Below are 72,089 nucleotides of genomic sequence, written 5' to 3' on the forward strand. Positions count from 1 at the left end.
GACGTCAGTATAGATGGACTAATAGAGAAAGTCCGACACACTACTAGAAGGCCAAATATTTTTTCAGAGGTAGATGCAGAAAAAAATATATTCAGTTTGCAACCTGATGGAGGTCAGTATAGATGGACTAATAGAGAAAGTCCGACACACTACTAGAAGGCCAAATATTTTTTCAGAGCTAGATGCAGAAAAAAATTATATTCAGTTTGCAACCTGATGGAGGTCAGTATAGATGGACTAATACAACAAGTCCCACACACAGCTAGAAGCCCAATATTTTTTCAGAGGTAGATGCAGAAAAAAATATATTCAGTTTGCAACCTGATGGAGGTCAGTATAGATGGACTAATACAACAAGTCCCACACACAGCTAGAAGCCCAATATTTTTTCAGAGGTAGATGCAGAAAAAAATATATTCAGTTTGCAACCTGATGGAGGTCAGTATAGATGGACTAATACAACAAGTCCCACACACAGCTAGAAGCCCAATATTTTTTCAGAGGTAGATGCAGAAAAAAATATATTCAGTTTGCAACCTGATGGAGGTCAGTATAGATGGACTAATACAACAAGTCCCACACACAGCTAGAAGCCCAAATATTTTTTCAGAGGTACTGTAGATGCAGATAAAAATTTGTTTTAATTTGCAACCTGATGGAGGTCAGTATAGATGGACTAATAGAGAAAGTCCGACACACTACTAGAAGGCCAAATATTTTTTCAGAGCTAGATGCAGAAAAAAATTATATTCAGTTTGCAACCTGATGGAGGTCAGTATAGATGGACTAATAGAGAAAGTCCGACACACTACTAGAAGGCCAAATATTTTTTCAGAGCTAGATGCAGAAAAAAATTATATTCAGTTTGCAACCTGATGTAGGTCTGTATAGATGGATTAATAGAACAAGTCCCACACACTGCTAGAAGCCCAATATTTTTTCAGAGGTAGATGCAGAAAAAAATATATTCAGTTTGCAACCTGATGGAGGTCAGTATAGATGGACTAATACAACAAGTCCCACACACAGCTAGAAGCCCAATATTTTTTCAGAGGTAGATGCAGAAAAAAATATATTCAGTTTGCAACCTGATGGAGGTCAGTATAGATGGACTAATACAACAAGTCCCACACACAGCTAGAAGCCCAATATTTTTTCAGAGGTAGATGCAGAAAAAAATATATTCAGTTTGCAACCTGATGGAGGTCAGTATAGATGGACTAATACAACAAGTCCCACACACAGCTAGAAGCCCAAATATTTTTTCAGAGGTACTGTAGATGCAGATAAAAATTAGTTTTAATTTGCAACCTGATGGACGTCAGTATAGATGGACTAATAGAGAAAGTCCGACACACTACTAGAAGGCCAAATATTTTTTCAGAGGTAGATGCAGAAAAAAATATATTCAGTTTGCAACCTGATGGAGGTCAGTATAGATGGACTAATAGAGAAAGTCCGACACACTACTAGAAGGCCAAATATTTTTTCAGAGCTAGATGCAGAAAAAAATTATATTCAGTTTGCAACCTGATGGAGGTCAGTATAGATGGACTAATACAACAAGTCCCACACACAGCTAGAAGCCCAATATTTTTTCAGAGGTAGATGCAGAAAAAAATATATTCAGTTTGCAACCTGATGGAGGTCAGTATAGATGGACTAATACAACAAGTCCCACACACAGCTAGAAGCCCAATATTTTTTCAGAGGTAGATGCAGAAAAAAATATATTCAGTTTGCAACCTGATGGAGGTCAGTATAGATGGACTAATACAACAAGTCCCACACACAGCTAGAAGCCCAATATTTTTTCAGAGGTAGATGCAGAAAAAAATATATTCAGTTTGCAACCTGATGGACGTCAGTATAGATGGACTAATACAACAAGTCCCACACACAGCTAGAAGCCCAAATATTTTTTCAGAGGTACTGTAGATGCAGATAAAAATTTGTTTTAATTTGCAACCTGATGGAGGTCAGTATAGATGGACTAATAGAGAAAGTCCGACACACTACTAGAAGGCCAAATATTTTTTCAGAGCTAGATGCAGAAAAAAATTATATTCAGTTTGCAACCTGATGGAGGTCAGTATAGATGGACTAATAGAGAAAGTCCGACACACTACTAGAAGGCCAAATATTTTTTCAGAGCTAGATGCAGAAAAAAATTATATTCAGTTTGCAACCTGATGTAGGTCTGTATAGATGGATTAATAGAACAAGTCCCACACACTGCTAGAAGCCCAATATTTTTTCAGAGGTAGATGCAGAAAAAAATATATTCAGTTTGCAACCTGATGGAGGTCAGTATAGATGGACTAATACAACAAGTCCCACACACAGCTAGAAGCCCAATATTTTTTCAGAGGTAGATGCAGAAAAAAATATATTCAGTTTGCAACCTGATGGAGGTCAGTATAGATGGACTAATACAACAAGTCCCACACACAGCTAGAAGCCCAAATATTTTTTCAGAGGTACTGTAGATGCAGATAAAAATTAGTTTTAATTTGCAACCTGATGGAGGTCAGTATAGATGGACTAATAGAGAAAATCCGACACACTACTAGAAGGCCAAATATTTTTTCAGAGCTAGATGCAGAAAAAAATTATATTCAGTTTGCAACCTGATGGAGGTCAGTATAGATGGATTAATAGAACAAGGCCCACACACAGCTAGAAGCCCAATATTTTTTCAGAGGTAGATGGAGGAAAAAAATATATTCAGTTTGCAACCTGATGGAGGTCAGTATAGATGGACTAATACAACAAGTCCCACACACAGCTAGAAGCCCAAATATTTTTTCAGAGGTCCTTTAGATGCAGATAAAAATTAGTTTTAATTTGCAACCTGATGGAGGTCAGTATAGATGGACTAATAGAGAAAGTCCGACACACTACTAGAAGGCCAAATATTTTTTCAGAGGTAGATGCAGAAAAAAATATATTCAGTTTGCAACCTGATGGAGGTCAGTATAGATGGACTAATAGAGAAAGTCCGACACACTACTAGAAGGCCAAATATTTTTTCAGAGCTAGATGCAGAAAAAAATTATATTCAGTTTGCAACCTGATGGAGGTCAGTATAGATGGATTAATAGAACAAGACCCACACACAGCTAGAAACCCAATATTTTTTCAGAGGTAGATGCAGAAAAAAATATATTCAGTTTGCAACCTGATGGAGGTCAGTATAGATGGACTAATACAACAAGTCCCACACACAGCTAGAAGCCCAATATTTTTTCAGAGGTAGATGCAGAAAAAAATATATTCAGTTTGCAACCTGATGGAGGTCAGTATAGATGGACTAATACAACAAGTCCCACACACAGCTAGAAGCCCAATATTTTTTCAGAGGTAGATGCAGAAAAAAATATATTCAGTTTGCAACCTGATGGAGGTCAGTATAGATGGACTAATACAACAAGTCCCACACACAGCTAGAAGCCCAAATATTTTTTCAGAGGTACTGTAGATGCAGATAAAAATTAGTTTTAATTTGCAACCTGATGGACGTCAGTATAGATGGACTAATAGAGAAAGTCCGACACACTACTAGAAGGCCAAATATTTTTTCAGAGGTAGATGCAGAAAAAAATATATTCAGTTTGCAACCTGATGGAGGTCAGTATAGATGGACTAATAGAGAAAGTCCGACACACTACTAGAAGGCCAAATATTTTTTCAGAGCTAGATGCAGAAAAAAATTATATTCAGTTTGCAACCTGATGGAGGTCAGTATAGATGGACTAATACAACAAGTCCCACACACAGCTAGAAGCCCAATATTTTTTCAGAGGTAGATGCAGAAAAAAATATATTCAGTTTGCAACCTGATGGAGGTCAGTATAGATGGACTAATACAACAAGTCCCACACACAGCTAGAAGCCCAATATTTTTTCAGAGGTAGATGCAGAAAAAAATATATTCAGTTTGCAACCTGATGGAGGTCAGTATAGATGGACTAATACAACAAGTCCCACACACAGCTAGAAGCCCAATATTTTTTCAGAGGTAGATGCAGAAAAAAATATATTCAGTTTGCAACCTGATGGAGGTCAGTATAGATGGACTAATACAACAAGTCCCACACACAGCTAGAAGCCCAAATATTTTTTCAGAGGTACTGTAGATGCAGATAAAAATTTGTTTTAATTTGCAACCTGATGGAGGTCAGTATAGATGGACTAATAGAGAAAGTCCGACACACTACTAGAAGGCCAAATATTTTTTCAGAGCTAGATGCAGAAAAAAATTATATTCAGTTTGCAACCTGATGGAGGTCAGTATAGATGGACTAATAGAGAAAGTCCGACACACTACTAGAAGGCCAAATATTTTTTCAGAGCTAGATGCAGAAAAAAATTATATTCAGTTTGCAACCTGATGTAGGTCTGTATAGATGGATTAATAGAACAAGTCCCACACACTGCTAGAAGCCCAATATTTTTTCAGAGGTAGATGCAGAAAAAAATATATTCAGTTTGCAACCTGATGGAGGTCAGTATAGATGGACTAATACAACAAGTCCCACACACAGCTAGAAGCCCAATATTTTTTCAGAGGTAGATGCAGAAAAAAATATATTCAGTTTGCAACCTGATGGAGGTCAGTATAGATGGACTAATACAACAAGTCCCACACACAGCTAGAAGCCCAATATTTTTTCAGAGGTAGATGCAGAAAAAAATATATTCAGTTTGCAACCTGATGGAGGTCAGTATAGATGGACTAATACAACAAGTCCCACACACAGCTAGAAGCCCAAATATTTTTTCAGAGGTACTGTAGATGCAGATAAAAATTAGTTTTAATTTGCAACCTGATGGACGTCAGTATAGATGGACTAATAGAGAAAGTCCGACACACTACTAGAAGGCCAAATATTTTTTCAGAGGTAGATGCAGAAAAAAATATATTCAGTTTGCAACCTGATGGAGGTCAGTATAGATGGACTAATAGAGAAAGTCCGACACACTACTAGAAGGCCAAATATTTTTTCAGAGCTAGATGCAGAAAAAAATTATATTCAGTTTGCAACCTGATGGAGGTCAGTATAGATGGACTAATACAACAAGTCCCACACACAGCTAGAAGCCCAATATTTTTTCAGAGGTAGATGCAGAAAAAAATATATTCAGTTTGCAACCTGATGGAGGTCAGTATAGATGGACTAATACAACAAGTCCCACACACAGCTAGAAGCCCAATATTTTTTCAGAGGTAGATGCAGAAAAAAATATATTCAGTTTGCAACCTGATGGAGGTCAGTATAGATGGACTAATACAACAAGTCCCACACACAGCTAGAAGCCCAATATTTTTTCAGAGGTAGATGCAGAAAAAAATATATTCAGTTTGCAACCTGATGGACGTCAGTATAGATGGACTAATACAACAAGTCCCACACACAGCTAGAAGCCCAAATATTTTTTCAGAGGTACTGTAGATGCAGATAAAAATTTGTTTTAATTTGCAACCTGATGGAGGTCAGTATAGATGGACTAATAGAGAAAGTCCGACACACTACTAGAAGGCCAAATATTTTTTCAGAGCTAGATGCAGAAAAAAATTATATTCAGTTTGCAACCTGATGGAGGTCAGTATAGATGGACTAATAGAGAAAGTCCGACACACTACTAGAAGGCCAAATATTTTTTCAGAGCTAGATGCAGAAAAAAATTATATTCAGTTTGCAACCTGATGTAGGTCTGTATAGATGGATTAATAGAACAAGTCCCACACACTGCTAGAAGCCCAATATTTTTTCAGAGGTAGATGCAGAAAAAAATATATTCAGTTTGCAACCTGATGGAGGTCAGTATAGATGGACTAATACAACAAGTCCCACACACAGCTAGAAGCCCAATATTTTTTCAGAGGTAGATGCAGAAAAAAATATATTCAGTTTGCAACCTGATGGAGGTCAGTATAGATGGACTAATACAACAAGTCCCACACACAGCTAGAAGCCCAAATATTTTTTCAGAGGTACTGTAGATGCAGATAAAAATTAGTTTTAATTTGCAACCTGATGGAGGTCAGTATAGATGGACTAATAGAATGATGCTATGCCCAAAAGATTTTACTTCACTAGGTGCAGTAAAAAAATTGGTATTCTATACACAGGTGGTATATCTTGCAACACAGATAGGCTACTCCACTGACTAACACACTCTGCAATAGGCCAAAAAGGATTAGCTTTGCTAGATTCAGCCAAATGCTGTGAAAAAAACTTGCACAGCACTGGCACAGACCTGCCTGGCAAAAACTGATAGGAACTGATGTAACCTAGTCCTGAAAAGGACTCCAATTACAATTAGTCTTTACTCCCACAACCTATCTATTTAAGAGCACAGACCTCCCTGATAAAAGTCGTAGGAAATGCTGTGACCTAGTCCTTAAAAGGACTGCAATCACAACTATTCCCTACTCCCAAGCTATCTGTATATTTGTGCGAAAATTGGCTTGAAATTAACAAGGTATAGCGCACACAGCAACAGCGGTGCCGTCTAACACGCAGCTGCAGCAGTGAGAAAATGGTGGCGACGGGGAAAATGGCTTGGTCTTATAGGGCAAGGACATGTGACATACACTGCCAATGACACATGCCCTTGCTTGTGTGAAAAAAAGCACTTCGCTCCGTGTGTGCGCTGCTGATAGGCTGACAGATTGCACCTCCCCACTGCAAATGCGGGAAAGAGAAAAAAAAATGGAGATCTTCATTGTTCCTGCAGAGATCCATCCCCTGCCCCTCCCCCCACCCCGCTGTACACTCAAACTGCGTATTAACATTAATTTTCATCATTACTGAGAAAAAATCCAGTTATGATTTTGGTGCACGAACAGTTATCGAACATAACCTCGAACAGCCGAATTTTTCTCAAATTGTTCGTGTTCGCCGAACGGCTCGAACACCGCCCAAAACAGCTCGAATTTGAGATTGGCGAACAGTTCGAGTAGAACAACGCTCATCTCTACTACTCAACAGTATATCATTGCTGGTCCAGATAAAGAGAAGGGTCAATGTGACATCTCCAGCTTCTCTGTATAGCATAAAGGTTACCTCCTCTACTGTAGAAGCGCATTACTACATTTTACAACATGCTAATGTATTCTCATAAATAATGGATCTCAGACTCGGCTTCTGCTTATAAACAAAGAGAAATCATTTTTTTACACGATGGCTGCTGATTAATCTGTAGCTTGTGTTTGAGATATGATTCATGACTGTTGATGGAAGAATAAAGGCAAGACCTTCATTTTTGAGTTAAAGTCCCTAAATGCTTTACTGTAGCATATCTGCAGAACTTTACCTCGGTAATTACACCTTACCATTTAAAAGAACAAAGTGAACTTTGCTGCTAATGTAATCTTCAGTTCCCTCTGCAAATGTTACCATTAATCTTACCTTCCAATAATTAAATACACATTAGTGCTGGCACGCTAGACTATTCCGGAGACTGTGCCTCCTTGCTGGGTATTATGCCCATTTTTTGTTCAAATCCTTTAACCTTTTGGCTTCTTTGGTATAAAAGTTATTTTCAGAGCGGTAACAACATGAACTTGTCTAACCCAAATACATTTACATACAGAATTTCTGGAATATTAGAGAGAAACATTCTGCATTCAATGAATCACTTCATACACTCCACGTATATGCGCTGTCTTATAATGCAAGGCTAAGTCTACACGGGTGATTTATAGTCCGCTCATGCACCCTGAGGTTACGCTGGGGCAGAGCAGTAGAATCTTCCGCAGTTAAATCTTTGGAGACTGAACATTTAGGAAAACACACGGAAATTATATTCAACATTATATATCATTTAAGCACGTTTTATGCCCCAATAAAATCCAATTATCTGAATTCTCTATATGGTGTTATATTTTCTATAGCTGGATGCCTGGGTGAGTTATCTCCACTACACAGACATTAAATAATAGCTCCACTCCAAATGAATTCATGGGCTTATAAGGAAGGGTACTAACATTAAATGCTAGGACAGAAATGTGTGCCAGAAAACATTAAAGAGGTTTTCTGAGACTTTAATATATTAATGGAGATTTATTATCATATTTGTCTCTGGAAAACCACCAAGCAGTCCTCATTACTATGTACCAGGCACAGATCCATACATTTAGTAGTGGCATCCAAGTTAATAAGACTAAGTAGCAATACTGGGAACAACTACTGCAAAAGCTACTAAGATGTGTGTAGAAAACAATGAAAGAGTCGGAGAGAGTTCTAAGAATTGGACTATCACCAATCTGATATCAAAGACCCATTCTTAGCATCTACATCAACGTTTGTGAAAAACTCTTTACTCATCACATATACTTACTGCGATTTATGGTGGCCAGGGAGACGGGCAAATCGCTTTCAGCAGGCAATTAAAATGCTTATCTTTGATTTGAAAAGTTTATTATTAAAACCATCAGATAAACAACTAAGAAGTAATTTGGAGCTGCTCCTAATTCAGAATCACCATTCACATTTATTTGAACTAATAATGCATGATAAGCCCCCCCATACCCTGCCGATAGCTGTTCAGCCAGGAACTATCTAAGCTGACTTTCTTATACACAGGAGTGCTCGCTCCGTAGAGTGCGGTAGTGTTCTCTATGAAAAAGTCTCTGCCAGACATCTCTGGCTGTGGCTTACTTCTGGAGAACAAAAGGATCGGCATTCGGCAGTCGGACATAGCAGATCCTTATCTCCCCCAACATCATCAGTCAGGGGCCCCATATACATTAGACAGTCAGCCAAACCTGTCGATGAGGGTGGGTTTGGCCAACATTTGTCTAATGTATATGGGAGCCATTACTTGGGAGGAGAGAAAAATGACTACAGGCTGTATCAGATGAAATTTGTCTGATGTGTGTGTGTATTTTATATAGTTCATCTGTTATTTAAATCAGCTTTTTATGTGAAATATATATTTTTGTTATCTTGCTGATATTTTTTCAATTTTCCATATCACTATCTATTTAAAAAAAAAAAAAAGCTGAAATCTTGTGATTTTCAAAATTACTATTTATTTTTTAAAAAAAGCTGAAATCCTGCAATGTTCACAATGGCCGTCATTAATCCTAACACTAGACTCATACTTCCTGTTCTGTACAGATCACTTTTCAGCAGTCATTCATTATCATTATAGGCAGGACTACAATGAAAGGTAACACTTCTATATACTGTAGATAACACAAGCTCCACCATTTACAGTAGGTGATGTCACAATTATCTTTGCACAGACCAGAGCATGCCTTTAAAAGATCTTTAGTAGAAGTCAACAAGTCAGAGCCAAGAATAAGGTGTTTGAGCGTAATATAAAACTTAGTGGCCAGTGTAAAACTTGCAATTTCAGTTTTATTTAATATATATATAGTGATATGGAAAAAAACACTTTTAAATAAAAAAAATACATTTAACATAAAATCTGATGTAAACAAAAAGTCACTTTCCGATAAAAAAATCCCTTTTCACCTGGGGCAAAGGTTTTATTCGCTGCCCTGTACCTGACCAAGCCCTTTAAAGCTGTGCTTGAATAAAACAGGAGATATGGAAATAGTATTAATGTGACAGTGTTCCGTAAGACTTGGTACTGTTCAGTTAATATCCAACAATTAAATATTGCTTTTCTTTCCTTTACTAAAATATTTAGCTCTACATTGTGTGAGAAATAAGTTGGTCAAATATCTTGCACCCATTTGTTAATTCCGCAACTATCTCTACTGATTCCTCCATACACATGAGCACTCGGCTGGGACGAGCATTCATAGGTTCTCATTAGGGAGAGAGGATAAGGCCGCTGAAATACACATCTTTGCTGGCATTGAAATTCCAACTGCCTGATCCTTCTCGCCCCTGAAGTCACGTGTAGGGTGAGGAGGCCCCCCATAAATATCAGATGGCTGGCCGGACGTCAAGAAATCACCGGGTTATGACCTACTTTTATCGAATGTGTGCAGGGTCTTTAGTTATAGACTCTCTTACTGGAAAGCACAACTCATTTACTTTCAGATTCTTTCTATGATAGATTTTTACCTATTTATTTTTAGCTATTTTATCTATTTTTTTTAATATTTGTATCACGTCAACTAGTTCTGCAGCATTGCACATGAAATACATTTACTCAAATAAGTCATTCTACTACTTGCTATTTCGAAAAAGGTGAGATCCTTGGCTTTGGGTTGTACAACAGAATGGATTTTCCTCATCTTTTGTTTTCCCAAGGTGAGATATAAAGTTTATTTTCATATACCCTACAAATAATAATTTTTATATAGCGCCAACATATTCCGCAGCGCTTTACATACATTATGTTGGCTGTCCCTATTGGGGCTCACAATCTAAATTTCCTATCAGTATGTCTTTGCAGTGTGGGAGGAAATCAGAGAACCTGGAGGGAACCCACGCAAATATGGGGAGAACATCCAAACTCCTTGCAAATGTTGTCCTTGGTGGGATTTGAACCCAGAACCCTAGCGCTGCAAGGCTGCAGTGCTAACCACTGAGCCACCATGCTGCCCTTTGGAAATTTGAAATAATAGAGGGAAGCACCCTGTTTAAAGGGGTTGTCCACTACTAGGACAACCCCTTCTTGAACTAAATCTTTGGCCCTGAATAAAAAAGCCTATACTCACTTCCTGTGATGGCGCAGTTCCAGCGGTGTTGGCACTCCCGTTCCCGGGGCTGACGTGAGGCTGTTGTGACACCGCTGTCTCCGCCTTCGGACAAATCGAACATGAAGAAGAAGTGTGGGCTGCAGCTGATCTCTGACTTCCTATTCATGTTAAATTCGACAGTAGGTGGGGACAGTGACGCCAGAGCTGATTGGGCGCAGGGCTCTTGTGTCACAACAACAGTACGTGAGCCCCGGGGAGAGCAAGTGCTGACACCGCGGGAACCGCAGCAGCACAGGAGGTGAGTATAAGCTTTTTTATTTTGTTGGGGCCAAACAAAGGGGATGACAAGGAGTTGACAAAGTAGTTGACAACTTCTTTAAGTTCTGCCTCTATTTTCTAAAAAGAAGTTACAAAGACCAACTGTCGCTATTGAGGATCCAGCATGTTCGCCAATTAATTTAATTGATAAATGAGCATTTATGAATTCTTCACTTTCATTAGGATGGTGGTAGTACAGAGTATTATGAAATCAGTTTATTGTCAGGGGTCAAAGTGAGAGTCCAAGGCAGATAATCCAAATTCTTACAATTATGAAGAATATGTGTAAATAGTGGTAATATTTTTGTAGACTCTACCATATGGGCTCTGTATAAGCACAAGACTGCAGTTCAGCTCAGTTGTCTACTGGCACTGCATACAGAACTGTCACCTTTCAGAATAAGAATAGCTCATATATCTGATGGGGATCACAGGGCAGTGTCAGGTTACAACTTAATGACAAGTTGTAAGTGAGGTGGTATGGGGCTGTTTTTGTTAGGGCATTCATGTCAAACACCTGGTGGTGATAGCCGATATGTCATCTAGCAAAGCTCACAAGTGCAAAGCCTCACAGCTCCACCACTGTCTTCTCACATCAGTCAACATCTCGGTGGGATAAGGTTCCTATCACCTCTACAGCTAGCACGAATCAGACATATCTAAGTCACTAAAAGCAAATATAAAGAGGCAGCTTACACAGCAAACAACACGTTTCGTTTCTGGAACACAGCGTAGCGTTTGGTGTGTGCTCATCTGTTATTCCTTCAGATGCTACCTTCAGAATATATTACAGTCAAGCGCAGGTAAAAAGTTCACATCTGTTTTTTATAAGCTTAACAATTCATTACCTGATGTTTTGTTACTTAAACAGGTTTCCTTTGAAATTTCCATGTACGGTAATTAGCATTATATAGGATGCCATCTGTGGCACTTTGGTTATACATACTGTACATACATATTTACATACTCTACACAACTATAGATTTAAAGGTCTTCTGAAGCCTAACATAACCTCCGCAAACACAATGCATACTTACTTGACTAGTAGCTTATGAACATGTCTGATCGTTATTTAATACATGACTATCTGATGTTAAAATTCATGAAAAAATGATTTCCTTTCTATTCGATCTAGAAGACACTTGCACATAATTGAAAAAGGCTTCTATGTAACAGTCTGGTCTCAATTCTCTTTTTTTCTTATTTTTTACACGTCAGTTATTGCTCCAAAAGGTCATCAATGACGCGATCTTCTTGGAAGTTGACCTTCTGATCATGGAATATTTCATCTTACACGTATTCTATGAACCATTATTACTCTTGCTTTGGCTGTATATTTACCATTCACTATAGACCAGAATATCTCAGCTTTCTATTTTTTTAAGTATGTATATTTCTAAAAATTAAGATCAATTAAAAAATATAAGCAATTCGTAAAATACTATCTCAGATTCCTGTTACTATCTATTTAGTTCCATCCTTCCCTTGTGAGTGTTATGGATCCAGGTGGTGGAACCTCTGTGCTGCGGTGCAAGGAGGAACCAGAGGGGCGTAACTAGGTATCAACTCGGACTGATCAAGGTCGCACGGCGGCTCAATCGACTCCGTGAACCAGGGAAGGACCGAGCAGAGGGACCAGGTGCTACTCTGGACCAGTCCTTGTATGAGAGCAGGTGACTCCCACGGGTCAGAAGGCAGGGACTGACCGGTACCGCAGATGAGAACAGCAGGCAGGCTGACGGGTGATCCGGGAAGATGGACTGGCAGACACCACGGGTAAGTGGCAGGAGCCTCCAGGTTGGCTGGCTGGTAGGCACGGCAGGTAACTGGTATGTTCTCCGGGTAGGCAGGCAAGCCTGGCCCATAGACAGACTGGCGGGTTAGGACTGTAGGCAGACCGTCGGGCTGGAGAGTGTACTTGGCTGGCGGACACAGGTTGACAGGCTGGCAGACTGGACTGGTAGTCAGACTGGCGGACTGGACTGGTAGTCAGGCTGGCAGACTGGACTGGTAGTCAGGCTGGTGGGCAGGACTGGTAGTCAGGCTGGCGGACTGGACTGGTAGTCAGGCTGGCAGACTGGACTGGTAGTCAGACTAGCAGTGGGACCTGAGGGCAGAAGCAGAGTTTAGAACACAAAGCTGCAACCTTGTATGGGCACCTCCATTTTGGAGGAGGTGCCTTTTATATGAGAGGTCCTCCGGCCATTGGTCAGGACTCCTTAGGATGGCACGCGCGGTCCCTTTAAGAGGGAGGGAGCACGCGCCCTAAACACAGTGCTCGGAAAGCTGCGCGTGCCTGCAGCAGCAGCAGGAGGGCCGGAAGACGCCGGACCAGGAGTGCAGCGGTAAGGGGGACGGCGTCTCTGCCTGTCAGGGGGCAGAGATGCCGATGCTACAGGGAGTATTAATAGAGGACCCCATGGCCTAGGTTAATGTAGACTGAACCCTCTGATATTGAGGAGTTTGACATTCTAATATGTATGAGGATGCTAGCCAACTGATCGTTGAGGGAGATGTCAATCGGCATGTCCGATTTTGGACTGTTGAACGATTTTTTTCTCACAGAGATATGCCACCAGCAGAGATGTTTTTTGGCGACTCTCTCATAAAAAACATTGGAGTGCTCGGCGAATCAAGTGCTTCTGTGTATAGAAAAGATGGCCAAGATAGCTGTCGGCTGAATGATCGATCAGGGCATCATTCATCCAACAGTTATCTAATGCATATAGCAAGCCTAAGACTAGTCATATAATGTAAATACCACATGGTATATGTTTTTCTTTGTATTAGAGGTCTATATGCAGCATATGAAACTGTATGTCTATACAATGGGAAGCATATCAGCCCTTTGATGTATACCTCTGGCAGAAGGTAAAAACCATATGCAAAAAAAAGTTAACATGTTCAACAAGATGTAAAAAATGTACCATGCTATATGTGCCATTTTGACCAATTTGATGCAATTTAGGTTATTATTGCTCCTTCATAAATTGGTGCATCCAAGGACACAATTTATAAATCTCTCCTTTTCTGTTATAAAACAATAGGTCTTTTTAGTAATTTTCTTATAGAGTATATTGTAGAAAACATAAAGGAACACAGCTTTAGCATATTAATAACATTTCTTAACTGAGAAGAGTCTTTGTAAAGTCGTGTATACATGTCAAGGCTAGGTCACAGTGTTGAAAGTAGTCTTGTCAGGTTTATGATTAAAGCTTCCAGAGCAAACAAGGTCATTTCAGATAGGTCAGTGAATGGTACAAACCATAAATTGACCTAATCTCCATCATTACTGCTGGTGTAGTTAATTAGCAGGAACATTTGGTTTCTATCTATAGGATTTGTCCTAATCCGTGCACAGGGCATGAAATAGATAAAGCTAATAAAACAAGTGAGTCTTTGTAAATTTATTTTCACGTGTTATAAAGTTAAACCATAAAGAGCAACTGTTCCATGACTACAAAAGATCTTACTGTTAATTATGATTGAAAACCAAGTAATGGAGCTGCGCTGTTGTAATCTTATGTACGACGATCATAAAATTATTTTTGTTATCATACTATTACAACTATAGTATTATAAAACACAATAAAGTAAGGAAGACACATTAGAACAAGTGTTAAGTTCCTCGCAACAAATAGCTCAATGGCTTTTACTGCGCAGTTATTAATTAAATATTGCCATAGATTGGTGACTCTAGGTCACAGAGTTATCTTTTATTGAATGAATTTCGAAAGTAGTATAATATCATAGGAGACCTTAAATATTTAACTGATAGCATCCTCCTGCAATAATGCATCTAATATATGAACAAACAGATTAACACAGGAGCTTTTATAACACCCAATTCTAAATCCATAGGTATTTATATAGAGGTGGTCTCCAGTTTGCAGCTACAACAGCTTCCACTCTTCTGAGAAGATCATTTGTGAGGTCAGATACTGATGTTGGACGGAAGGGCCTGGCTCAAAATCTCTATTTTAGTTCATCCCAAAGGTGAGTGGCTGGGGGTTTTATTATTGTTATTATTATTATGTATTTTTAGAGCACCATTAATTCCATGGTACATGAGAAGAGGTTACATACAAAATACAAATATAAAATTACAATTAACAAATTAACAATGACAGACTAGTACAAGAAGGGGAGGGCCATGCCCTTGTGGGCTTAATGTCTACAGGATAATGAGGAATGAAACAGTAGGTTGGGGGGGTTGCGGCAGCTCCGGTGGGGGTGAGTTGGCAGAGGGTCATTGCATGCTGTAAACTTTTTTGAAGAGATGGGTTTTTAAGTCCCACTTGGAAGTTTTGAACATAGTGGATAATCGGACGTGTTGGGGCACAGAATTCCAGAGGATGGAGGATATTCGGGAGAAGTTTTGGAGGCTGTTATGTGAGGAATATATAAGTGGGGAGGTGGGAAAGAGGTCTTGGGAGGATCGGTGATTACATGTGGGAAGATATTGGGAGATTAGTGTAACACAGGTGCCAGAATGCACCGCACAGAGACCATGAGGTGGAAACAGTCGGGTGTTGATATGACCACTTTATGTATAACAATTATTCAAAAGCCGTTAGTAACAATGAAAATCAACGGTAACTTGAAATAACAAAATGGAGTCTTTCAGTAAGTAACAGTACAGTTCATTTTTGGTAATGTGGTGCACCCAATCATGGGAGCCACCACGTAAGTTCTCTTTCTCTATATATGGCCCTAGAGGGGTCACCGGTTCTTCCCACTAGGCCGCAAGTCTCTTCCAGACATAATCAAGTCACGTTGAGCTTCCCACGCACCAACTGGCCCCCTCCAAAACTTAAGTCCTAATCCCAACTATCCTTGGTACCGTAATTGAAAACAGGAAATGACGGCCCTGTTCACTTGCGCTGTTCCTCCGCTATCACTGGCGTGCCTCTCTGGTCTCAGTCTTTTCTCAGCTCGAACGTTGACGGAAGTCTCTCAGGCTTGGGGAAGGGGGGTCCAGACCTTGGCTCTTGACAGGCGATGTTGAGTTCCAGCAGCTTAATCAGCACAGAGCACGGGTCCTGGCTCTGACAAGAATGTGCAAAACTCAGGGCACTCCTGTGAGGGGTCCGGACCTTGTTAGGCGATGTCTGGCACTTAGTTGGCACTTAGATGAAACTGGCCTCTGACTGAGGCCTGTCACGTTGGGCTCTGCAGCACCTCTAGAACACATCTGCTCTACTCTCCGACTTCGCACCAAATCTGCCTGCGCTTTGAAGCGCAGGGCTTAAATATCCAGGAAATCCCTCCTGTGGGTCACCTGATTAGGTCAGGCATCTGAAATTACTCCCCCTTCAAATCTTCTAGCACAACTTGGTTCCGCTTGATTGTGCCTGGCTGTAACATACCTGGCGGCGTCCTTGCATGGTGGTCCATCTCCCACTGTGCAAGAGAGCGCACTTGATCTCCTGTCCAGAGTGTCTCTCTGGCTTCCCTCCATGCTGTCTGTTTGTGTCTGTCTCTGCTGCTTAAGGGCGGCGCCCGATCACTTCCTGCTTTTTGTACCTGCTGTGGGTCACACCCCTTGTGCGTCCTCAGCCTATTGCTGTCTGACACTTGGTATATAGCTCAGCAGCTCCCTTCTATCCCTGCCTGAGCATAGTGTTTTCCTTCAGTGTGTGCTTGCACTCTGAAGGTGCCAGGTCCCGTCTTTGTTTCCTTGTCTGCCTTTCCTGGAGGCTGTATTTCCAGGCCTGTCTGAACTTAGTCCTGTATGTCTCCTGCTTTGCGGTATTAGTTCCCGTGTCTGAACTAGTCCTGTATGTCTCCTGCTTTTTGTATCAGTTCCCGTGTCTGAACTGAGTCCTGTATGTCTCCTGCTTTTTGTATCAGTTTCCGTGTCTGTACTGAGTCCTGTATTTCTCCTGCTTTGCGGTATCAGCTCCCGTGTCTGAACTGAGTCCTGTATGTCTCCTGCTTTGCGGTATTAGTTCCCGTGTCTGGACTGAGTCCTTTCTGTGTTCTCTTGTCTGTCCTGTCTGAACACGCTCCTAGCCTGTTCCTCCCGCCTTCTAGGGGCCGATTACCTAGACCTGTTCCTGTATCTTGTCTGTCCTGTCTGAACACGCTCCTAGCCTGTTCCTCCCGCCTTCTAGGGGCCGATTACCTAGACCCGCTCCTGTATCTTGTCTGTCCTGTCTGAACACGCTCCTTGCCTGTTCGTCCCGCCTCTCTGGGGGCAGTATTCCCAGACCTGCTCCTGTATCCCGCTGCAGTGTCGGTCTCCTCCGTACACTCAGTTCCAGTCTGAACTCTCTCCTATCCTTTACCTGTTTTGCCTCTATGTCCGTTCCCTTCCTTTTTCTGCAGAGTCTGAACTCGTACCTAACTCCTGCCTGTTGTCTCTGTACTCCCGTTTGTGAGTTTGTGGTCCACTCGCTACTTCACTGCAAGTACCCTGTGGGTGTCTGGCTCTGTCTTTCCCTTCCTGTCTGTTCCGTGTGAACAGAGTCCTGTCCTGCCCTGCTTCTGCCCGCTGCTCTGGCAGTCCTGTCCTGCCCTGCTTCTGCCCGCTGCTCCGGCAGTCCTGTCCTGCCCTGCTTCTGCCCGCTGCTCCGGCAGTCCTGTCCTGCCCTGCTCAGCCTTGTCTGCACTCTAGCTGTGCTTGCCTGTAACCCTCTGCCTGTATTGTTCCTGAGTCCCGGTGTGTACTGGGTCCTATCCCGCCTGTGTTCCTACCTGCTAGTGCCTCCCTGTCTGCACTCTAGCTGTGCTTGCCTTTACCCCCCTGCCTGCATACCCGCCTGCCTGCATACCAGTCGTGCCTGCCTATACCCACCAGTCTGTGTGCCAGCCTACCAGCCTGTTCCTGTATTCCCCTGTGTGGGTCAACAGCCGTGTCCGGGGTCTGTCCTGGAGTAGCACCTGGTCCCTCTGCTCGGTTCCTCCTTGGTGCACTGGCGTCGTATGCCGTCGTGCGACCCTGGTCGGATCGGGTGAATACTTAGTCACGCCCCTCCAGGCATTCACTCTCCGGCGCGGTCCAGTGGAATCACTACCAATCCCACGCACACGCCGCTTAGCCCGGGCGTGTGCATAACAGCATGCTCAGGCCATGGTTCCCGTTGAGCCCCACGGCCTTCGCCCTCTGAGAAGTTTTCCAGCGAATATATGCATTAAAATAAATAAATAATTTTTTTTTCCCTTAGCTGAGTTCCAGGCGAATTACGCACCGTCCAGATGGATCTATCAGCTCTCGTTCCTGCGGATCCGCCACGTTACTATGGGGATCCAAGACAGTGTCGTGCATTTGTGGAGCAATGCATGCTACACTTTAAGGCCTACCCTCTTTATTTTCCTTCCGATTGGGCTAAAGTGGCCTTTATGATGTCTTACCTGGCGGGTGATGCCTTGGAATGGATCAACCCCCTATATGAAACACAGGATCCGATCCTCCGGGACCTAATGGCCTTCCTGGTGGCCTTTCTAATGGTCTTCGATGATCCTAACCCGGAGGCTCCTGCTGAAGCTTCACTTCCCAATATCCCGGAGCAGCCCCAATGGGTAATGTGTGTGGGTAGCGCAATAGTCCTCCAGCCCAATGAGACTACTGCCCACCCAGAATCCTCTCAGGGTGACTACGCTTTCCGGAATACTTCTCTCAACCTCAAGAGGCAGTCCAGACGTGCTAGACTTAGAGGCAAGCCGTCACGCCAGGGCCTGTCCTCCCTGAGACCTCCTGACCCCAACCTTGAAGTCCCTACTGAAGCTTCATCTCCCTGTATCCCGGAGAAACCCCAATGGGTAGTGTGCGTGGGTAGTGCACCAGTTCTCCTGCCCGAAGAGACTTCTGCCCATCCAGACTCCACACAGGAGAACTTCCTGCACCCGGCATCAGATGCTTCTCTCTCTTTAACCGGTGTGCATGTCCAAGGATGCTCCAAAGCTGTGGTTACCTCTGAGTCTGTGCACCTCTACTACCTGGCGGAGGATCCCCTGTTGCCTCCTGAATCCTCCGGGATACCACTCTATGACAAATGGAGAGAGACTTCTCTACACCCGGTACTCAATACTTTGTCCGCTTCGTCCTGTGAGCCTGACAATGGGTACCCCAAAGTGGTAGTTACCTCCGAGTCTCTACACCCCTCCGACCAGGCGGAGGATCTCCAGTTGTCTCCTGAACCCTTCGGGGTGCTACCTGGTAGCGAAAGGACAGAGACTCTCCTATACTCTGTACCTGATACCTCGCTCGCTTCGTCCAGTGAGTCCAACCTAGTGTACTCCGAAGCAGAGGTTACTCCTGAGTCTCAACACCCCTCCGACCAGGCGGAGGACCTCCAGTTGTGTTCAGAATCCTTCGGGGTGCCACCTGGTGGTGAATGGACAGAGACTTTCCTATATCCTGTACCTGATACCTCGCTCGCTTCGTCCAGTGAGTCCAACCTAGTGTACTCCGAAGCAGAGGTTACTCCCGAGTCTCTACACCCCTCCGACCAGGCAGAGGACCTCCAGTTGTGTTCAGAACCCTTCGGGGTGCCACCTGGTGGTGAATGGACAGAGACTTTCCTATACTCGGTACCCGATACCTCGCCTGCTTCCTCCAGTGAGTCCGACCTAGTGTACTCTGAAGCAGTTGTTTTCTCTGAGCCTCTGCACTCTTCTGACCCGGCGGAGGACCTCCAGTTGTTTCCTGAATCCTCCGGGGTACCACCAGATAACAAAGAGACAGTGACTTTTCCTCATTATGTACCTGATAACCCGTCTATTTTTTCCTGTGAGCTTGACAAGATGTACCTCGAAGCAGAGATTACCCTCAAGTCTCTGTCCCCCTCCAACCCAGTGAACGACTGGTCCTCGAATTCCCTGCGGAAGATTCTGGCAGGCCTGAAGAAGAGGGGGCGTAAGGGGGGAGGTACTGTAACATACCTGGCGGCGTCCTTGCATGGTGGTCCATCTCCCACTGTGCAAGAGAGCGCACTTGATCTCCTGTCCAGAGTGTCTCTCTGGCTTCCCTCCATGCTGTCTGTTTGTGTCTGTCTCTGCTGCTTAAGGGCGGCGCCCGATCACTTCCTGCTTTTTGTACCTGCTGTGGGTCACACCCCTTGTGCGTCCTCAGCCTATTGCTGTCTGACACTTGGTATATAGCTCAGCAGCTCCCTTCTATCCCTGCCTGAGCATAGTGTTTTCCTTCAGTGTGTGCTTGCACTCTGAAGGTGCCAGGTCCCGTCTTTGTTTCCTTGTCTGCCTTTCCTGGAGGCTGTATTTCCAGGCCTGTCTGAACTTAGTCCTGTATGTCTCCTGCTTTGCGGTATTAGTTCCCGTGTCTGAACTAGTCCTGTATGTCTCCTGCTTTTTGTATCAGTTCCCGTGTCTGAACTGAGTCCTGTATGTCTCCTGCTTTTTGTATCAGTTTCCGTGTCTGTACTGAGTCCTGTATTTCTCCTGCTTTGCGGTATCAGCTCCCGTGTCTGAACTGAGTCCTGTATGTCTCCTGCTTTGCGGTATTAGTTCCCGTGTCTGGACTGAGTCCTTTCTGTGTTCTCTTGTCTGTCCTGTCTGAACACGCTCCTAGCCTGTTCCTCCCGCCTTCTAGGGGCCGATTACCTAGACCTGTTCCTGTATCTTGTCTGTCCTGTCTGAACACGCTCCTAGCCTGTTCCTCCCGCCTTCTAGGGGCCGATTACCTAGACCCGCTCCTGTATCTTGTCTGTCCTGTCTGAACACGCTCCTTGCCTGTTCGTCCCGCCTCTCTGGGGGCAGTATTCCCAGACCTGCTCCTGTATCCCGCTGCAGTGTCGGTCTCCTCCGTACACTCAGTTCCAGTCTGAACTCTCTCCTATCCTTTACCTGTTTTGCCTCTATGTCCGTTCCCTTCCTTTTTCTGCAGAGTCTGAACTCGTACCTAACTCCTGCCTGTTGTCTCTGTACTCCCGTTTGTGAGTTTGTGGTCCACTCGCTACTTCACTGCAAGTACCCTGTGGGTGTCTGGCTCTGTCTTTCCCTTCCTGTCTGTTCCGTGTGAACAGAGTCCTGTCCTGCCCTGCTTCTGCCCGCTGCTCTGGCAGTCCTGTCCTGCCCTGCTTCTGCCCGCTGCTCCGGCAGTCCTGTCCTGCCCTGCTTCTGCCCGCTGCTCCGGCAGTCCTGTCCTGCCCTGCTCAGCCTTGTCTGCACTCTAGCTGTGCTTGCCTGTAACCCTCTGCCTGTATTGTTCCTGAGTCCCGGTGTGTACTGGGTCCTATCCCGCCTGTGTTCCTACCTGCTAGTGCCTCCCTGTCTGCACTCTAGCTGTGCTTGCCTTTACCCCCCTGCCTGCATACCCGCCTGCCTGCATACCAGTCGTGCCTGCCTATACCCACCAGTCTGTGTGCCAGCCTACCAGCCTGTTCCTGTATTCCCCTGTGTGGGTCAACAGCCGTGTCCGGGGTCTGTCCTGGAGTAGCACCTGGTCCCTCTGCTCGGTTCCTCCTTGGTGCACTGGCGTCGTATGCCGTCGTGCGACCCTGGTCGGATCGGGTGAATACTTAGTCACGCCCCTCCAGGCATTCCAGTGGAATCACTACCAATCCCACGCACACGCCGCTTAGCCCGGGCGTGTGCATAACACTGGCCTGCAGATGTCAGTCTTTCCTCACTAATGGCACATCCTGCAATAGTTCTTGTGAGATTTTACTGTCTCCTGTTACATTAGTTCCAAGATATATGGAGGAGACAGATTATGCACAGCTTTGTAGTTCAATAGTTCAATCATAGTGGTTTCAGGTGGATACATTGGGAAATTGGGAGCCAATGAAGGGATTTGCAGAGGGGAGAAGCAGAGAAGTAGTGAGGAGAGAGGTGGATAGCAGAGTTAAGGATGGACTGGAAAGGTGCAAGAGTGCTAGCAGGGAGGCCACAGAGGAGGATATTTCAGTAATCGTAATCAAGGTGATAGATGCTGAGGTCATGTACTAACATTTTAGTAGATTAAGGGTTGAGGAAAGGAAGGATTCTGGAAAAATATTTTTGAGTTGAAGGCGGCAGGAGGTGGTAAGAGCTTGGATGTGCGGTTTGAAGGACAAGGCAGAGCCGAGGGTTACTCTGAGGAAGCGGACTTCCGGTACAGGGGAAAGCGTGATGTCATTTATTTTGATGGATTGGGTAGGGGAGTTAGGTGAGATTGAGCAAAGATGATGAGTTCAGTTTTGTCCACATTGAGCTTTAGGAAGGGTGATGATAAGAAGATAGATATGACTGATAGACACCCTGAAATTCTGGACAGCAGAGAGGTGACTTCTGGGCCAGAGAGGTAGATCTGAGTGTCATCTTCAAATAGGTGGTACTAGAAGTCATGGGACTTTATGAGTTGTCCCAAAAGAAAGGTATAGATGGAGAAGAGTTGGGGTCCCAAGATGGAGCCTTGAAGGACATCAACTGAGAGAGGGCAGGATGATGAGGTAATATGAGAATGTTTGGTTAGAGAGGTATGAGGAGATCCAGGAGAGGGCAAAGTTTTTGACGCCAAATGAAGAGAGTATCTGTAGTAAGAGGGAGTGGTCGACTGTGTTGAAGGCAGTTGTCTGTTAGCTTTGGTAGTAAGGACGTCATTAGTAATTTGGGTTAGGGCAATTTCGGTTGAGTTGTGGGAACGGAAGCCAGATTGTAGGTTGTCAAAAAAGTGAGCTAGATGAGAGGTGGGAGGAAAGTTAAGCAAGGACAAGTTGTTCGAGGAGTTTAGAGGTTAATGAGAGCTCTGATATGGAACAATAGCTGGACATAGAGTTTGGGTCGAGGGACGGTTTCTTCACGATAGGTGTGATTGTGGCATGTTTGAAAGCAGAAGGGAAAATTATATGTTCAATAGATGGTCTAGGGCCTGAATAAGTGTGGTGGTGGGGTTGAGGAGGAGGAGGTGGGATAGGATGGGGTCAAGTGCACAAGTGGTGAGGTGTAATTTGTAGAGAAGATGAGTAAGCTCTCCTTCAGTGATGGTGGAGAGGAAACTTACAGGAGAAGGGCAGTTGTCTGTTATACAGTATGTAGGGGTTATGGAGGTTGAGCAGTAAAGACTTGCCTTGTTTGGTCAATCTTGTTTTTGAAATGTGCGGCAAAGTCTTCTGCAGAGATGAGGGAGTTGGATGGGGCAGTGGTAGACAAAGTCAAAAGTGTTGAATAACTTTTTGGGGTTGTTGAATAGAGAAGATATGAGGGTTGTGAAGTAGTCCTGCTTAGCAGAGGTGAGGACTGACTTGAATGTGAAAGTAGCTTGTTTAATTGTGGTAAAGTCATCTTCTGAGTGTGTTTTCTTCCAGCGTCGCTCAGCAACCCTGGACACTTGCTGAAGGGGTGACTGAGTCAATAGCTGATGCAAGTGTGGCATTGAAGAAAATGGTGACACTGTGTAGTGAAGTGAAGATATGGAGGACAGAAGTAGAATAGAGTCAGAGAGTGTGTGAATGTCTGAGTGAGCAAGGTTTCTGCAGGGGTGTGCTAGTTTTGGGATATGGGGGTAGGTGAGGAGGACAGGGATGAGAAAGTGAGCAAATGGTGGTCAGATAGGGTGAGGATGAGGCTAGATAGGGAGCAGAGGTGGTTGAAGATAAGGTCTTCATAGGTAACAGTAAAAGGGAAGATGCACAGGGTGGGCCATTTATATGGATACACCTAAATTAAATGGGAATGGTTGGTGATATCAACTTCCTGCTTGTGGCACATTAGTATATGGGACGGGGAAAACTTTTCCAGATGGGTGGTGACCATAGCGGCCATTTTAAAGTCAGCCATTTTGGATCTTTATTTTTTTTCGATGGGAAGAGGGTCATGTGACACATCAAACTTATTGAGAATTTCATAAGAAAAGCAATGGTATGCTAGGTTTTAACTTAGCTTTATTCTTTCATGAGTTTTTTACAAGTTTATGACCACTTATAAAATGTGTTCAAAGTGCTGCCCATTGTGTTGGATTGTCAATGCAACCCTCTTCTCCCACTCTTGACACACTGATAGCAACACCACAGGAGAAATTCTAGCACAGGCTTCCAGTACCCATTGTTTCAGATGCTGCACATCTCATATCTTCACAGCATAGACAATTGCCTTCAGACAACCCCAAAGATAAAAGTCTACGGGGGTCAGATTGGGAGACCTTGGTGGCCATTCAACTGGCCCACGATGACCAATCCACTTTCCAGGAAACGTCATGTAGGAATGCTCGGACCTGACACCCATAATGTGGTGGTGACCCATCTTGTTGGAAAAACTCAGGGAACATGCCATCTTCAGTGCATAAAGAGGGCAACACATCATCATGTAGCAATTTCAGATATCCAGTGGCATTGAGGTTTCCATTGATGAACAATGGCCCCACTATCTTTCTACCCCATATACCACACCATACCATCAAGACACGAGATGTGCAGCATCTGAAACAACGGATACTGGAAGCCTGTGCTAGCATTTTTTGTGGTGTTGCTATCAGTGTGTCAAGAGTTGGAGAAGAGGGTTGCATTGACAATGCAACACAATGGGCAGCACTTTGAACACATTTTATAAGTGGTCATAAACTTGTAAAAAAACTCATGAAAGAATAAAGCTACGTTAAAACCAAGCACACCATTGTTTTTCTTATGAAATTCTCAATAAGTTTGATGTGTCACATAACTAGAGATGAGCGTTGTTCTACTCGAACTGTTCGCCAATCTCAAATTCGAGCTGTTTTGGGCGGTGTTCGAGCCGTTCGGCGAACACGAACAATTTGATAAAAATTCGGCTGTTCGAGGTTATGTTCGATAACTGTTCGTGCACCAAAATCAGAACTGGATTTTTTCTCAGTAATGATGAAAATTAATGTTAATACGCAGTTTGAGTGTACAGCGGGGTGGGGGGAGGGGCAGGGGATGGATCTCTGCAGGAACAATGAAGATCTCCATTTTATTTTTCTCTTTCCCGCATTTGCAGTGGGGAGGTGCAATCTGTCAGCCTATCAGCAGCGCACACACGGAGCGAAGTGCTTTTTTTCACACAAGCAAGGGCATGTGTCATTGGCAGTGTATGTCACATGTCCTTGCCCTATAAGACAAAGCCATTTTCCCCGTCGCCACCATTTTCTCACTGCTGCAGCTGCGTGTTAGACGGCACCGCTGTTGCTGTATGCGCTATACCTTGTTAATTTCAAGCCAATTTTCGCACAAATATACAGATAGCTTGGGAGTAGGGAATAGTTGTGATTGCAGTCCTTTTAAGGACTAGGTTACAGCATTTCCTACGACTTTTATCAGGGAGGTCTGTGCTCTTAAATAGATAGGTTGTGGGAGTAAAGACTAATTGTAATTGGAGTCCTTTTCAGGACTAGGTTACATCAGTTCCTATCAGTTTTTGCCAGGCAGGTCTGTGCCAGTGCTGTGCAAGTTTTTTTCACAGCATTTGGCTGAATCTAGCAAAGCTAATCCTTTTTGGCCTATTGCAGAGTGTGTTAGTCAGTGGAGTAGCCTATCTGTGCTGCAAGATATACCACCTGTGTATAGAATACCAATTTTTTTACTGCACCTAGTGAAGTAAAATCTTTTGGGCATAGCATCATTCTATTAGTCCATCTATACTGACCTCCATCAGGTTGCAAATTAAAACTAATTTTTATCTGCATCTACAGTACCTCTGAAAAAATATTTGGGCTTCTAGCTGTGTGTGGGACTTGTTGTATTAGTCCATCTATACTGACCTCCATCAGGTTGCAAACTGAATATATCTTTTTCTGCATCTACCTCTGAAAAAATATTTGGGCTTCTAGCTGTGTGTGGGTCTTGTTCTATTAATCCATCTATACTGACCTCCATCAGGTTGCAAACTGAATATAATTTTTTTCTGCATCTAGCTCTGAAAAAATATTTGGCCTTCTAGCAGTGTGTCGGACTTTCTCTATTAGTCCATCTATACTGACCTCCATCAGGTTGCAAATTAAAAATAATTTGTATCTGCATCTACAGTACCTCTGAAAAAATATTTGGGCTTCTAGCTGTGTGTGGGACTTGTTGTATTAGTCCATCTATACTGACCTCCATCAGGTTGCAAATTAAAAATAATTTTTATCTGCATCTACAGTACCTCTGAAAAAATATTTGGGTTTCTAGCTGTGTGTGGGACTTGTTGTATTAGTCCATCTATACTGACCTCCATCAGGTTGCAAACTGAATATATTTTTTTCTGCATCTACCTCTGAAAAAATATTTGGGCTTCTAGCTGTGTGTGGGACTTGTTGTATTAGTCCATCTATACTGACCTCCATCAGGTTGCAAACTGAATATATTTTTTTCTGCATCTACCTCTGAAAAAATATTGGGCTTCTAGCTGTGTGTGGGACTTGTTGTATTAGTCCATCTATACTGACCTCCATCAGGTTGCAAACTGAATATATTTTTTTCTGCATCTACCTCTGAAAAAATATTGGGCTTCTAGCTGTGTGTGGGACTTGTTGTATTAGTCCATCTATACTGACCTCCATCAGGTTGCAAACTGAATATAATTTTTTTCTGCATCTAGCTCTGAAAAAATATTTGGCCTTCTAGTAGTGTGTCGGACTTTCTCTATTAGTCCATCTATACTGACCTCCATCAGGTTGCAAATTAAAAATAATTTTTATCTGCATCTACAGTACCTCTGAAAAAATATTTGGCCTTCTAGCAGTGTGTCGGACTTTCTCTATTAGTCCATCTATACTGACCTCCATCAGGTTGCAAATTCAAAATAATTTTTATCTGCATCTACAGTACCTCTGAAAAAATATTTGGGCTTCTAGCTGTGTGTGGGACTTGTTGTATTAGTCCATCTATACTGACCTCCATCAGGTTGCAAACTGAATATATTTTTTTCTGCATCTACCTCTGAAAAAATATTTGGGCTTCTAGCTGTGTGTGGGACTTGTTGTATTAGTCCATCTATACTGACCTCCATCAGGTTGCAAACTGAATATATTTTTTTCTGCATCTACCTCTGAAAAAATATTGGGCTTCTAGCTGTGTGTGGGACTTGTTGTATTAGTCCATCTATACTGACCTCCATCAGGTTGCAAACTGAATATATTTTTTTCTGCATCTAACTCTGAAAAAATATTGGGCTTCTAGCTGTGTGTGGGACTTGTTGTATTAGTCCATCTATACTGACCTCCATCAGGTTGCAAACTGAATCTAATTTTTTTCTGCATCTAGCTCTGAAAAAATATTTGGCCTTCTAGCAGTGTGTCGGACTTTCTCTATTAGTCCATCTATACTGACCTCCATCAGGTTGCAAATTCAAAATAATTTTTATCTGCATCTACAGTACCTCTGAAAAAATATTTGGGCTTCTAGCTGTGTGTGGGACTTGTTGTATTAGTCCATCTATACTGACCTCCATCAGGTTGCAAACTGAATATATTTTTTTCTGCATCTACCTCTGAAAAAATATTGGGCTTCTAGCTGTGTGTGGGACTTGTTGTATTAGTCCATCTATACTGACCTCCATCAGGTTGCAAACTGAATATAATTTTTTTCTGCATCTAGCTCTGAAAAAATATTTGGCCTTCTAGTAGTGTGTCGGACTTTCTCTATTAGTCCATCTATACAGACCTCCATCAGGTTGCAAACTGAATATAATTTTTTTCTGCATCTAGCTCTGAAAAATATTTGGCCTTCTAGCAGTGTGTCGGACTTTCTCTATTAGTCCATCTATACTGACCTCCATCAGGTTGCAAATTCAAAATAATTTTTATCTGCATCTACAGTACCTCTGAAAAAATATTTGGGCTTCTAGCTGTGTGTGGGACTTGTTGTATTAGTCCATCTATACTGACCTCCATCAGGTTGCAAACTGAATATATTTTTTTCTGCATCTACCTCTGAAAAAATATTGGGCTTCTAGCTGTGTGTGGGTCTTGTTCTATTAATCCATCTATACAGACCTCCATCAGGTTGCAAACTGAATATATTTTTTTTCTGCATCTAGCTCTGAAAAATATTTGGCCTTCTAGCTGTGTGTGGGACTTGTTGTATTAGTCCATCTATACTGACCTCCATCAGGTTGCAAATTGAATATAATTTTTTTCTGCATCTAACCCAGCCAATAGTTTTGGCCTAATACCACAGTTTGGCCACTCAGCTCTGCTCGGTTACCATCCATTGTTTTTTTGTGCAAACAACTCCAGAGTTGTGAATTAGTTAACCACCAAAATGAGTGGAAAAAGGCCTGCTGCTGGTGGAAAGGGGAATAGGCGTGTTGGGAAGGGGAAAAAAGGTTGTGTCCGTGGGGTAGGTGTTAAAGCAACAGTAACATCTGCAGAAGAAAGACCATCTTCCAGCCAAACTAAAATGTCTACTTCTTTTAGCGGACAATGTGATAAGATCCCTTTCTTACGGCCACGCCAATCGCTACAAATTCCAGATGAGGCACAAAAACAGCAGGTGCTTCAACGGATATCAAGTGCTCCTTTAAGTGGGCTCTCCTCCACATCAACTTCAACATCACAAATACTCCAGTCCTCAAAGGTGTCACCCAAATCGCATTTGCTTCCTCACAGCTCCCAAATCTCCAGCTGCCCGTCTGAGTATGAGGTAGAACAGATGGTTGAGTCTGCAGAGCTGTTTACTCATACTATAGCCTGGGAATCAGAGGTCGACTCCAGCGCTTCTGTGAATCCAGACGAGGAAATGATCTGCACTGATGCCCAGAATCTTTATGAGTCGGATCCAGGACCAGACGCAGAAGGTTCTGACCATAATGTAGACCCTCATTCCCAAACTGTAACTCCTGTTGGTGGAGACAATGAGGAAGACGATGATAAGACTCAAATACCTGATTGGAGCGACAACTTTAGTTTTTTGTCAGGGCAGGAACAGGTTGGCTCTGAGGACGACGGGTGTGATAACACACAGGGTGATGATGATGAGGTTGGAGATCCCACTTACTGTCAACCCACAGTCAGCCAAGAGATGAGGTCAGCAGAGGAGGTGGAGGAAGATGCTAGTGACGACGAGGTCAGGTTGCGCCTTCCTGGACAGAGACGTAGTACTGGAAGCACGTCAACAACTGCATCCTCAAACACAACTCTGCCTCTCACCACAAGTCGTGGTGGCTCTTCAGGTCGCATGGGTGCTAAGCCTTGCATAGCCTGGGCATTTTTTCAGATCGATAAAGATGACCCAACTCGTGTTATCTGTAACATTTGTCAGCAAAAGCTAAGTAGAGGCCAAAAAATACATAGTTTGAGTACTTCATGCATGAACCGGCACATGGACATGAAGCATAAGTTGCAGTGGGAAGCTCAGTGTGCTACAATGCGGCCTAGTCGGCCGGGCCAACCACCGTCTGCCATATCTTGTGCATCCGCGGCCTCTTCATCCTCTGTGACTGGGGGGACAGCAGTCACACCTGTTTTGGGGCGCAGACCTGCCACCTCTTTACCCGCAACAGCCAGCGTGATTGGCAGGTCATCATTTTCTTTGGAGGTGGTAACAGCAGCTGGTGTTGAGCGCTGTCCGACATCGATAGCACCACCTTTGGATCAAGGCAACCTAACATGTCCGCCTGCATCTTCCTCACAGACCGGCAGTTTGCCGGGGACACCCTTATCAACCCCGTCTAAGCACAATAGCCAGCCCTCGGTCCCTCAGATGTGGACAAGTAAAAGACCATTTCCTCCTAGCCATGAGAAAGCTAAGAGGTTGAATTTCACCATCTGCAAGCTCTTGGCAACAGAAATGCTGCCTTTCCGTCTGGTGGACACAGAGGATTTTCGAGACCTTATGTCCGTCGCAGTGCCCCAGTACCAGATGCCCAGTCGGCACTACTTCTCAAAGAAAGGTGTGCCTGCGCTCCACCAGCATGTCGCACACAACATCACCGCTTCTTTGAGAAACTCTGTGTGTGACAGGGTGCATTTCACCACAGACACTTGGACGAGTAGGCATGGACAGGGGCGTTACATGTCGCTGACTGGGCACTGGGTAACTATGGTGACAGCAGGACAAGGGGCTGCTGTCCAAGTCTTGCCGTCGCCACGAGTTGTGCGTCAATCCTCTTTATGTCAAAGTTCCTCCACTGCTTCTGCCTCCTCAACCTCCTCTCGGTCTTCCACCTGCACCCAAAGTCTGTCTGGTCAAGCCACAAGCTTTCTAACTGCGCAGAAGGGATCCTGCACACCTCCTTACTATGCTGGCAGTAGGGCTCAACGTCATCAGGCGGTTTTTACATTGAAATGTCTGGGAAATGTGAGTCACACAGCTGAGGAGTTGTGGTCAGCTCTGGAGAACCAATTTCATGAATGGTTGTCTCCACTGGACCTGAAACCAGGGAAGGCCGTGTGCGACAATGCTGCAAACCTGGGTGCGGCCCTTCGCCGGGGCAATGTCACACACGTGCATTGTATGGCTCACGTGTTGAACCTGGTTGTCCAGCAATTTTTAGCCCACTATCCCAGACTAGATGGCCTTCTGCAGAGGGCACGGTCGCTGTGTGCTCACTTCCGCCGTTCGCAACCCGCAGCTCAGCGACTTACATCTCTACAGAAGTCGTTGGGCCTGCCACTTCACCGGCTAAAATGCGATGTGCCTACCCGGTGGAATTCAACTCTGCACATGTTGCAGCGACTGTGGCAGCACCGACAAGCCCTGGTGCAATACGTTCTGACGTATAGCCTGGGCCAACGAGATTCAGAGGTGGGGCAAATCACGCTGGAGGAGTGGTCTCAGATCAGGGACCTATGCACCCTTCTGCACAGTTTTGAAATGGCGACGAAGATGTTTAGTGCTGACGATGCCATTATCAGCATGACTATTCCGGTGATTTACATGCTGGAGCACATGTTAAACAGAATTCGGAGTCAGGTGGTGGCACAAGAGGAGGTGGAGGAAGTAGAGGAGGAGGAGTTGTATGCGGAAGGGCTAACATCTGCAAGGTCCAGACGGTCGGCAGCACCAAGGCGGCAGGCATGTGAGGGTGGGGGAGATGGTTTTACCAGGGCGCATGGTAGCAGCCAAACTAGTGAAGAAGGTGCAGGAGCCCAGGAAGAAGTGGAGGATGAACTGATGGAAGACTCATCAGATGAGGGAGACCTTGATCACATTTCTGTTGTGCGAGGTTGGGGGGAGAGGACAGAGGAAGGAAGCATGATTGTTACCTCGCCACCAACACAACAGGGACTTGGTGCTCCTGGATGCGCAACACACATGAGTGCCTTCTTGCTGCACTACCTGCAACATGACCCTCGAATTGTGAGAATTAGAAATAATCCTGACTACTGGGTTGCCACACTGTTAGATCCCCGGTACAAAAGTAAATTTGGAGAAATTATTCCTGCCATAGAAAGGGATGCACGCATGCAGGAGTATCAGCAGAGACTGTTGCAGAATCTTACATGTGCTTTTCCACAAAATACCAGTGGTGCACGTAGTGAATCTCACAGTTCCAACTTGCCAACCGTGGGACCGTCAAGTGTTCAGCACTCAAACCGTAACAGAACCACAGTATCTGGTGGTAACATCAATTTTGCGGAATCATTTCACCACTTTTTTAGCCCATCCTTTGCAAGGCCACAGGAGACAAGAAGTCTGACACATAGTCAACGCCTAGAGACGATGGTACAGGAGTATCTCCAAGTAAACATTGAAGCCACGACTGTGTCACTGGACCCTTGCTCTTTTTGGGCTTCCAATCTGGATAAATGGCCGGAGCTAGCCACTTACGCCTTGGAGATCTTGTCATGCCCCGCAGCCAGCGTTCTGTCTGAACGTGTGTTCAGCGCTGCTGGTGGTGTGCTGACAGATAAGCGCACGCGGCTCTCCACTGATAATGTAGACAGACTCACGTTCATAAAGATGAACAAATCATGGATCCGAAACGACTTTTCTACCCCTGTGTCATCCTGGGGAGAGTAAAAGCTTGATGATTGGTTAAAATCACCCTACCAACCGTTTTAAGCTTTCAAATTACTAATCATGTTTATCTGTATCTTGACTGGAAAATAATTTGGGCTTTGTAGCAGTGTGCAGCACTGATCCTATTAGGCCATCTATAATAAGCTCCACCAGATTTAAAATTAAAAATAATTTTTAGCTGCATCTAGCCCGGAAAATAATTTTGGGGCTCCGAGATGCGCAAGACACATAAGTGCCTTCTTGCTGCACTGCCTGCAGCATGACCCTCATATTGTCAGAATTCGAAGTAATCATGACTACTGGGTTGCCACACTCTTAGATCCCCCAAACTTTTCGATCAACCTTTTCATTTTAATAAAGACCAAAAAAATGGTCATTTTTGAAATTATAAGCATTAGCAGGTTGTTAGAAACTGAAATCAAACAGTTTTCAACTCAAAACTTTATTCTAGGTGATGTTACATTTTCACATAGGACCCGTTGTTCGAAAGGAGCTTCTGAACTCTCTCGTCCATTGAATTTGTCAGGTTTTGGATGGTTTCTGCTTCAATTGTTTTGCATGAGGACAGAATACCCTCCCAGAGCTGTTGCATAGATGTGAACTGCCTCCCGCCATCATAGACACTCCTTTTAATGATGCTCCAAAGGTTCTGAATGGGGTAGAGGTCAGGGGAGCATGGGGGTCACACCATAAGTTTGTCCCCTTTTATGCCCATATCAGCCAGAGATGCAGATGTTTTATGTGCAGCATGAGATGGTGCATTATCATGCAGAAAAATGATCTTGCTGTGAAATACACGGTTCTTCTTCTTGAACCATGGCAGGAAGTGCTGTTTGAGAAAATCCACATACATTATGGAGTTCATCTTTAGCGCCTTCAGGGATCCTAAAGGGGCCGACAATCTCTCTCCCCATGATTCCAGCCCAAAACATTACTCCACCTCCTCCTTGTTGGCGCTGTAGCCGTGTTTGCGTGGGGTGTCCATCAACCAGCCATCCTCCACTCCATCCATCTGGACCATCGAGCGCTGCACGGCACTCATCCGTGAACAAAACAGTTTTGAAATCAGTCTTCATGTAATGTTTGGCCCACTGGAGCCGTTTCTGCTTGTGTGAAGTGGATAGAGGAGGTCGACAGGATGGCGTATGCACAGCTGCAAACCTCTGAAGGACCCTGCATCTTGTTGTTCGGGGGACGTTGGAGGCACAAGCAGCTTCAAAAACTTGTCTGCTGCTATGACAAGGCTTTTTTGCCGCTGCTCTTTCAACCTGACGTAATTGCCTGTAGGAAAGAGTCCTCAATTTGCCCTTATCAGCACGCACACGTGTGTACTGTGAATCAGCTACATACTTCTTGATTGCCAAGACACTTCATCCTGATCATCGCACAATGTTGATTGTAGTCATGCCTTGACCTAAACACTCCACAATTTGTTGCTTCTCAGCAGCCGACACATCCTTTTTCTTTCCCATTTTGGCAGAAAATGTAGGCTGCTGAATAATGTGAGAGAGCCTTCTTAAGTAGTCTTGCCTTTCATTGGACACACCTGACAAACTAATTAGCACTGGTGTCTGCAATTGCTTACAGTGATATAAAGAGCCCTGACACACATCACCATCAATGAGTTTAACTGACAAACAAACAAATTCTTCCCTTATCACTCCTAAACACTTTTTGCATAATAATTTGGAACACAGTGTACATGTGCTTTTCCACAAAACACCAGTGGTTCACGTAGTGAATCTTACAGTTCTAACTTGCCAACCGTGGTCTGTATGGAGTTGTTCAATAAAGGGCCCAAAATTAAGATAACATAGATGGGAGAGGTCTCTATGAATATGAATTCCTAAGTATTTGATACCCTGTGAGGGCCAGGCAAAGGGAAAGTTGGACTGGATGGAATCCTATATGGATTTGGGGAGGGAGACATCGAGGGCCTCAGACTTCGCTGCATTGATTTTAAAATTTGACCATGTAACAAAGTGATCTATTTCAGCCATAACAGCATGGATGGATATATGTGATTGAGTGATATATACTAGGACATCATCAGCAAATAGAGAGCACTTGTACTCGGTGCCTCCCACCTCAATCCACCTAATATTGGGGTTATGGCGAATTGATGAGAGCAGGTGCTCCGTCACTTGGATGTATAAGAGAGGGGACAGAGAACATCCCTGCCTTGTCCCATTGGTGATTGTGAAAGGTGATGAAAATGTTCTGACGCGCCCCCTGGGCCTTGGGACACCCGGAGCCAGACTCTTTTTGGTGGATGCTGGTGGTTGTAGTCTCCGTGGCGGCAACCCGGTTCCGTGGCTCAGGGCGGTCAAACCAGTGGCGGAACTATTTATGTGGTTTTGATGTTTAAATGTCCGACTACGCCACCCGTGGATTGCGGTCAGAGTGAACCGCCGCTCCAGGGCAGACCGCTGAGGCTGGTGTTGTGGGTGCAGCAGAGCGTAGCATAACTCCCCACGGGAGGAGTATAGCCTCAGGGCAGTGTATGCGGAGGATGGGGGTGATGGTGCAGGGCAGCAGCAGTAATGACACGGAGTCAGTGATGCAGTCCAGGGCCTTTACTCACAGTTCTTATTATCCAGACCACGTCTGCAGGTAACGGCTGCCCACGTCGTACTGTGCTCACCAGGTGAGGGGCTCAGACAACTCTCAGATAACTTTGGAGCGCTTCACAGGACCCCCTTTGTGTGTCCTTTGTCTGGCCTTTCTTACCAATCCTTCTGTCCGGCTGCCTCGGGCCTCCTCTTGGTAAACTTGGCGCCAGTTTCCCTGACCCTATGTGGTGCCTTCCTAGCGGGTGTAGCGAGGGGCTGCGCCACATAAAATGTCACAGCCTCCTGTTTCTAGCTGAGGGTCGTTTCCTGCCTCCACTAGTTTCGGGGACCGGTCTCCCCCTTTGGCCTGACCCCTCCACGCAGGTGGATTCTGGCGTGCGGTGGCGACTCGCCCGTCCGCACCCCTGAGATCCCTTCGTTCCTCGTTCCTGGAGCCTTCTCCGCTCCTCTTCCTTCCTTCTCCCTCTTCCAGGCCTGGGCCTCTGTTACTAGGCCCTCCTCCGGAGCAGAGCTCATGCAGAGCCCCTGCTCCCTGCCACTTCTGCTCAGACTTCTCTGCACTGAACTAAGATGGTGCCCACCTTTTATACTCCCTTCTCAATGCACCCAGGAACTGCTTCCTCCCTGCTCCTGCACTACAGGGTTCCCCTTCCTCAGTGTTCCCTCCCCCCACTCCAGCCAGGGACAGGGACTGTCGTGCCCATCTCAGGGGCATATTGGTCGCCCTGCCCCACGGCAATGTGGTGTAATGCATGCAGGTGTCGGGTCCTGATCCACACTACATCCTTACCTGAGAGTGAGATATCACACCTCTGGGTGAGGTGCAATACCTCTGTAGCAACCGAGCCCTCAGGGTGCTACAGTTCAATTTATCTTCAGCCTAGGTGACGTATTGCGATACAGGGCCGTGATTTTGGCTATAAAAGGGTCCCCTAGACCCCTACCCCAAGCTTTTTAAGAGAATCATATATGGCGTGCCAGGAGACTCTATGGAATGCTTTCTCAGCATCCAACGAGAGTATCTAATTACAAATTTTTAACTGCATCTAGCCCAGGAAATACTTTGTGCCTAGTAGCAGGGTCTGCCAGTCAGCGGATTATCCCGGCTGTTAAGCAAGCTACACCACCTGTAGTTTGGACACTTCATTTTTTCAAAGGAAATGCTTCGGGACCACGGGATACTCAGTGAAGAGCATCAGGAGGCACCCCAAGGCATAGGGGCTGGGACTGGCAGTAGGATGCCTTGCGGTGGACAGCCGAGCTCGATCCTTATAAAAGCTTTTTAACTGCAGCAGCTTTAGTGGACGCTACTGGAGCTGGAATTACGCGGCTGCTGGCATGAGACTTGCCCTCCAATAGATCCTTGTAAATGGATTTAAAGTGTATTCATTCAAATTAGAGAGACAATTTAAATTAAAAAGCTTAGAGCTGCCTCCACCACAGGGGGGCTCGCTCGACCCACCAGCGGACAGGCACCAGTATTGGGAGAGGGGGGCTGGCCGTCAGGGTCCACTGCGGCTCTGGCACAAACCCGGCGACACGGAGGTGGCACGGGCAGGAACGGACTGGCCGTGTCGGCTTCTCACTTTTTGGATTTTAGAAGTGCATGACATGCCTATATCTGTGTCTCCCCCTCCTTTTACTCCTCCACCTCTTTTCTTTTCGCATGACTATATGTACTTGTCACTTTTCCATGTGTTAGTTATGTCTTCTGAGCAGTTTGTCAGCTTCTGGACACCTTTGAAGGTGTTTTCTATGTGTTTCTATGTGTTTTTGTTTGCCTGCCATTGGTTTTAACGGTGTTCGAAGGTGTTCGACGAACAGTTCGACGAACAGTTCGGCGAACACACGGGTGTTCGACGAACCGAACCGAACTCGAACACTACGGGGGTGGCTCAACACTACACATAACCCTCTTCCCATTGAAAAAAATAAAGTTGGATCCAAAATGGCCAACTTCAAAATGGCCACCATGGTCACCACCCATCTAGAAAAGTTTTGCCCCTCCCATATACTAATATGCCACAAACAGGAAGTTGATATCACCAACCATTCCCAATTAATTTAGGTGTATCCATATAAATGGCCCACCCTGTACTACAGGGAGACCTTGCAACCACACCCAACTGGTCCCTGTACAGACTAGAAAGACCCTAGCCACCCAACTTAAAAAGACCATCTCAGACCTGGCTCCCTAAAAGGCCATCGAGGGGTTTCTCGTACCTCCCGAGAAACCAGAGTGGAGGCCGCAAACACACTGCCAACAAAAGGAGAGAAAAATGTGCAGGAAGATATGAAAACCCAGGGTGAGAAAATTAAAACATGTTCATATAAAGTAGAGAAGCAAAGCTAAGGAGAATCAAAAATAAACAGAATAAGAATAATCTCCCAGAAACATTAAAGGGTGAAAGGAGGAGGAATTGGGAAGGAAAACAAATAGACTCACTGCAGGAATTTAACTAGTGTTTACCAGGAAAGGTAAACCCTTTAGCTGAAGGGCAGGAACTCCTAAACCCAAGTCCACCTAGAGATATAGCCAGCATGGAATTGCAGTGAAGGATGAACATATAAACCACAACCTAGAATGTGATAGGGCAGACCAAAATAGGAAAATGGAAAACACCTGGAGAGAAACAAACCAAGAAGGAGGAACAAAGACAATTGGAACCATCAGCATTTGGACTGGGAAGAAAATGCAATAGATCAGCAGACAGAGGAACCAACCACGGAGCAACATGTCAGCAGATCGAAACCCCCAAACCGAGCCATGACAGTAAGTTCATCTGTGTGGGTGGCTGTGGAGGACCAATGTGAAAGATCTAAGGATGAAGGAAGCAGCAGAAGTTTGGAGGCTGTTGACTCTTGGGGGTCAGTGGGGATGTTGAAGTCACCAATGTTGGCAGGTAGAAAGTGTAGAAGCCAGATGGAGAATGGTCAATAAAGGCAGTGGCCAGGCCCCAGGATCAGTATATGACCGCCACTTGGAGGTTGGAAGGAGAGTAGATATGGACAGAGTGCACTTAAAAAGAAGGGAGGATAAGGGAGAGTAGAGGTGGAATTGGGTTGAATGTGCAGTTGTTAGAAAGGAGAAGACCCACTCCTCCACCATTTCTATTGCCATAAGGAAGAGTGTGGGTGAAGTGAAGGCCACTGTAACACAGCCCAGCAGGAGAGGCTGTGTCAGAGGGTGGCAGCCATGTTTCGGTGAGGCCCAGGAAAGGATAGGTTGCAAGACGTAAAAATTTTGTGAATGATGTGGAACTTATTGCAGACGGAATTCACGTCAGAGCTCTATGGGCCAGTCATTTCCTTATACACCAAATTCACCCAGTCATGCTTTTAAAGACCTTGCTTTGTGCACTGGGGCACAGTCATGGGGAACAGAAAAGTCCCTTCCAAAAACTGTTTCAACAAAGTTGGAAGCATGCATTTGGTCAAAATGTCTTGGTATGTCGAAACATTAAGACTTCCAGCCCTTCTCTAAAACTAAGGGGCCAGGGCCAATCCCTGGAAAACAACTCCATAGCAATATTCCTTCTGAAGTAAACTTTATAGTTGATGATGTGCCTTTTATTTTACAATTGTGATCCATCAGTTAGCTTTAAAAAAAAGTGTGATTATGAGTGTAGCTACTTTGACACCTAATAATCATTTTAATCCCTTAACGACCAATGACGGACATAGCAAGACATGAGCGGATGTCAGTTCCTGCATCATGACGTGCTATATCCTGCATCATGACTTTAAACTGTTACTGCGTGTAAACACGCAGTGACAGTTCCCTGTCGACAGCTGTCACTGACAGCTGAGCAACATGGGAAGAGGTACGGAGACCCATGCCATCAGTCCCCGCACTCAGAGGGCTGTGATCGATCAGTCAATCTGACTGACTGATCACAGCATGATCGCGCAGGAGGAAGTGAAATATCAGCACCTCCCGCCCGATCACAGTAGGAGCTTGGCAGCTCTGGCGGTTTAACCCCTAAATGTTGCAATTGTCAGCAATTCCAAAATTTAAGGGGCAGGGAGGGGGATCCTTCTACCTTCAGATCGGCACCCCCGTGATGTAATTGCGAGGGGCCCGATTGTTGACATGGTGACTTGGTTAAAAAAAAGTAAAAAAAAAATTGTAAAACTATTTTTTAAAAAAAATTACAAAATAATAAATAAAAATGGTGTCACTGAAAACGTCATCTTGTCCCTCAAAAAACAAGCCGCAATACAGCTCCATCAGCAGAAAAATTAAAAAGTTATAGCTCTCAGAATAAAGCGATGGAAAAATACTGTAATTCTATATATTGTGTAAAAGTGCCAAAAGATAAAAAAATTATATAATTGTGGCATTGTGGTAATCATACTGACCCAACGAAAAAAGCTGCCTTATCTATTTTAACACATGGCGAACGGCATAAAAAAATTAACTGAAAAAAAACCAATTTCTGAATTGCTGGTTTTTGTTCATTCTGCCAACTAAAAATCAAAATAGAAAGCGATCAAAAAATGTTATGTGCCCGAAAAAAGTACCAATAAAAATGTCAACTTGCCATCACATGACTCTGTCGACAGAAATATAGGAAAATTATACAAAACATGGTGATGCAAAAACTGTTTTTGCAGAAAAAAAAGTGTCTTTAAGTGTCTTTTAGTGTATGACAGCAGCCAAATGTAAAAAATAATATAAATCTGGTATTGCTGTAATCGCACCAACCAGAAAAATAAAGTCGTCTAATCACTTATACCGCACGAGAAATGGCGTAAAATATAAATAAATCCAATTCTTGACCTACTACTAATTTTGTTCATTCTGCCTCACAAAGATCGCAGTAAGGCTCTGCTCACATTTATCCTGCGCTCTACGCTGATCACTTACACTGGGGTTTACATGTAAATCTCTGATTCAGACGGAACCCCCGGTGGAAGATTCCCCATAATGAGGCAGATGGAGGCACTGTGGACGCCATCTGGCCTATGATCCGGCGATGTCGATTTTTTTTTAGGCCAACACTGAACAGAGGCCAGAAAGAGTCCACAGTAACTCTGCTGCCTCATTTTCATTAATGGATCCCTCAGAGATTTCATCTGAATCACATCATTTGGAGATTTAGATGAAAACCCAGTAACCAATGTAAGTGCTCAGTGTAGAGTGCAGGATAAATGTGATCCAAACATATTTTGGATAAAAATGTGATTTTCATGGTTCAACGTTATAAACATTCATGTATCACCTGGGCGTTCAAGGTGCTTCATAAATGGGTTCACCACACATCTAGATACATTTCTTGAGGGGTCTAGTTTCCAAAATGGGGTCACTTTTGGGGGGGTTTCCATTGTTTAGGCACTTCAGGGGTTCACCAAATGCGACATGGTGTCCGCTCTCGATTCCAGCTATTTTTGCATTCAAAAAGTCAAACGGTGCTCGTTCCCTTCCGAGCCCTGCCATGCGCCCACAGTAGTTTTCCCCCACATGTGGGGTATCGGCGTACTCAAAACAAATTTTGGGGTCCATTTTCTCCTGTTACTCCAAAATTTGGGGCTAAAGTAAAATTTTTGTGAAAAAGTAAAATGTTAATTTTTTCCTTCTACATTTCATTAATTTCTGTGAAGCACCTGAAGGGTTAATAAACTTATTGAATGTGGTTTTGAGGACTTTGACGGGTGTAGTTTTTAAAATGGTGTCACTTTTGGGTATTTTCTGTTGTATGGGCCTTCCCCAAAGTCACTTCAAATGTGATGTGGTCTGTAAAAAAATGGTTTTGTAAATTTTGTTGGAAAAATGAGAAATTGCTGATCAACTTTTAACTCTTCTAAATTCCTAACAAAAAAAATATGTTTCAAAAATTGTTTTGATGTAAAGTAGAAACGTGGGTGAATTTTATTTATTAACTATTTTGTGTGACATAACTCTCTTGATTTAATGGCATGAAAATTGTGATATTTTCTACATTTTGGCAAAAATTTCTGATATTTTCACAAATAAACGCAAGTCATATCCAACAAATTTTGCCACTATTATGAAGTACAATATGTCACGAAAAAAAAAATCTCATAATCAGTGGGTTATATTGACGCGTTCGAGAGTTATTACCTCATAAACTGACACTGGTCAGATTTAAAAAATTAGGCTCGGTCATTAACATACAAAGTGTCTCAATCCTTTAAGGGTTAATGAGGGGATCAAGTTATCATGTGTCATACACCATACGAATTAATAGGAGAAAAGTTGAACATGCTCTTTTTGTTGTTTTCGCAACTTCCATTCATACCTACCTGGAGTGACTGCGCACGTATGGCAAGTCTTCCAGTCATGAATGGGAACCAGGCTCATCAATTTCTCCAGATATCTGGGTGTCCTAGTAGTCACCCCTACTGGGTACACTTTTTTGGACTGTGTGAAAAAACTGAATTCTCAAGGTTCAGTGGAGACATATGCACTCCAAGTACAACTACAGTACAGACCAAAAGTTTGGACACACCTTCTCATTTAAAGTTTTTTCTGTATTTTCATGACTTTGAAAATTGTACATTCACACTGAAGCCATCAAAACTATGAATTAACACATGTGGAATTATATACTTAACAAAAAAGTGTGAAACAACTGAAAATATGTCTTATATTCTAGGTTCTTCAAAGTAGCCACCTTTTGCTTTGAGGACTGCTTTGCACACTCTTGGCATTCTCTTGATGTGCTTCAAGAGGTAGTCACCGGAAATGGTCTTCCAACAATCTTGAAGGAGTTCCCAGAGATGCTTAGCATTTGTTGGCCCTTTTGCCTTCACTCTGCGGTCCAGCTCACCCCAAACCATCTCGATTGGGTTCAGGTCTGGTGACTGTGGAGGCCAGGTCATCTGGCGTAGCACCCCATCACTCTTCCTCTTGGTCAAATAGCCCTTACACAGCCTGGAGGTGTGTTTGGGGTCATTGTCCTGTTGAAAAATAAATGATGGTCCAACTAAACGCAAACCGGATGGAATAGCATGCCGCTGCAAGATGCTGTGGTAGCCATGCTGGTTCAGTATGGCTTCAATTTTGAATAAATCCCCAACAGTGTCACCAGCAAAGCATCCCCACACCATCACACCTCCTCCTCCATGCTTCACGGTGGGAACCCGTCATGTAGAGTCCATCCGTTCACCTTTTCTGCGTCGCACAAAGACATGGTGGTTTGATCCAAAGATCTCAAATTTGGACTCATCAGACCAAAGCACAGATTTCCACTGGTCTAATGTCCATTCCTTGTGTTCTTTAGCCAAAACAAGTCTCTTCTGTTTGTTGCCTGTCCTTAGCAGTGGTTTACTAGCAGCTATTTTACCATGAAGGCCTGCTGCACAAAGTCTCCTCTTAACAGTTGTTGTAGAGATGTGTCTGCTGCTAGAACTCTGTGTGGCATTGACCTGCTCTCTAATCGGAGCTGCTGTTAACCTGTGATTTCTGAGGCTGGTGACTTGGATAAACTTATCCTCAGAAGCAGAGGTGACTCTTGCTCTTCCTTTCCTGGGGCGGTCCTCATGTGAGCCAGTTTCTTTGTAGTGCTTGATGGTTTTTGTAACTGCACTTGGGGACACATTCAAAGTTTGCCCAATTTTTCGGACTGACTGACCTTCATTTCTTAAAGTAATGATGGCCACTCGTTTTTCTTTACTTAGCTGCTTTTTTCTTGCCATAATACAAATTCTAACAGTCTATTCAGTAGGACTATTAGCTGTGTATCCACCAGACTTCTGCACAACACAACTGATGGTCCCAACCCCATTTATAAGGCAAGAAATCCCACTTGTTAAACCTGACAGGGCACACCTGTGAAGTGAAAACCATTTCCGGTGACTACCTCTTGAAGCTCATCAAGAGAATGCCAAGAGTGTGCAAAGCAGTCATCAAAGCAAAATGTGGCTACTTTGAAGAACCAAGAATATAAGACATATTTTCAGTTGTTTCACACTTTTTTGTTAAGTATATAATTCCACATGTGTTAATTCATAGTTTTGATGCCTTCAGTGTGAATGTACAATTTTCATAGTCATGAAAATACAGAAAATCTTTAAATGAGAAGGTGTGTCCAAACTTTTGGTCTGTACTGTATATGATATTATATTTAAGAGATAATATTCTCTAGAAGCATTTCTCTGAAATTCAGCTTCCAACAGAATATGGCACTTTTTTCACCTGAAATTCATATGAAATAAAAAAAGAAACCTCTTTATGACTCCATATCAAGCTTGAAGCATAAAGAAGTACCATATTGACCTGCAAAGCTCACAGTGAACTCAACCTCTGTTATTACCTTGATGAGATCAATTTTAACCTAAATTTCTTCTTTTTTTATTTCGTCTGTAAGCGCCATATTTTCTGTGCTGTAAAATCCACATGATGCCTAGGTTCGGAAAACCATTTCCCAATAACATTTATTGTTGGGCCATGTTAACATTTTGTGCTTTGCTCTACTTTTTCTGCTGGGTTTTTACCTTACATTTTATATGGAAGAAACTTTGTAAAACTTTTCATCCTGTAGATATTGATTTCTTGTCTTCCTGCTACTAGGCTGCAGTTTTTATCCGCTAACTTCAAAAAAAACAAACTCCAATATTTTAATTGCATTTTACCATTTCTTCAATAAAAACTCAGTATGACTTATCAATGGCATTTTATGGTGATTTATCTTCCCAAAGTCGTGCCCACTAAATACATTTATTACCTATATAAGGGTTAACGTTTCTCCTTGTGGAGAGTGACACACCGATTCTGGCATGCCAAAGTAAGGAGGCTTATTCGCCGTGCAATGCTCCCCTGGGAAATTTAATATGCAAATTGTCTCTTCATAGAAAAAGAGGACTTGAACTCTACAGCGCCACCTATTGGAAGCAGCAATCTTACAAGTCACAATCAACCGTTTAACGAGTTGAGATTCTGATTTGGCTGTTATCCTAAGTCATATTGCATGACTCATTAAAGGGTTGATTATGACTTGTAGGATTGCTGCTTCCAATAGATGGCGCTGTAGAGTTCAAGTCCTCTTTTTCTCTGAAGAAGCAATTTGCATATTACCTATGTATGCATATTTTATAAATCTATTTGGTGAATCAACCCCCTTAAATCTTGGCCAAGCTGAGTGTTCATGTGTGTGGGGAAGTCAAAAGATAGCCCGTTACCCATAGGACTGATTGATTGCAGCCATTTGATCACCTTCATATTTAGGTGTGTTTAACGGGGCTGAGTGTGCATGTGTTCTCAATGGGAAAAGGAAAGCAATCTGGTGACAGAGACAGAAAAATACATTTGATGGTTGTCCAATTGCTTCTAAAATTACAATATCTGGATGAAAACCATTTAATGTGTATTTTCACCTTTAGCTAATCAACACATTTGAAATGGCGCCTTATGGTTAGTATGATTTTTTCCTCTGTGCAGAATTGAATTTAAGTTTTTACTTTTTTCAGTGTAATTTTCTTTCATATTTATGGTGTTTTGATTACTGAGCAGCGGAGTGATTATGAATCCGAATGCTAGTATAATTTTACTGATACTGTTAATATGTAAATTGTTCTCTTCTGCACCCCACGCCCCCGCTGTTATGAAAGGAATTATGTTGAAGAGCATAAAAGGATGTTTCATTAAAAGAACCCACAGGACAATGAAACAAAACAACATGTTTAATTCTAGTCATCTGGATTTTGCAATAATGTGCAGCCTACGTAGGTCTGAAGACATATCTGACAAGGTTATTTTTTCCTTCTCATCCTCTTAAGAAGACAAAAGGATAAGTTTCCTTACATAAGTTTTCGTTATTTCATCATAAAAGGGTTGTTTGGTGGAGGAAACTGTTTACAAAAGCCTAATTGGTTAAAAAAAAATAATAAAAAGACGCAATACTCACTTCACTCCCAGGCTGGTCTCTTCTGCCTTCTGTAGAGATGATGTCTCAGCAGAAAGTAATGACCTCGAGGGGACAAAGCAGCAGATGAGTACTTTTTTTGTACAAAAATTACCTGCTGTACAACTCTTAAAAATGACTAATAATAAACTAAAACCAATTGCTCATGATAATCTATTGGGTCATTGTTTTAATTTTCTAAAAGGTTTCTATAAATTGAAAGATGGAATTTGATTGGTTGCCATGAACAACACTTTTTCTTTGCACCAATTTTGATATTTTTCTCCCCAATGAGAAATTGAGTACCATTGCTAAAACTGCTAGAAAAAAATTCTTAGTATATGTAAACTCTTTGGTGTACTAGGTAATAGAAAAAGAGCCTTTTTTAGCGAATTAAAGCGTTGCCATGGGTGAAAGAAACCTCTGCAAAAAGAAAAAATAAAATACTTCAGAAATAAAGAACATGTCAATTGGGAGCCTGAAGGCAAAAGAGTACAAGGCAACCTGGAGAAGCAATATTTGTAAAGTTGTCATGAGTTAGAAGTAACTTGATAGCAGCTGATAACATTGTTATTAGTAGTAGTATTATTTCTTTTACCCAAAAGAACCAGATTGTCTAATTACATTTTTAGACTCGTGTATCTCAGACTTCTATCAGCAGGAGTCCCTGTGTGACTGCACAAGCCAGATGGCCACTGGAGTAACTACCTGCAAAGCAAGTTATATACATCCCAGAAGCTAAAGCCCATTTCCACTCAGAGATGATTACGGTGGACAGTGGAAGGGACTGTGGAAAAATTAACGGTATATAGTAGAGATGAATATATCTCTTGAAATCTGGAGTTGCGAATTTTGTTGAATTCCCAAATTTGTTTTTCTCGGCGAATAAATTAGTGCAAATCTGAACATGGGAAGCTTGCAATTAAATGGAGATTACACGTGGGGGAGTGGAAAGAGAGAGGCAACCCTGCCGACCATAAAAGCTTACACTCTATGAGAGAGAGAGAGAAGAGAGAAAGACCCATGCTGATCATAAAATGTTACACTCTACAGGTGAGAGAGAGATGACCCTGCTGATCATTAGACATTACACTCTACAAGAGGGAGACTTACCCAGTGACTCTGGAGTTGGAAAACCACTCTGCCGATCCACTGAGAACCGCTGATCTGTGATGGCCCAGGTACTGACCACCATTGTAAAAAGTATAATAATCTGCTAAATGTCATAGTTGCAGGACATCATAGTGTCCTCCATCGCGTTCCTGAGCAGGCATACTTGTTTCTGCTCTGCTGATGGCAGAGAAAAGTACTATAAAATTGGCAAAGAGTGCTGGCGTATGCACACTACAATGCTTTGCTCTTCCCTTGGCAGGGCAGAGAGAAGTGCGCCTGCGTGGGAGTGCGATGGAGGACACTGTGTGGAGAACATATGACACGTCTTCCACATGAAGGAGTGAAAGAGGATGGCAATTGCAAGAATAGAGGAGGCACTGGATCAAGATTAACGATGTCCATAGGACAGGACCGCAGCATAGGTGAGTATAATAAAAGTTATTTTTTGTGTTCTGTACAGCTCATTGGAGACTTATATACAGCATTCTTGGATTAAATAAATAATTTAATTTTATCCACACTGGAGAATTCCTTTGCCTTCCTATAGATCTGAAAATTGTACCAATAAAAACTCACTGCTCGTTATGCAGAAAACAAGCCCACATATAGCTCTGTACGCAGAAAAATTAAAAAGTTATTGCACTCTGAATATGATAAAAACAAATATAACTTTTATTGTGGAATAGTAATTAGAAAAATTGTACGTCAAATGGAATAAAACTAACTTTATTTATCCTGCAAGGTGACTGGCTTAAAAAATACTAAAAAATAACACCAAGCTTGCTTTTCTTGTTCACCCTTCCTACAGAAAATTGGAATAAAAAGTGTTCAAAAGTCATATCTACCCCAAAATGGTACCAGTGAAAGATACATTTTGTCCCACAAAAAATAATCCCTCATATAGCTCAATTTATGGACAAATGTTTAACATATGACTGAGTAGGGCGTTACAAAATAAAATTATTTTTATTGAGAATATTTATTGTGCAAAGGTAATAAAACATAATAAGAAAAACAACATAAAATTGGTACTGCCATAGTCAAGCTTCCCCACAGAATAAGGTTCACACTTTATTTGCGCATTAAGTGAAAAGGATAACATTTAAAATGTCAAAAAACAACAGCAGAATTGCTGTTTTATCTCCATTCCTTCCCATAAATTGTTAATCAAAGGTAGATATTGGTGCCACAAAAAGTACAATTTCATGCCTCAAAGAATAAGCCCTTATACCGATACAACGACAAAAAAAAATATTACTACTTGAATGTGACTATGAAAAAACCTAAAAAGATGTCAAATTAGGCCTGATACTTAGGGGTTAAATAGGCAATTAGAAAATTCTGAGTAAATACAGGAAGGTTCTTTATTCAGGACCTTTATAGCCAGGACTCTTAAGACCCCCATACACATTAGACTAATGTCGGATGAACCCACCGATATCAACATGTTTGACAATGATCTAATGTGTATGGGGGAGCCAGCCAACTGTTGACTCAGAGAGATGTCGATTGTGCATGTCCGATTTCTCCCGGAGATAAACCGCCGGCCAAAGTGTGAGGTGGCTGGATTCTCATAGAAAACACTGGAGTGCTTGGCCGAGCTAGAAGTCCTGTTTATGGATCAGTTGGGTGAAATGGCTATCAGCCGAACAAATAGCCAAAGCATCGTTTGGCTGACAACCACCTAATGTGTATGACAGCCTTTAGCCGAGCATGCCTATGAAGAATGTCTACTCCTCTAGAGGATTCAGCATTTCTATGTATTATATCCTATTTATTTCAATGGGCAGTGTTTAATGTGGAATTCTAGTTCAGTTTAATACTTATCACTTGTGGTGCCCTCAGAGGGACAATAAGCGGTCCTCTTATTATCAGGGACCCATGTAAAACAAAACACAGAATAATTCAAAGCAAACAACCCCTTTAATAATAAACGAATAATGTGATTATATTACTTTGTGTAGATAAATCACAATAATAAAATAATATAACCCACTTACTTTAATAGTTAACAATATTATCTATGTTCTTTGTCAGATTGGGAGCATAATTATATACAATATCATATTTAGTATTAGGAGACAGATTTGTCCCGTCAATTAATTACACAAATGTTCTGCAACAAACCAATCACTACAGACTAATTTGCTTCTTTGCAACAGAAACTAAGGTTAACAAGGCTAATTATGTTTACCAGTATTCAGGGAGAAAAAAGTCAACTCAATCTCAGCAAGAGTTTTTTTTTTCCATTCTTAATAAGGATTACAAGTATGGAATTGACTGCAATAATATTAACCGTTATCATGTTATCATCAAATTTCCTGCAAAGGAAATGTTTGACAACGATAGAATATTACAGAAAGTTTGAGTGGAAATTAGTGTTGGTCCTCATCATACTAACTCAACTGCGTTCTTGACTGTTCACAGTGATATTAAAGAAATAAGAAAAAGTCGGATTCAGTAATTTGCTTAAAAATGCCGATTTAGACTCTCGGAGCTTTTTGGATTGAAGAAGACCACTTATGGATCAGGACAAGTTTACTCAAGAGGACATAAGCACCTCAGGTTTTCCAAGTTGTCGGTAACGATTTCAGAAGCTGTACACAGAGAATATCATTCAAGTAGGATGGTGGAAGGATTAAAGACTTATTATCATTTAAACTGAGTTTAACAAAGCAGATTTAATTCCTTGTTTCTCTGAATACCATCTGCTTTGTATTAGGCGGCAAACCTCCAGACAGAAAATGAATCGCCCATAATACCCAGTTGCGATAAGTTTAATACAACACCTCACTGGTACTGATTTCCACAGCCGAATAGGGAAACTTGCCAGTTCCCAGGAGCAGATGAGGACATGTGACTGTGGAGAAACAAGCTGTGACCCTTAATTTGAGAAAAACATTGACTTCAACACAGAAGTTGCTTCTAGGTGATAATGAGGCCACATGAGGAAAAAAAGTGAAGAGGGTTTAGCAATAATGTAGTTCGATGCCAGATAAGTTTTATTCCTTTGAAATGTTTATTTGCAAGCATACGTGTAACACACAATTGAAGACTAGAAGATACGTTTTTAATTTCATATTTGACAATGTAAAATAATGTATGAAATCTATATTCACACAAATATACCCTAAAAAGTGTATGATGCCATGAACAGATTTAACACAACAAACAGATATAACACAACAAATATATAATATATAAGTAAAATTAAACAGTGGCTTGTATTCAGTTGATTTTCAAGGATATTTCTAAAGACCACTTTTAGTCAGCTATCAAGTGGATGCATTCTGACACCCACATTGGGGTAACACAACAGTGGATCGGATGAACTTAGATCATTATATAACCCTACAGCCCTGGAGGTTCAAGTGAGGCAGCTGCAATATAATAGTTAAAATGTGACAGCTGCAATTCAATAGCCGTTTGACAGAGGCCTAAAGGTGGTGTTGAGGTTAAACTGAGGGCTAAAGAGCAGTGTATGTTATTATTCCACTATACTGCTCATAGAACCTAAGTTTGGACATCTGTAAACTGTGTTTGGCATTAAGCTAAAAAGGAGAGGAGGACTGTGAGCTGTTGTCTGCTACTTGTATGATCTAAGCCAATCAGTATTGGCAGGAGTATTTTAAGCAATGTTGATTTGCTGCCAACTACTGCTCAAGAGGGCTTCCCCAAAGAGTCCTCTTCAGCTGTATGCCAGTAATACCTGAAACTTCTGTTCCAGAAACTGTATTATTATGTTTCTTAGTAAGCACTAAAATAAACCATAACAGATATCTTACGACTTGGGATGGGAATACAAACGATGTCACAGAGCAGCTTCAATAGCAATTTTGATATGACAGTCAGCTTTCTTACAATATTCAACTCTTTTCAAAGTCCAGAATATTTAGATTTCTTGCTACTTTCATGTCACGGTTGCAGTGACTGACTAGTAACAAGTAAACCAAATTGACTATCATTATGGCTTGAAATGGCATCAGCATAGTTCGATATTTAGCTGAGTGATTTCTATCACTGAAATAGTTCCCATGAAACTACAGTCTATGGCGACAATTTTAGTTAGTTCTATTCTTATCAATTTTACGCTTAGGCGTAAATTTTAACACTCAGATCAAAATTGGGCATTTGCACAGCCCCATAGAATATCATGGGTACGAGTGCTATCCATTAGTGGTGAGCGAACAAGCTCACCACTACTCCATACTCGCCAAGCTCGGCGAGTATTTCCGGATTGCTCGGGCGGAAGCTCGGGTCCCCGCCTTGCATTTTTGACGCTCTTTAGAGAGCCAATGAACATGCAGGGATTGCTTGTCACGCACTGTAATGCTGTAGCCATGTTGGTTGTGGGCATTACAGTGATTGGCTGGCAGCACAGCGTCATCGGGTCTACATAAGACCGGGTGAAACAGGCAGAGTAGGGAGAGCTGCTGCTGAGTCAGGGAGAGATTTGCTTGTTTATAGTTAGTATAGGTATTCCACAGCATATCTATATATCCATCTGAACTAACAGTCCTTCTGAGGACTAATCCAGCTGCATATATTCAGTGGTGAATGGTGAAAGCAGGAGTTCGGCAGGCAGGCAGGGTTTGTGGCAGACTGCAGTGCATATAGCAAGAGGGTCCATTGCACGTTCTGTCCAATGCTGCTGTTGTTACAAATATTTGTAAACATAGCCCCAGATATCAGGGGCCAGGGCTACTTTTTTATCTTAATCCTGGTTATTTGCTTAAAAAGCAAGGCAGGCAGTGTATGTGGCAGACTGCAGTGCATACTGCACAAGAGGGTCCATTGCACGTTCGACTGATCCTGCTATTACAGATATTTGTAGACATATCCCCAGATATCAGTGGCCAGGGCTCATTTTTTTTTATCTTAATCCTGATTATTTGCTTAAAAAGCAATCCAGAGTACACCATTTTTTGGCTCCATTTGCTTGTCAGCACTGCAGAATAGAGCCAGAGCTTTTCCATATTACAGCGATAAAAATCCAGAAATTTGAACTGAATGTGGAAAATATTGGCCCCATTTGCCTTTTGTTGCAGTGTGTCAGTGAAGCTATTCACACAGGTCTCTGTGAAGAATTGTATTAGTAAACAACAGGTCCACTATTTAAAACTGTGGTTCTCCATCAGACGTATCACATATAACTGCGTTCCAAAATCAGTCATTTCTAGTTTCCATTTCCATCTTGTTGCAGTGTGTCGGTGAAGCTATTCACATGAGGATGCTGTGAAGAATAGTATTAGTAAACTGCAGGCCAGCTTTTTAAAACCGTTGTTTTCTGTCAGATGTATCACATATAACTGCGGTTCAAATCCAGCCATTTGTAGTGAACGTGGAAAATATTATATTTAAAATGGGCATGGTGCGTGGCAAGAGACGGGGAAGTGGAAGTGATGGTGATGGTGCATGCAGAGGCCGAAGCTGAGTCCGTAGCCGTTGGCAAGCTGAAATTGTGCCACCCATATCGGGTTGCTCGACCTTCCTGTCCCAATTACTAGGGGACCGCAGAACACCACTATTGAACACGAAGCAGTGTCAAAAGGTTGTTGGTTGGATAGCAGATAATGCTTCCAGTCACTTTGCCACCACCACCCTGTCTTCCACACGGTCAAGTCTTCCGTAGCCGTGAGTCTGGACCGCATATTCCTCACCCTGATCCTCCTTCCTCCCACCATGCTGAGTGCCTGGAGACAACTGATCCCACACTTGGACACTCCAAATGCATGTAGCGATGCCCAAATATTTGAGCAGCCACGGTCACTCGAAGGCAACGGTGGGAAAATGCAATTACTGTCGCAATAAGTGGATGAGTGATGATGAGACACAATTGCCAGAAAACCAGGAGGAGGACTAGGGTGCGGAAGTGGAAGACGAAGTGGTGGATGATATAGTAACTGACCCAATCTGGCAGGGGGACAGCAGCACACAGAGGGAGGGAGGCGTAGCACCACAACAGGCAGGAAGTAGCAGTGTGGTGGCCGCAGACACAAGGCAGGAAAGCATTCTACGCATCGCCAACACGAAGGAAGTTGCCAGTTCAACTGTTAGGTCTTCCCGAGTTTGGTTGTTTTTTAAAGACTCTGCAGGTAACCCCAAAAAGGCCATTTGCACCACCTGCCAGGCCAGCATCAGCAGGGGTAGCAAAACTAGCAGCCTGACCATCACCAGCATGATCAGGCACATGGCAGCAAAGTACCCGATTAAGTGGTCTGAACCCCAGGGTCCAGAAACAGTGTCTGTGGGTGACACCACTGCTTCTTCCGCTGTTGTGCATTCATGCCAGTCTCCTGTCCATGGCGCATGCGAAGATGCCTCCCGCATTGCACCTGTCGTTGGACACTCTCAACTAGCACAATCAGCAAGCACATCCATGTCCTTGTCCCAGCGCAGCGTTCAGTTGTCCCCACCCCAGTCCTTGGAAAGCAAGCGCAAATATGCAGCCATCGTCCCACAGGCCACACTATTAAATTCACACATTTTGCGAATGCTTGCAATTGAAATGTTGCCTTTTAGGCTCGTGGAGACGGAAGCTTTCCGCAACCTGATGGCGGCGGCCATCCCTCAGTACTCAGTCCCCAGCCACCACTATTTCTCCCAGTGTGCCGTCCCCGCATTACACAAGCATGTGTCCCACAACATTAGCCGTGCCCTCAACAACGCCGTTACTGGGAAAGTCCACCTAACCACAGACACGAGGACAAGTGCTTGTGGGCAGAAACGCTACATCTCGCTGACGGCACACTGGGTTAATATAGTGGAAGCCAGGACCCAGTCGGACCTTGGACAGAACACATCCTCCTGACGCCGAGGATTGTGGACCCTGGGTCAATCAGGGTTGCCCCACATTCTACAGCTCCTGCACCTCCTCCTCCTACTCCTCTTCAACCTCCATCTCCAAAATGACCACATCAGTCACAAGCTGGAAGCACTACAGCATTGCCTCGGCCAAGTGGCAAAAGGCTTTGCTGAAGCTAATATGCTTAGGTGACAAACCGCACAATGCTAAAGAGTTGTGGACAGGTCTGAAAGAGCAGGCAGATCTGTGGCTGACTCCGCTGACCCTACAGGCAGGCATGGTCATGTGTGACAATGCCCGGAACCTGGTGGTGGCTCTGAACTGAGGCGAGCTCACACACGTACCATGCCTGGCCCATTTGCTTAAACTCATGGTTCAGCGGTTTCTCAAAACCTACCCAGATCTGCCAGATCTGCTTGTTAAAGTACGCCGCCTGTGTGCCCATTTTAGAAAGTCAAGTACAGCTTCTGCCCCGCTGCCATGCTTCAGCAGTGTTTGAAGCTTCCAGCTCACCGACTGGTGTGCGATGTCCCCACGCGTTGGAACTCTACATTGCAGATGTTGGGAAGGATTTATGAGCAGAAGAGGGCAGTTGTTGACTACCAGCATCAACAAGGCCACCGGCATTCAGGTCAGACTCCACACGTAAGACCTCAGGAGTGAACATGGATGTCAGACATCTGTAACATCCTCCAAAACTTTGATGACTCCACCAAGATGCTGAGCAGCGATGACACCATAATTAGTATCACCATCCCGCTTCTCTGTCTTCTGAAATGCTCTCTGCTCACAATTAAAGAGGATGCATTGCAGACGGAGTGCGATCACATGGAGCAAGAAACCATACAGGGTGATTCCACACATTCTGATCATGTCTCGCACACCACCTGGCCAGATAAGGGAGTAAAATGTTAAAATGACATTTACCAGTGAATGTATTTTTCACCGTTGAAAGCAATGCAAAAGTGCAAAACCGCATCAAAAACGCTACGTGTGAACATAGCCCAAGGTGTGGAGGAGCATTTTTGTTTTTGGTTATTTATTTTGCCTTATATACAAGTCATTACCCTGGAAAGGATGTTCCTTAACATTTTTCTCAGGAAAATCCATTTTGGTTTTGTTTTTGTATGTTTTATTGTGAGTCCGCAAAAGTGGCTTAATACTCTGACAACATTGTTGACAGCAGTGACCAGGGAGTCAGAGATGCTTCCAGAGGTCTTCCCCATGCTGTTCCCATGTCATTTGAGCACTGTTCCCATCGATGTGGGCAATTTTTAGGCCCTCTGCAGACCGCCTGGGGGTCCGCCGGAAAAATGCTCGAGTTTCCCATAGACTTACTTTGGGCTCGTTTCTCGGATTGAGCACTCGAGCATTCCAATTTGCTCGACCAGAGAAACGAGTACCCGAGCATTTTAGTGCTCGCTCATCACTACTATCCATCAAAACCAAGGATAGAACTTCTCCAATTTAAATGGTCATGTGCAAGGGCCCTTACAGGAGAAATTCTTCTTCTGACTTTAAGCAGTGGTTCATAGGGTCCATAAACTTGGATTACACTGAATTCCTTAAATGTAAGGGTATGACAATATGTAAGATGTACAAGTACTACTGTAAAGTAAACAACTTAATTCAAAATGGTCAAAGACAACATAAGCAGCACTAAAATCCAATCTTACTGAAATCCCATGACAAGCAGAACAATTAATCACAAGTTATTAGACAGGAGCGCAGGTGGTCATGCATGCTAACAGCATTATGAGATTATGCGGTCATTAGCTGGCCTGAGTTAGAGTGGTTGAAAATCATTTCTTGCATGTTTTAAGGAGATCTTAGTGTACTAAATGAGTATCTCGAGAGATGGTCTTTATTTGATCAATCGATATGCCTTTGTTTCTGCCTGTCAATCTGTTCAACATTACTGTGGTACAACAAAAATTATTCATTTATCTTCTTCACCCACACTCCAAGCTGCGCTCATACAGCCAGCACCCGTTTGTCTCCTGAACATAATTACAAGTGCATAGAAAATAAAGATCGATTTTTCAATCAAGTGTCATGAGGATAATGAAATTAATAAATCCTATATGCAAATGTGTCCTTCCATGAAAGGGTATTTTACATTGATACCTGGTAGTATTCCTGGTTTTCTGGGATTGTCCTGGTCCTGTGTGAAATTTACTCTGGCAGATTATGCTGACCAACAGCGCAGTACTGCATATTTTATTTTTCAGAGGATTTGTAATGAGAAATTATAGTGTTTTTTCCAGTTCAATGTACGTAAAGCTAATCATTCCTATAATGAAGGTAATAAAACTTTCTAATAGACTTTATATTTTGATTCTTCACTTATTTCAAGGTCTCTGTTTGCTGGTAGTTAATGAGAACATTCCCATTTACATTGAAAAGCTAAAAACATATACCCCTAGATTCATCTAAGATGAAAGGTCCAGTCTAAACAATCCTTTGTGAGCTAGGGCCTTGTTTATACCTTGTTTTTGTACCCTAGGAACGTATAATGTATACAATAGTGTGTCTGTAGTTTTCTTATTGCCAAACAAGGGCCAAAAGAGCATACTGTGGCCTCCTTATGCCAGGTATACACAAGAATAGCACAAAAAGGTATAGGCATAGCAGACTATGCTATTCCTTGGAAACCAGTAAAAGGTTGTTTGTTTTTTACATAGAAATGTATGGGTAACGTTTGGTTTTCAGTAGCATCCATTAAATGGATATGTCATAAGTAGTGTTGAGCGAGCACTAAAATGCTCGAGTGCTCGAAGCTCGGGCCGAGCTCACCGTGATACTCGGGTGCTTGACCCAAGCAACGAGCCCAATGTTAGTCTATGGAAGACCCGAAAATTTTTGCGGCGGCACCCCCGGCAGTCTGTAGAAAGCCTAAAAAGTGTCCAAAACGATAGTGACAGTGCTCAAAAGACATTGGGACAGCATGGGGATCGCCCCAGGAAGCATTTCTGACCCCCAGGTCACTGCTGTCAACAACGTGGTCAGAGGTATTAAGCCACTTTTACGGCTCACAAGAAAACATTCAAAAACGAAACTGAAACTGTGAAATATGTTAAGGAACTTCCTTTCCAGGGTAAAGACTTGTGTACAGTCATGGCCAAAAGTATTGAGAATGAGACAAATAGTAATTTTTCCAAAGTTTACTGCTTCATTTTTTATAATGGCAATTTGCATATACTCCTGAATGTCAAAGAGTGATCAGCTTAACAGCAATTACTGTACTTTCAAAGTCAATATTTGCCCAGAAAATGAACTTAAACCCCCAAAACACATTTCAACATCATTGCAGTCCTGCCTTAAAAGGAGCAGCTAACATCGTTTTAGTGATTGATCCATTAACACAAGTGTGGGTGTTGATGAGGACAGGGCTGGCGATCAATCAGTCATGATTAATTAAGAATGACATCACTGGACACTTTAAAAGGAGGCTGGTTCTTGGTATCATTGTTTCTCTTCAGTTAACCATGGTTATCTCTAAAGAAACACGTGCAGCCATCATTGCACTGCACAAAAATGGCCTAACAGGGAAGAGTATCGCAGCTACAAAGATTGCACCTCAGTCAACAATCTATCGCATCATCAAGAACTTCAAGGAGAGAGCTTCCATTGTTGTCAAAAAGGCTCCAGGGCGCCCAAGAAAGACCAGCAAGCGCCAGGACCGTATCTTAAAACTGTTTCAGCTGCGGGATCGGACTACCAGCAGTGCCGAGCTTGCTCAGGAATGGCAGCAGGCTGGTGTGAGTGCTTCTGCACGCACTGTGAGGCGGATACTCTTTGAGCAAGGGCAGGTTTCAAGGAGGGCAGCAAAGAAGCCACTTCTCTCCAGAAAAAACATCAGGGACCGACTGATATTCTGCAAAAGGTACAGGGAGTGGACTGCTGAGGACAGGGGCAAAGTCATTTTCTCAGATGAATCCCCTTTTCGATTGTTTGGGACATCTGGAAAACAGCTTATTCGGAGAAGAAGAGGTGAGCGCTACCACCAGTCTTGTCTCATGCCAACTGTAAAGCATCCTGAAACCATTCATGTGTGGGATTGCTTCTCAGCCAAGGGAATCGGCTCACTCACAGTCTTGCCTAAAAACACAGCCATGAATAAAGAATGGTACCAGAATGTCCTCCAAGAGCAACTTCTCCCAACCGTCCAAGAGCAGTTTGGCGCCCAACAATGCCTTTTCCAGCATGATGGAGCACCTTGCCATAAAGCAAAGGTGATAACTAAATGGCTCATGGAACAAAACATAGAGATTTTGGGTCCATGGCCTGGAAACTCCCCAGATCCCATTGAGAACTTGTGGTCAATCATCAAGAGACGGGTGGACAAACAAAAACCAACAAATTCTGGCAAAATGCAAGCATTGATTATGCAAAAATGGACAGCTATCAGTCAGGATTTGGTCCAAAAGTTGATTGAGAGCAGGCCAGGGAGAATTACAGAGGTCTTGAAGAAGAAGGGGCAACACTGCAAATATTGACTTGCTGCATTAACTCATTCTAACTGTCAATATAACCTATTGGTACTCATAATATGATTGCAATTATATTTCTGTATGTGATATAAACATCAGACAAGCACTAATAAAAATCAGAGGCCAGCAGATCAAGTGAAAATATAATTTTGGTGTCATTCTCAAAACTTTTGGCCATGACTGTATAAGGTAAAATAAATAACTAAAAACAAAAATACTCCTCCACACCTTGGGTTATGTTCACAAGTAGCATTTTTTATGCGTTTTTGCACTTTTGTATTGCTTTCAACCGTGGCTAATGCATTCACCGGGAAATGTCATTTTAACATTTTACAATCTTATCTGGCCATGTGCTGTGTGACACATGCATACAGTGCTTAAAAGACATGGGAACAGCATGGGGAAGACCCCTGGAAGCATCTCTGACACCCAGGTCACTGCCTAAAAGTGTGCCCATCAGAAGTGATCCTTGCTGCATCAGAAGATGGCGACTTGCAACTATCCCCATGCAAGTCCTTCTCCCAGAGCAGTGTTCAATTGTATCTCCCCCATTTCTTGCAATGCAAGTGCAAATATGCAGCCTGCCACCTACCCACCCCCAGGCTGCAATACCATACTGCTAGCCTGCTTGCACTTGAAATTGGGCCTTTTAGGCATGTGGAGGCAGACGCCGGCCACCATGTCATGGCTGCGTCGGTGGCCTGGTATCCACACTCAGTCCCCAGACACCCGGCAGCCGGGTGTCAACGCTCAGTCCCCAGCCGTCAGGGGGCGGCCGGGTGTCCATAAACGGTCCCCAGTCACCCCTATTTCTCCGCTGAACTTCCCCCACACTTTTCTTAGCCTGGCCTGCTTTAGGGCAGCATTGGACGAGCCCACCAGAGAACCAGACTCTTCCGGTGGGCCCTGGCTTCTCCATCAGGGGAGTTGAGAGTGCCAAGGTGAGGAGCATGATGATGATGATAGAAGTTAGCATCTGCTTTGTTTTCTTGGAATGCAAGCGTAAGTGTGCAACCTGCCACCCACCCACCCCCAAGCTGCAATACCATACTGCTAGCTTGCACTTGAAATGGGGCCTTTTAGTTTGGAGGAGGCCGAAGCTGGCCACTACCTCATGGCTGCTTTGGCAGCGAGGTATCCATACTCAGTCCCCAGCCGCCCGGCGGCCGGGTGTCCATGCTCGGTCCCCAGCCGCCAGGGGGCGACCGGGTGTCCATACTTGGTCCCCAGCCGCCCCGCGGCCGGGTGTCCACACACGGTCCCCAGCCGCCTGCGGGCGGCCGGGTGTCCTTAGACGGTCCCCAGCCGCCCCTATTTCTCCGCTGAACTTCCCCCACACTTTTCTTAGCCCGGCCTGCTTTGGGGCAGCATTGGAAGAGCCCACCTGAGAACCAGACTCCTCCGGTGGGCCCTGGCTTCTCCATCGGGGGGGGTTGAGAGTGCCAAGGTGAGGAGAATGATGATGATGATAGAAGTTAGTGTCTGCTTTGTTTTCTTGGAATGCAAGCGCATGTATGTAGTAGCGGCTAGGCCTGAGGTGGTCAGCGTTTTGGCGCATATCCTACCTCCTCCGAGGATTGCTGGATGTTTTCCTGCTACTATCCCAATTCTATGACTCCCGTTAAAACAAAGCTGCAGGTGATGAATGATGGATAAGGTGGTGGCAAAGGAGAAAGAGCAGGAGGAACAGGGACCATTCACATCAATATCAGGCCAGTCAACCACACATGTCTTGTAGGATATGTTTCTGTACCAAAAGGAGTGGTTCGGCTACACAGTTATAGGGCATGCAGTGAGTGCAATGCCTAACAAAAATTTCGAGGCACTCCAATGCCCCTTGGAAGTGACATGGAGGTCAGAGGGCCTTAACTAAACTGTTTTTTCCATTTATAGCAACTGGGTCTCCTGTGCACTGTTGGCCTAAGCAGTGAATGGAAGGCTTTCCAAAAATTATGAGGAACTGCAATGTACCTTGAAACAGACGTGGATTACATAATACTAAATACCTTCTACCCATTATTGGGGAGTGGGTCTCCCTTAGTGTTTGCCTATGCATTGAAAAGCAAAAGCTGACTAAAATTAGGAGGAAATGCAATGCCCGTTGGAAGAATGGTGGAGGTCGCAGTGGAATAAAAAGACAATATCAATGCCCCTGGGAAAAGTGGTGGAGGTCGCAGTAGCTTAACAAGACGGTTTTATTGCCCCTTGGAAGAGACGTGGAGGTCGCAGTGGAATAAAAAGACAATATCAATGCCCCTGGGAAAAGTGGTGGAGGTTGCATAGCTTAACAAGACGGTTTTAATGCCCCTTGGAAGAGACGTGGAGGTTGCAGTAGCTTAACAAGATGGTTTTAATGCCCCTTGGAAGAATCGTGGAGGCTGCAGTGGAATAAAAAGACAATATCAATGCCCCTGGGAAAAGTGGTGGAGGTCGCAGTAGCTTAACAAGACGGTTTTAATGCCCCTTGGAAGAGACGTGGAGGTCGCAGTAGCTTAACAAGACTGTTTTAATGCCCTTTGGAAGAGACATGGAGGTTGCAGTAGCTTAGCAAGACGGTTTAAATGCCCCTTGGAAGAGCCATGCAGTACAGCATCTTAAAACATTATTCCCATTATTGAGGAGTGGGTCTCCCATAGTCTTTGCCTATGCCTTCCAAGCAAAAGCTGCCAAAAATTGAGACGGAGGAACTTGCAATGCTAGCAACACGGACCAAGGTCACCCTGGTGGTATAGTGGTGGTGGAGGCTGAGGATAAGGAGAAGAGCAAAATACAGCCAAAATGAGGAAGCGTATACCTATGTGTGGGTGTGAAGCGGTGCATGGGAATACACCTCCCGAAATAACACAATGGATTTGACTTCATGTTACTCTGCTGTCATTTGGTGGTGATGAGAAATCTGGCCCAATCCAGCCCTTGTTCATTTTGATAAGGGTCAGCTTGTCAGCATTGTCAGTTGACAGGCAAGTGCGCTTATCTGTTATAATTCCCCCAGCGGCACTAAAAACACGGTCCGATAACACGATAGCGGCAGGGAAGGCCATGATCTCCAAGACGTACAGAGCGAGTTCATTCCAAGTGTCCAGCTTGGATACCCAAAAATTAAAAGGCACAGAGGAATCACGGAGGACGCTGGTATGGTCGGCAATGTACTCCCTCACCAGCTTTTGAAACTTTCCACTCCTTGTGAAAGTACCCCGTGCCTCAGGGCCTGTAAGCTGGGCGGGTCTCAGAAAACTGTCCCAGAATGTTGACAGTGTTCCCCTGCCTCTGCTGGATTGGAGTTGCGTCTCTCTCGCCTGTACGCCTTGGTTGGGCAACGAACTGTGATCTCTGCCACTAGCATGTTCAGATGGGAATTTTTTTAACAGTTCTTCAGCAAGGGCCTTCTGGTACTGCCCCATTTTTGTAGACCTCTCCACCTCAGGAATAAGAGAGTGAAAGTTCTCCTTGTAGCTGGGGTCTAAAAGTGTCACCAACCAGTAATGACTGTCACCCAACATTTTGACAACGTGAGGGTCACGGTTAAGGCAGCGTCACATAAAGTCAGCCATGCGTGCCAGACTGGTAACGGGCAAGACTTCCGTGTCCTCACCAAGGTGACGACTGACCATGCTCTCCTCCTCCCCCCTGTCCTCAGGCCACCCACGCTGAACCGACGGTATGACAGTTGTACAGGTACTACCGTCTACAGCGCATGATACCAGCTCCTGTTCTTCCTCCTCCTCTCCCTCATTGTCCCCAAATGCACGTTGGGATGAGATGAGGCTGGGCTGTGTGTAATCGCCTGCTACGGCTTCTTGATCCATCTCATCATACTCTGGCTGCAATGCCTCCTCTTTAATTCTCTGCAGAGAGTGTTGCAAAAGACAGACAAGTGGGATGCTGACGCTAATGATGGCGTCATCGCCACTCACCATCTTGGTGGACTCCTCAAAGTTTGTCAGGATGGTACATATGTCAGACATCCAGGTCCACTCCTGAGGTCTTATGTGTGGAGTCTGACCTGAATATCGACGGCCTTGTTGCAGCTGGTACTCCACAACTGCTCTCTTCTGCTCACAAATCCTTTGCAACATGTGGAGGGTAGAGTTCCAACGTGTGGGGACATCACACACCAGTCAGTGTGACGGAAGCTGCAAACGCTCCTGCAACACAGCAAGGGCGCGGAAGCTGTAGCCGACTTGCGAAAATGAGTTGACAGGCGGCGTACTTTGATGAGCAGATCTGGCAACATGGGGTACGATTTAAGAAACCGCTGAACCACGAGGTTAAGCACATGAGCCAGGCATGGTACGTGTGTGATCTCGCCTCAGAGCCGCCACCAGGTTAAAGCCATTGTCACACGACCATGCCTGGATGTAGGTTCAGCAGTCTCAGCCACAGATCTGCCTGCTCTTTCACAGCTGTCCACAACTCACAAGCAGTGTGAGGTTTCTCACCTAAGCTTATGAGTTTCAGCACAGCCTGTTGCCACTTGGCTGAGACAGTACTGCAGTGCTTTTAGCTTGTAACTGATGTGGTGATATTTGAGATGGAGGCTGAACATGAGGAGGATGATGCGCAGCAGCTGTACACTGTGGGGGCAACTCTGACTGACATAGGGCCCGCAATCCTCGGTGTGGGGAGGATGTGTTCCGTCCCAAGGTCCGACTGGGTCCCGTCTTCCACTATGTTTACCCAGTGTGCCGTCAGGGAGATGTACCGTCCCTGGCCACAAGCACTTGTCCACGTGTCCGTTGTCAGGTGGACTCTCCCAGTAACTGCGTTTTTGAGGGCACGGCAGATGTTTTGGGACACATGCTTGTGTAGTGCGGGGATGGCACACCGGGCAAAATAGTGTCGGCTGGGGACCGAGTACCGAGGGACGGCCACCGCCATAAGGTTGAGGAAGGATTCCGTCTCCACCAGCCAAAAAGGCAGCATTTCCAACGCAAGCAGTCGTGAAATGTGCAAATTTAAGACTGTGGCCTGTGGGGCGTTGGCTGCGAATTTGCGCTTTCGTTCAAAGCTCTGGGATATGGACAATTGAACGCTGCAGTGGGACGTGGACGTTGATGCTGTTTCTTGAGAAACTGCCATAACAAGTGAAGACTGAGAGGATGGGGCATCTCTGCATGCAGTATGGACAGGGGATTGCCTTGCACACACAACAGGGGGTTCTATCACATGCACAACAGCGGAAGAAGCAATAGTGACACCCGCTGACACTGGTCATGGACCCTGGGGTTCACCCCACAAAGTCGGGTGCTTTGCTGCCATGTGCCTGATCATGCTGGTGGTGGTCAGGCTGGTAGTTTTGTCACCCTGCTGATGCTGGCATGGCAGATGGTACAAATGGCCTTTTTGGGGTTAACAGCAGAGTCTTTAAAAAAATTCCAAGACTCTGGAAGACCTACCGGTTGTACTGGCAACGTCCCTCATGTTGGTGTTACGGGGAACTGTTGCCCCTCTTCTGTGTGTGGCCACCACACTGCTTCTTCTTGCCTGTTGGGGTACTCTGCCTCCCTCCCCCTGTGTGCTGCTGCCCTCGCTCTGCGTGTCCTCTTGCCACGTTGGGTCAGTTTCTAGATCATCCACCACCTCCTCCTCTTCCACTTGCGCACCACGATCCTCCTCCTCACTTTGTGGCAATTGTGTCTCGTCATCGTCCACCTCTTGTGACAAATTGCCAGCGTCGACTACCTGTAGCCGTGGCTGTTCAAATATTTGGGCATCTCTACATGGGATCTCCTCTTCCACCACTTCAAGAGGAGCAGGCGAGGGGCACAAATATGGAAATGGACCAGTGAACAGCTCTTCAGAGTGTGCAAGTGTGGGATCAGTTGCTGTCTGACGACACTCGGCATGGTGTTAGGAAGGAGCATCAGGGTGAGGAGGAGTATGCGGTGGAGACTCATGGCTACTAAAACTTGACCGTGTGGAAGACAGATCGGAGATGGTGGTGCCCAGGTAACTGGAAGTATTATCTGCTATCCAATTAATAACCTGTTCACACTGATCAGTTCGCAATACTGATGTTGTAGTGTGCTTACCTAGTAATTCGGTCAAGAAGTGGGAGCGAGAAGATGTGGCTGTTGGTTGTGACACATTTTCACCTTGGCCACGGCCCCGTCCTCTACACGCACCATCACCAGAACGTCCAGTTCCACGTCCCTTGCCACGTGCCTTGCCCATTGTAAATGAAGTAAAATAGCTTACACTCGCACTATCAATGGAAAAAAGGTAATAAAAAGGAGATTAGAAAAGTGGAAGAGGAAAACCACAGTTCTATTTGTCTGGCCTACGCCAGAATCTTTTAAACAGATATATTTGTGACTGAACAGACAGGGAGACACTATTACTGTTTTTTTTTTACGGCAAAAAATGCCAAAAACAGGATAATACAGAGATTTGACCCGTGGAACTGCAAAACCACAGTTATAGTTATGTGTCGTACACCAGACTCTTTTAAACAGATATATTGGTGTCTGACCAGTCAGGGAGACACTTTTACAGTTTTTTTTACGGCAAAAAATGCCCAAAACAGGATAATACAGATATTTGACCCGTGGAACTGCAAAACTACAGTTCTATTTGTCTGGCCTACACCAGAATCTTTTAAACAGATATATTTGTGACTGAACAGACAGGGAGACACTATTACTGCTTTTTTTTTACGGTAAAAATTGCCAAAAGCAAGATAATACAGAGATTTGACCCGTGGAACAGCAAAACCACAGTTATAGTTATGTGGCGTACACCAGACTCTTTTAAACAGATATACTGGTGTCTCACCAGTCAGGGAGACAATATTACAGTTTTTTTACGGCAAAAAATGCCAAAAACAGGATAATACAGAGATTTGACCCGTGGAACTGCAAAACCACAGTTATAGTTATGTGGCGTACATCAGACTCTCTTAAACAGTTATACTGGTGTCTGAACAGTCACAGACACACTCAATTTTTTTTGGGGGGGGGGGGAACCAAAAGGTTAATAAGACGCGTATTTGGACAGCCTGACTGAGGGGAAAAAAAAATACAGGATTTAGATGAATAAAAAATATTTTTTCCTGGCCCCTGAGACCGGGGTGATAAGTCTAGCAATTTGACCAACAGGAGCACACAGGACTGTAATGCAACGTTTGCTGGTATAACCACTGCGTCTCCTATACAGCCTGCCTGCCTAATATCTGGGATGGATATTAGTACTGAGAAGGACTGTTTGTTTGATTTGGCAGCCTTTACAGACCCTACACTACCTATTTCGCACTATATATCTCTCCCTAACTCAGCAGCACTGACCCTACACTGGCTGATCCAGAGCGACTGTGTCAAAGATGGCGGCGCCCGGTTTTAAATACTCAAGGTGACGCTGTGCGGCAAGCCAATCACTGTAATGCCCACAAACAACATGGCTGCGGCATTACAGTGACTGGCTGGCAATCCCTGCATGTTCATTGGCTCTGTAAAGAGCGCCAAACGTGCTGGGCAGAGACCCGAGCTCCCACCCGAGTAACCCGGAAATGCTTGGTGCTCACCGAACATCCTGAGTAGCGTGATGCTCGGGCGAGTAACGAGCAGTGTCGAGCATGCTCGCTCAACACTAGTCATAAGCTTTTTATGAAGTATTCATTATATCGATGCCATTATATACTAACAGATGCTTAAGAGTAGCATCCATCACTCATAGATTATAACAATAATGACATCTTCTTAACAAGCACATTATTAAAACTATTGAAAAGCTCATAATGTATTCATTAAAGGGTTATTCCCATTTTTTAAAGTCATCACTTATCCCATGAATCTCCAGTAATCCCAGGAAAGAGGCTCTGAAATGCCCCATCTGAATGGAACATTGACCACACATGCGCTTCCCCACTCCATTCAGTCTCCATGGGACTGCAGGATAAAGCAGAGTTCTTTACTCGACCAACTTTGCTATTCCCTTAAAGAATGAATGAGGCAGTGGTGCACATGTCTGGGCACCGATCCATTAAGATGGGGCATTTAAGAGCCCCTGGGGATAGGTTACAGGGAATAACGTCTAAATATGGGTGTCATGTCCCACAACTTGGGGACTACACAGTATTGTAATATCATTGTATCATTCCTGTATTAGTTGTACGCAATCAGTTTGCCTTTTCAGGTTTGTCCTGTCTATCTCTCTGCAGTCTAGTTCTGATGTAGGTAACCCTCCTTCTTTTTATATTTAGTTAGTACTGATTCAGCCATCATTGTCTCATGTTCATCCTCTGTACATTATTGGCTAAAAACAATCTTTCCACCTGTTGGTGTTATGCATAATACAAGAATTTCAGCCTGAGAATGCTGCTTCCAATAGGTGGCGCTATAGAGTACAAGACCTCTTTTTCTCTGAAGAGGCAATTTGCAGCCTGAGAATAAAACTCTCCTGGAATCTTTATAATTGTGATGCTTCATTCAAGGAAGGACAATACTATCTGACACAGCTTATGGCGGAAGCATACTTCCATATACTATCAGCTTTGTTGCAACTTGGAACATTTATCATTTGGATTATTTGGGGTTGGAGGAAGCTGTGGCTTCATGAATCAGAAGTTGGGTTTCTAATTGGAACCTGGACTATGATCCCTATTGTTGTGAACTACAGGCCACTAGCCACAAATTTGAACTATACAATTGTTGGCAGTTACATTGTTGCATGTTTCTCTTTTATCTTTTGGGCTCCATCATTCAAGAACATTGTTTCAACATTGGTTTATGGTAAAATATAAAGATTTCAGATGAGCAATGTCATGTCCCACAACTTAGGAACTATCCAGCATTGTATTATGATTGTATTATTGCTGTTATTCTGATGCAATCAGTTTGCCTTTCGAAGTTTGTCTTGCCTGTCTCCCTGTAGTCTAGCTTTGATGTAGGTATCTCCTCCCCTTTTCTTGTATTTAGTTGGTACTGAGTCAGCCATCATTTGTTCATCCTCTGTATATCCTTGACTAAGCATCATCTATTCACATGAATTTCAGTCTGAGAATAAAGCTTTCCTGGAATCTTCATACATGCCTTTGCAGCTGAGTTGACACTGTCTGACAAAGTTCTGGGTGTGAGTACTGGTTCAATGCTGGCATTCATAGAAGGACAGTCTCAGAAACCTCACACTTGCAGCCCAGTTATGGAGTGAGATTGATGGGAATAACCCTTTAAATGGATCTAATCCATTTAACATATAGGAAGTTTTTCCTGGCGAACACATTAAATGAATGTGATGTAAATAGGGCCTACATACATCAAAAGCACTAATCACCTCCCTTTCCTAACAGTTTCCTACAATGTATCAGTTTAAGAAAAACCTACTAGATTTCAGGCTGTTTAGCTGATTTACTACATACAATCGTTTCATCCTCTCAGCAGTGAGAAATATTAGGTCTGTATGGATTGTCAGCAGTCTTTAGATGGAAACATGACTGTTGCTGTTCAGCGACCCTTAACAGAATAGAGTTGAGGAAATTAATAGAAAAATAAAATACAAAATTTCATAACTTTAGAGAATAGAATGATCAAACTTGCTGAAGTTTGAAAACATGATCGCCTTGGGATTTGGTCACCAGTAGACACATGAAAGTAAAAAGCCTACCATTCTTTAAAGCTGTACTCACGAGTTGTGGTCCTTTTGATTCTCGATAAAATTTTCACAAAATCTTAGCTAAAACATGATATGACATGCACAAATTTACAACCAATGGGTTGGAAGAGGTTTTTTATATTTTCGCAGAACATCTTTCAGTCCAGTCAACAAATATGTGCTGATATTGTTAAACGTGGTCTGACATGCCTACCGATTATGCCAGCGATCAAAGTAATAATAAGTAAGTAATAATAAGTCCTATAGAGGGACTAAGAAAAAAAGTTAAAAACAAATTGTAAAAATATTAAAAAAAAGTCACAAAATAAATAAAAAAATGAAAAAAAATATTATGCCAATAGATAGGTCTATTTATGTAAAAACAAAAAAAAGTACAAATATTTAGTATTGCCTTATTCAGAATGTCCTGACCTATAAAACTGTCACACTAGTTAATGCCTTCAGTGAACGACATAATAAAAAAGTGACAAAAAACAATGCTTTTTCATCACTAAACAAAAAGTAGAATAAAACGCGATCAAAAAATCAAATGTAAATAAATATGGTATCACTGAAAATGTCATCATGTCCTACAAAAAAAAAGCCAAAATACAGCTGTCAGCAGAGAAATAAAAAAGCTAAAGCCCTCAGAATAGAGTGATGCAAAAACAATTCATTTTTCTATAAAACAGTTTTTATTGTGTCAAAGTGGCAAAACATAAAAAAATAGATATAAATGTGGTATTGCTGTAATCATACTAACCAGAAGAATAAAGCTGCCTCATCAATTTTACCACACGGTGAACGGCATAAATTAAAAAAAAAACACAATTCCTGAATTGCTGCTTTTTGTTTATTCTGCCTCCCAAAAAACGGAATAGAAAGCGATCAAAAATTGTCACGTGCCCGAAAATGGTACCAATAAAATCTTCAACTCATCCTACAAAAAACAAGCCCTCACATGACTCGGCAGAAATATAGAAAAATTATAGCTTTCTAAATAAGCGATTCAAAAACATTTTTTAGTTTGTGACAGCAGCCAAACATAAGAACCCAATATCAATCTGGTATCTCTGTAATCGCACCAACCCGAAGAATAAAGTCATCTTATCACTTATATTGCACGAGGAACAGCATAAAAAATTAAATGAAAACAATTCTTGACCTGCTCTTGCTTTGTTCATTCTGCCTCCCAAAGATCGCAGTAAGGCTCGGCTCACATTTATCCTGTGCTCTACGTTGAGCGCTTACACTGGGGTTTCCATGTAAATCTCTGAAATACATGATTCAGATGGAACCCCTGGCGGAAGATTCCCTATAATGAGGCAGATGAGGTCCTTTTGGACTCTGTCTTGCCTGTGATACGGCGGTGTCCGTCTTTTTAGGCGTGCATAAAAGCACGGTCCTCAACAGTTTTATGCACCTTTAAAAAAAAGGACAACACTGAGTACAGAGTATATAAACAAATTGCGACCAACATTATACAGAACACCGGCTAAAAATCCAGTACAGAAATTCCAGATCCAGCACAGACATGTCTACTCAAAAATATATGAATACTGGAGGACACATGAGTATAATGGCATAAAAAGCAACTTTAATAGAAATGGTTAAAACCTATACATCATATAAATAGTGAGACACATTATATAACTGGGACATATAATACAGCGAGTTCAATCCAACTTTCAACTGTGTCTTGATTATGTCAATTATACAATTTCAAAACATTGCTCACCAAAAGAAAGAGGGACCCAAGTCAGCGTGGGGCATCACAGGAGTGGAGCAGTGGTCAGAGGGTGTCTGACCCTCTCTGCTGTCTCATTATAGTGAACCCCAAAAGTGGTTTTATCTGAATTAGGCCATTCGGAAATTTAAGGTTCGCTCACACTAGGTTGAAAAAAAAATGGGTCCCACTCTCATCCAGGAGATGTGCTGTCCGTATACAATCCGTTTCTTTTTTTAATCAGCAGCTATTAATCTTTTACAGGACCATCTACAATTTCCTATATTACAGGATTGTAATGTTTCCATAAAAATCGGATGTCCCTGTAGATTGTGAGCCCTCCCGGGCAGGGTCCTTGCTCCTCCTGTACCAGTCAACTGTGGCGCCCCTGGGAGTTCAGTCGCCACAGAGGTACTGCATCTCACCCAGAGGTGTGGTATCTCACGCTCAGGTAAGGATGGAGTACTGCCCGGGACCCAAACACCTGCATCCAACACTACACTACTCCAGGCCAGCAGGAGGGGCAAGAGAAGAAGAAGGGGAAAGGCTCCAGGAGGAGAGAAAGGATCCCTGGGGAGCGGGCAGTGCGGATGCCAGAAACGTGGAAGGATCAGGCCGCAGAGAGGGGACCGGCCCCTAAACTAGCAGAGTTCTTTAAGTCTCAACTAGATAACCGGAGGGTGCAGCATTTCAGGTGCTGCAGTCACAGCCACATCTATATCACCAAAAATGTGGCCATAGAGGACCCAGGGGACAGAGAAGAAGTCGCCCGACAAGGTCCGCGGTCACTGGCTTGGGACACTGGGTGTGAGGTGCAGGGAGACGGCCAGAAGGAACACACAGAAAAGGGTCCTGTTACGTACTCCGGAGGTACCTGGGAGTTTGCTGAACCCCTCCCTGATTAGACACAGGACGACGTGGGAAGTTACCCTGGCCCAGGTAACTTGGAGTCTAAAAATAGTGAGTAAAACGCTGAAGACTGCACCCCACTGTCTCTGCGAATTATTACTGCGCCATCATCCTCTGCACCACACTGCACACCTACTTCATCTATAACATTCCTGCAACGCCCTTAGGCTAAACTCTACCTGTGGAGAGCTAAACCAACTCTGTTGCATTAACCTCAGCTCCAGAGGACCTGCTCCGCAGCGACGACTCCCTTTAGCCGCAAACCACAGGTGGCGTCACGAACATTAAACTTTAAAACTAAAATTTCCCTTTTCTCAAATTCCCTTTTATTGACCGCCCTGGGTCACGGACCGGGTCACCGCCATTGTGGCATCTCCCCTAGCAACGACCGGCCAGGTTACCGAGTACCCCACGGCCCAGGGGGCGCGTCACAATGACTTGTATTGTTCAAAGTTTACTGTAATTGTTTGTACTATGTATATCTCCTTCACATGTAAAGCGCCATGGAATGAATGGCGCTATAATAATAAATAATAGTAATAATAATGCCACTCTGATGGTCTATATAGCATTCAATTTTTTTCTTGCGTTGTCCGATTTCAGAGTACAATATTTTTCTCATGCCGAATACAGCTAAGAAAAAATATGCATATCTGCATTGCCTCATTAAATAACATTGGACAGAGTACAGTTCGATTTTATATCGTATTGCACTCGTCCATTTTATACGCAAGTGTGAGTGAGCCCTTAGGGGGCTTCCACGTTACTAGTAACACAAAGGCTCTGGAAAAGCACTATGACTCCTCATCTCCCAAAATAAATCCAGTGAATACCGAACTCCTAAATCCAAATGCCCCCTCCATCTAAGTCACACATTGTGCCTAAACCACATTTAGCGTCCACATGTTTGGCTTTTCTGTAGCGATGAGAGTCCACTTAATTTACGGGATCCATGTTTCCAGAAGTATGAGCTCGGGACAATGTATGGACATAAAAAATTATGGGCACTAAAATCTACGGGCACTATAATGGTAGATTTGTAATTTTCACTCAGCAACAGCCACTGCTGTTTGTATCTGGAAAATACCCATGGAGTCAAAATCATCACTACACCTGTAGATAAGTTGTCAAAGGGGTGTAATTTCCAAAATGGGGCCACTTGAGGGTGATTTTGCTCTTCTGGCACTTAGGGGCTCTGTATATGGAGTCTGCAAACTATTCTACCATACTTTGATCTCCAAGAGTCACATAGTTCTCCGTGCTTCCCAAGTCTTGCAGTGGCTAAGCAGTACTGTACAGCGACATATGGGGTATTGCCACGTTCAGCAGGAATTGAGCACCACATTTTGATGCCATTTTACCCATATCCCGGTGAGAAAATGTAAAATGTGGGGCAAAAACATTTTTTTTAATAAAAATTTAATTATTTTTTCTTCACTGCCCAATGGCCTAAAATTCTGCGACACACCTTGCTGTCAGTATGATCCCTGCACTCTTAGATGAATTCATTGAGAGGTGTAGTTTGTAAAATGGGGTCACTTTATGGGGGAGTTCTGCTGTTCTGGCACCTCAGGAGCTCTTCCGGTGGGTCATGGCATCCGCAAACCAAAATAGTTACATATATAGTTACATAGTTAGTAAAGCCGAATAAAGACTTGCGTCCATCAAGTTCGACCTGTTAGTTCTGTAATTGCTAAAGTTGATCCAGAGGAGGGCAAAAACCCCAAATGATTTAGCCAATCTTCACCTGAGGAAAAATTCCCTCCCGACTCTGAAACCAGCAGTCAGAATAAATCCCTGTATCAACCTACTATTTTATTCTATTTTTAAGTATATGCAGAAATCTGCCTGGTATCTAGAAAAGCTTCCAGTCCCCGCTTGAACTGGTTTAGTGAATCCGACATTACCGTCTCCTCACTCAGTGAATTCCATATTCTCACTGCTCTTACCGTAAAGAACCCCTTCCTATGCTGGTGCTGAAACCTTTTCTCTTCCAGTCTTAGTGAATGCCCTCTTGTTACCGTAATATCCCTATATAGCCAAGTCTGCACTATAATACGGTGCACCTTCCAGTCTGAGCTTTGCACTGTGCCTGAAAAGAAGTTCATGATTACATATGGGGTATTTGAGCACTTAGGAGAAATTGGACAACAAACTGTGAAGTCCATTTTTTCCTATTAGCACTTATAAAAATTAAAAACTTTTTGCTAAAATAAAAATTTATTGGAAAAATGGTAATTTTCCATTGACTTAGCCCAATGTTGTACAATTCTGTGAATCGCCCGAGTTTGGAAAATTTTCACATGTTTTGACAAATTTTCGATATTTTCAAAAATAAGGGCAAATTATATCCACAGCATTTACTATTAATGTGAAGTACAACATGTCACGATAAAACAATCTTAAAATTACTGGGATATGTTGAATCATTCCAGATTTCTAACCTCATAAAATGAGACTGTGCCTCCATGCCACGCCGCATTGATGCAGTAATTGATGCAAAATGAGCCCGACCAAGTATTGAGTGCATTTACTGAACATACATCTCAGTAGGCCAACATTTCGGATTTTAAAAACATTTTTCAAGCTGTTGTTGTAAAGTATTCTAATTTACTGGGACAAAGGCTTTTGTGTTTTCATTGGCAGTAAGCCATAATCATCAACATTAACAGAAATAAACACTTGAAATAGATCACTCTGCTTGTAATGACTCTATATAATATATGAGTTTCACTTTTTGTATTGAAGAACTGAAATAAATTAACTTTTTGATGATATTCTAATTTAGTGAGATGCACCTTTATATAGAAGTCATTACTCTGGAAAGAATGTTTCTTAATATTTTTTCCAGGAAAATCCATTTTGGCTTCATTTTTGTATGTTTTATTGTGAGACCGTAAAAGTGGCGTACTACCTCTGACAACATTGTTGACAGCAGTGACCTGGGAGTCAGAGATGCTTCCAGGGGTCTTCCCCATGCTGTTCCCATGTCATTTTAGCACTGTTCCCATCGATTTGGTGAATTTTTAGGCCCCCTCCAGACCTCTGGGGGGGCTTCAGGAAAAATGCTCGAGTTTCCCATTGTCTTACATTGGGCTTGTTGCTCGGGTCAAGCACCTGAGCATTACGAATTGCTCGTCACGAGCATCGAGCACCTGAGCATTTTAGTGCTCGCAAATCACCAGTCCCATTAATTAGACAAGGGTGTCCATATCATCAGGCCTAGCGTCA

The 72,089-nt window shown here is 43.5% G+C and overlaps 1 long non-coding RNA gene across 1 annotated transcript; it reads left to right on the forward strand.

Annotated features, from left to right (window-relative positions):
• Window positions 1-11,547: 11,547 nt before the first annotated feature.
• Window positions 11,548-53,106, forward strand: LOC141165205 (uncharacterized). The gene is made up of 6 exons (XR_012251093.1): window positions 11,548-11,754; window positions 12,424-12,727; window positions 14,813-14,947; window positions 45,281-45,408; window positions 45,600-45,762; window positions 47,768-53,106. It is a non-coding gene; the product is annotated as an uncharacterized lncRNA (long non-coding RNA).
• Window positions 53,107-72,089: the final 18,983 nt, after the last annotated feature.

Source organism: Phyllobates terribilis, unplaced genomic scaffold (assembly GCF_046119375.1).
Source record: "Phyllobates terribilis strain yellow unplaced genomic scaffold, ASM4611937v1 Scaffold_11__3_contigs__length_659146591, whole genome shotgun sequence".
NCBI classification, from domain to species: domain Eukaryota; kingdom Metazoa; phylum Chordata; class Amphibia; order Anura; family Dendrobatidae; genus Phyllobates; species Phyllobates terribilis.